The sequence below is a fragment of the Nycticebus coucang genome, chromosome X (genome assembly GCF_027406575.1).
Source record: "Nycticebus coucang isolate mNycCou1 chromosome X, mNycCou1.pri, whole genome shotgun sequence".
In the NCBI taxonomy this organism is placed as follows: Eukaryota; Metazoa; Chordata; class Mammalia; order Primates; family Lorisidae; genus Nycticebus; species Nycticebus coucang.
The window spans coordinates 93630234-93702322 of NC_069804.1; the positions used below are offsets into that span (position 1 = coordinate 93630234).

General features: G+C 37.9%; 1 pseudogene; it reads left to right on the forward strand.

The window, feature by feature from the left end:
* Nucleotides 1–9590: 9590 nt before the first annotated feature.
* LOC128576903 (probable ATP-dependent RNA helicase DDX17) lies at nucleotides 9591–40275 on the forward strand (annotated as a pseudogene).
* The last annotated feature ends 31814 nt before the right edge of the window (nucleotides 40276–72089 follow it).

Genomic DNA, 72089 nt, shown 5'->3' on the forward strand with positions numbered 1-72089 from the left:
ACATTGTAATTAACTTTGCCAAAGTTAATATGAAGGAGAAAATTCTTCAAGCCACTGGGCATAAGAAAAGCATTACCCAAAAGGGGAGGAATATGAGAATGACTGCAGATCATTTAGCTGAAACCTTTCAAGCCAGAAGAGGATGGTAATCAACCTTCCATCTCCTTAAACAAAACAACTTTCAGCCCAGGATTCTGTATTCAAACTGATTTTCAATTGTGATGGAGAAATCAAATATTTTACACATGTTGAAGAAATGTGTCATAACTAAACCAGCTCTCCAGGATATTCTGACCCATCCTCCCTAATGAGAGGCAAAATGATCTACAACCAAATAAATTCACCCAGAAATTGTTGAACAAATCCTAACTCCCACAATGGTGAAAGGATTAAAAATATCCACTGGACATTTGAAAACCATGACATCCAAACCAGTGCCATGCTTATCAATTCTCTCAATTAATGTGAATGGTTTAAATTGTACCCTAAATAGGCACAGGATGGCTGAATAGATACAAAAACTCAGTCCAGATATTGTTGCATATAAGGGGCTCATTCTACTTTAAAGCATAAAAAGGGAACAAGGGTTAAGGATGGACATTTATAATAGAAGCAAATGGAAATCAGAAAAAAGCATGGGTTGCAATTTTATTTGCAGAAACAATTGCCTTTAAACCAGAAAAGAATAATATGGATGGACACTATATATTTGTCCAGGGAAACACACAACAAGAAGAGATTTTGATAATTAATATTTATGCATCCTACCAGAATGCTCCTCAATTTATAAAGTGAACCCTAACAGATATGAAATATTTGATATCTTCCCACACTATTATAGTTGGAGATTATAACACCCCTTTGGCAGTTCTGGATAGATCCTCCAAAAGGAAACTAAACAAAGAATTAAAGTAGTTAAACTTAATCTTAGAGCAAATGGACTTAGCAGACATTTACAGAACATTTAATCCTAATACAACTGAATACACATTCTTCTCATCAGCCTAATGATCATCCTCCAAAATTGATCATATCTTAGGACACAAGGTTAACCTTAGCAAATTTAAAAGAATAAAAATTATTTCTGGTATCCTTTCAGACCATCACAGAATAAAAATTGAACTCAACAACAACAGGAATCTTCACACTCAAAGTCATGGAATCTAATACACCATAGGCTGAATGATAGCTAAATCAAAGACAAGATTAAGGAAGAAATCACCAAATTTTTAGAACAAAATGATAATGATGACACCAATTATAAAAACCTGTGGGATACTGCAAAGGGACATTTATAGTTCAGGACGCCTTTATCAAAAAAACAGAAAGAGAGGATGTCAAAAACTTAATGAGTCATCTCAAGAAACTGGAAAAGGAAGAACATTCCAACCCCAAACACAGCAGAAGAAAAACAAATAACAAACATTAAAGCAGAAATAAATGCAATTGAAAACATTACAATTATTCAGAAGATAAACAAAACAAAAATCTGTTTTTTAAAAAAGATTAACAAAATTGATAAATGTTTGGCTGACTTAACCAGAAAGAAAAAAGCAAAATCTCTAATATCATCAAACAGAAATGATAAAGGAGAAACAAAAGACACCTCAGAAATTCAAAAATCCCTCAATGATTACTACAAAACACTCTATTCTAAAAAATATGAAAACCTAGAGGAAATGGGCCAATACATGGAAGCACACCATTTTCCTAGACTTAGCCAGAAAGAATTAGAAATTTTGTTTTGTTTTATTTTAAATTTTTATTATTAGATTATAACTGTGTACATTACTGCATTTATGGGGTACAATGTGCTGACTCTATATACAATCTAGAATGTTCACATCAGACTGGTCAACATATCATTCACCTTACTCAATTCTTGTGTTTATACATTTATACTCTACAGTTAACATATTTGACATGTATGCTTGCAATATATACACAGTAGGTGAGGTTCTACCAATCACCCTCCCACCAGCTGTCCCCCCTACCTTTCCCTTGCCCTGCACCTCTATTCTTTCCGGGCTATAATTGTGTTTCATCTGTCTTATGAAAGTGTGTGTGGTTATATATTAAATTCATAATAGTATTGAGTACCTTGGTTATTTTTTTTCCCTTCTTGAGATACTTTAGTAAGGAAAATATGATCCAGCTACATCCATGTGAACACAAAAGAGTTAAAGTCTCCATTTTTTATGCATGCATAATATTTCTATGGTATACATATACCACAGTTAGTTAATCCATTCATGGGAGGATGGGCACTTGGGCTGCTTCCAAGACTTGGCAATTATGAATTGGGCTGCAATAAACATTCTTGTGCAAATGTCTTTGTTGTAGAGTGATTTTTGGACATCTGGATATATGCCTAGTAGAGGCTGCAGGTCTACTTTTAGTTCCCTAAATGTTCTCCAAACTTCTTTTCCAGAAGGGATGTATTAGTTTGCAATCCCATCAGCCGTGCAGAAGTGTTCCCTTCTCTCCATATCCCTGCCAACACCTGTATATTAGGGATATTGTTATGTAGACTATTCCTACTGGAGTTAGATAATATCTCAAAGTGGTTTTGATTTGCATTTCTCTGATGATTAAAGATGAAGAGCATTGTTTTCATGTGTCTGTAGGCCATGTACCTGTCTTCTTCAGAGAAGCTTCTGTTCAAATCTCTTGTCCACAGTGAAATGGGATCACTTCTTTTCTTGTTAATAAGCTTGAGTTCTCTGTGGATTCTGCTTATCAAACCTTTGTCAGAAACATAACCTGCAAATATCCTCTCCCATTGTGAGGGTGCTCTGCTTGCTTTACTTACTGTGTTCCTAGCTGTGCAGAAGCTTTTTAGTTTGATCACATCCTAGTAATGTATTTTTGTTGTTGCTTTAATTTCCAAGGATTGGGTCCTATTCATGAAGTAGTCGCCGAGGCCAATTTATTCAAATGTTTCCCCTGCTCTCTCTCCCAGAATCGTAACAGTTTCATGTCTTATGTTTAAATCTTTTATCCAGTGAGAATCAATTTTTGTTAATGGTGGAAGTTGTGGGTCTAGTGTTTATCTTTTACAAGTTGCCAGCCAATTCACACAGCACTATTTTCAAAATGGGGAATCTTTCTCCCAATTTACATTTTTGATAGGCTTATCAAAGATCAAATGATGATAAGTAGCTGGATTCATCTTTTGGTTCTCTATTCTGTTCCATACATCAACTTCTCTATTTTTTGTGCCAGTACTGTGCTGTTTTGATCACTATAGATTTATAGTATAGCCTGAAGTCTGGTAGTGTGGTTCCTTTTCATTTATTTTTGTTTTTGAGTAATGTCTTGGCTATTTGATATTTTTTCTGATTCCATATAAAAAGAAGTACTATCTTTTCCAAATATTTAAAGTATGACAGTTGTGCTTTAATAGGGATTACATTAAATTTGTATATTTCTTCGGGTCATACGGACATTTTAACAATGTTGATTCTTCCCAGCCATGAGCATGGTATGTTTTTTCCATTTGTTAACATCTTCAGCTATTTATTTTTTCAAAGTTTCATAATTCTCTTTATAGAGATCTTCCATGTCTTTTGTTAGGTAAATTCACAAATATTTCATTTGCTTTGATACTACTGTAACAGGGATAGAGTCCTTGACTTTTTTTTTTCAGGTTGAGTGTTCTTGATGTATATAAAAGCTATTGATTTTTGAGTATTGATTTTGTATCCTGAGACATTGCTGTATTCCTTGATCACTTCTAAGAGTTTTGTAGTTGAGTCTCTGGGGTTTTCCAGGTATAAGATCTTATCACCTGCAAAGAGTGAGAGTTTGATCTCCTCTGACTCTATTTGGATTCCCTTGATCACCTTCTCTTGCCTGATTGTGATAGCTAAGACTTCCATTACAATGGTCAACCTTGACTGGTACCTGATCTGAGTGGAAATGTTTTTAGTTTTACTCCGTTCAATATAATACTGATTGTGATTTTGCTATAGATGGCCTCTATCAGTTTAAGAAATGTCCCTTCCATCCCTATTTTCTTAAGTGTTCTGATCATAAAAGGATGCTGGATATTATCAAAAGCTTTTTTGGCATCAATTGAGAGACTCATATGATCTTTGATTTTATTTTGTTTATGTATTATATTTATAGATATATAGATGTTGAACCAACCTTGAGACCCTGGGATAAAACCATAGTGGTCATGTGTATAATTTGTTAGATGTGTTGTTGGATTCTTTTTGCTAGGATCTTATTGAATATATTTGCATCTATATTCATTAATGATATTGATTTATAATTTTCTTTTCTTATTAAGTCTTTACCTGGTTTGGGGTTCAGGGTGATATTTCCTTCAATTAATGAGATGGGAATTAATCCTTCTTTTTCTATTTTTTGGAAAAGTTACATAACAGTTATTATTTCCTCTCTAAAGTTTTGGCACAATTCTCATGTGAAGCCATCTGGTCCCAAACTTTTCTTTTTTGGCAGACTTCATATAGTTCATGCTATTTCAGTACTTGATACAGGTCTACTCAACATTTCCAATTATTTATGGCTGAGCCTAGGGAGGTGGCATGCTACCAGGTATTGGTCTATTTCCTTCATATTTTTATATTTCTGAGAATAGTTTTTTTCATTAAGGATTTTTTTAAATTTCTGTCTGTTGTTAGTTTGCTTTTGTCATTGCTGATTGAACATATTAGGGATTTTTCTTTTCTGTTTTTTAATTAGCCAAAGGTTTATAAATTTTCTTAAACTTTTCAAAAACCAATTTTGTATTCATTGATCTGTTGAATGATTCTTTTGTTTTCAATTTCATTTAATTCTGCTCTAATTTTAGTTATTTATTTTCTTCTCCTGGATTTGAGGTTGGAATATTCTTCCTTTTCCATTTGCTTGAGATGGCCCGTTAAGTTCTTTACTTCTTCTCTTTCTGTTCTTTTGAGGAAGGTTCGCAAAGCTATAAATTTCTCTCTCATGACTACCTTTGCAGTATCCCACAGGTTCTGATAATTTGAGTCTTCATTACTGTTTTGTTCCAAAAATTTGGTAATTTCCTTCTTAATCTAATCTATGACCCAGCTATCATTCAGAATAAGATTATTTAGTTTCCATGTCTTCCTAGGAGTATGAAGATTCCTGTTGTTATTAAGCTCAACTTTTATTCCATAATGGCCTGAGAAAATACAAGGAATAATTTTTATTCTTTTAAATATACTGAGGTTAGATTTGTGCCCTAATATGTGATCAATTTACAGGAAGCTCATGGGCTGACGAGAAGAATGTTTATTCAGTTTTTTAAGGATGAAATGTTCTGTAGATGTCTGTTAAGTCCATTAGTTCTCAGGTCAGATTTAAGTCTCAAATTTCTTCTCTTAGTTTGTTCTTGGAGGATCTATTCAATGCTGCCAAAGGGGTGTTAAAATCTCTGACTATTATGGTGCTGGAAGATATCAAATCATTTATATCTGTTAGGGTCTCCTTTATAAACTGAGCAACATTCTGGTTGGGGTGCATAAATGTTAATAATTGAAATCTCATGTTGAGTTTTTCCCTTGACAAATATGTGGTGTCCATTCTTATATTTCATTGCATTTGTTGTTTTAAAGCCTATTGTATCCGTGAATAAAATTGCAACCCCTTCTTTTTTTCTGATTTCAGTTTGCCTGAATTATAGATGATCATCCCTTCACCCCAAGTCTATTTTTATCCTTCAAGGTAAGATGAGATTCTTGTATTCAGCAGATATCTGATCTGAGTTTATGTATCCTGTCAGCCAACCTGTGCCTTTCAGAGTACAATTTAAACCATTCACATTGAGATATTGATAAGCCTGGTGGTGTGTTAGGTGTCAAATTTTTTGATTGTCTGGTGGACATTTTTAATCCCTTCACTATGTGTAAGTTGGGTTTTGATCAAAAATTTCTGAGTGAGCTTGCTTTAGTGGTAGAGCATTGTGTTGCTCATTGTGGAGGATGGGTATAATAATGTCCTAGAGAGCTGGTTTAGTTATGGAAAATTTCTTCAACATGTGTATGTCATTAAAGTATTTGATGTCTCCATGACAAATGAAATGAATTTAGCTGGGTACAAGATCCTGGGGTGAAAGTTGTTTTGTTTTAGGACAGTGGTTCTCAACCTTCCTAATGCCATGACCCTTTAATACAGTTACCCATGTTGTGGTGACTCCAACCATAAAATTATTTTCATTGCTACTTCATAACAGTAATTTTGCTACTGTTATGAATCATAATGTAAATATCTGATATTAGGCAACCCCTGTGAAAGGGATGTCCGACCCCCAAAGGGGTCACAACCCATAGGTTGAGAACTGCTATTTTAAGAGATTAAAATTTGCTGACCATACTCTTCTGGTCTGAAAAGTTTCAGCTGAGAGATCTGAAGTCATTCTAATATTATTCCCCTAATGGACTATGATTTTCTTAAATCTGGATGCTTGCAGAATTTTCTCCTTCATATTAACTTTGGCAAAATTAATTACACTGTGTCTAGGTGATGCTTTATTTGAATCGAGTCTTGCTGAGGTTCCGAAACTGTATGCTATGTATAATTTCAGTATTTATTGCCATACTTGGGAAGTTCTCCTCTAATATTACTTGGAGTAGAGCCTCTGTGTCTTTAGAAACATCTGTCTTCTCCTTCAGGAATTCCTATAAGGCAAATATTTGCTCTTTTGGAGTGGTCCCACAACTCTCTCAGGGAGTGATCTGTTTTTACTCTCCAATTCTCTGCATCTTTGAGTGTTTGGGAGCATTCAAGAGCTTTGTCTTCAATATCAGACGTCCTTTCCTCCACCTGCTCCATTTCTTACTGAGGAATTCTACTGTATTTCATATATCTTTAAGGGCTTAAAATTCTTGCCTCAATGTGTCAAAATATTATGAACTTTTGTCTTTGAATTTATTGAATTCTTGGGACAACTTTTTAATTACTCCTTGAATTTCTAATTCCAAATTTACTTCAATTCTATTAATCTTATTCATCATCCAAATTCTGAACTTAATTTCTGACATCTCAGCCATTTGTTTATGAATGGGATCTTACGTTGTGCCTATTTTGTCATTCCTGGGGGAAGTCGATTTACTTTGATTATTCATAATGCCAGAGATTTTCTGTTGATTCCACCCCATGATTATTTTTCACCACGTGGCTAGAAAATCTGGTAAGGTAAAATTGGATTGAGGGCTCCTAGAATTGTACTTAACCTGCCCTTTACCAAAGAGCTAGGACTAGTGACTCTGGTCTTTCCCCAGCAGCTTTACAAAGGTCCTGTTCAGTACTGCAACCTGAGACTCTGGGAACCCGCTTGGTTTGATGGGGTTAGATGTCTCTCTCTTGTATTCATTTATTCTCTGTCATATCCTAGTGAATCAGTGGTTTGGGGCTTAAATCTCAGTTGTGGAGAAATACAAGCAACTAACACATCCTGCCCTCCACAGGCAACAACTAGAATAGGATAATCATACCATCTCACTATAACATAGCCAGGGCACAACCTTGGATGATCCCTGGGTGATAGGCCCAGGTCAAGGATTCCAAACCAATTGTCCCAGTCAGTACAAATGCAGATCAAGTGGGAAAGATCAAAAGGTGTCCAGCAACTAGAGAGCTGAGTTCCATTGGCAGTGCAAGTGTTACTCACTCCATTGCTCTGTGGGGTCAGAAAGGTTCCTCCAGTTAAAGGGTTATTCCAGGGGGGCTGGTGCTTCCTTCCCCACATTGCACCTCTGTCATGCCCAGTCACTGGTAACTCCCTGGGACTGTGGTCCAGACCCATTCAATGAGCAAATGTGCCAGAGATTTGCACCTGCCAGAGTCAAAAGGGAGTCAATGCTTCCTCAGCCAGGCCATGACACTCTGCCACCAGTGGGCAGGGGGAGCTGAAGCCTGATTACCTCTATGCTCAATTGAGACTGGAGAGTGTTTCCCCTGTGTTTGTTCCAAGCCCAAGGTCAACAAAGCAGCAAATGTTTTACCCCTCAGAGACTGGGCCTCTGCCCCAGCAGCACTGATCCTCTGCTACCCCTGCAGGGAGATGTCTGGCTCCCTCTGTAGTCCACTGAATTCGGGAGGTATCTCTCTGAAATTTGATCCCAGTGGGATCACTCTACTATCACTGATGCAGCATGTAAGATGCCTCCACATGGGTTTCTGTACCTCTGTGCTGGTTCCTGAACCTGTACCCACTGCGCAGTTACCCACACCTCTGCCCATCACTGCTTTACGCTTTCGCAGAGGTAGGAAAACACTAGTAGAAAAGTTCTGTAGAATGATCTTCTTACTACTTTCTTCCTGGGGCCTCGATTAGAAAGTTCTCCTGCCCAATTTGAGCCAGGCTAATGCTGTATTCAATCTTCTAGGCTTCCACTGTATGACACCCACCCTCAGCAAAGAAAGGGTGTGAAGAGAAAGAAAAAAGAGGCTATATATATATATATATATGCATAGATAAAAGAAAATTAAACATACCATTGGATCAAATTAAGGGGTGGGAGGACGGAGGAATAAAGAAAGGAAGCAGAAAGGTTACAAACCAAGAAAAAGAGAAAAAACAAAACAAGAAACAAGGTGGGAGTAATATCTTGACTGATGCCAAAGTACTTTACGTGGGAGAGATGGGATGATTAGAAGGGACTATATCAGCTGAGAGAATGCAGTGGCGTGTACCAGGGTGAGAGAATAATTCAAGCTAGAATTATGGAACCAAAACCAAAAAGAAAAAAAAAAAGTTTAAAAGAATGTAGAAGTCCTTGCTCTTTTTGAATGTAAAAAGGGAATATAAGAGAAGATACAACCTTATAACTTAGCAAAAAGCAAAGCACATTGACACAAGATATTAGAAAAGGTAAACAAAACAAAACAGAAAAAAAGAAACAGTAAAATAGCCTGATGTAAGCACTCTCAGCAACCAAAAGAGAAAGGAAAGAAGAGAGAGAAAAAATAATAATAATGTAAGCTAAATTAAAAACAAGAGAAAAAAAAGAAAGAAAAGAGAAAAAAGAACAAAAAGGCATCAGCAATCAAAAAATAAAAAAAAATATATACACATACATATATGATGTAGGGATTTGATTTCTGTATGAGTATATTTATGCTGTAATATACTTCCTGGACACTAGGTGGAGATGTAAATTTGGGGGACAAACAACACAGCTATTAACCCCTCTCTGGTTTCCCAGGCTTAGAGCATTTTGCCAACTTCTTTGTTCTTGGTAGTTGCCTGTCCACTTCAACACTCTGCCCCCACAGATCAGGAATCCACAATTCCCTACAGTTCCTCAGTGACAGGCCTCTGCAATCATCCACATGGGGAGTGGAGATCCCTGGGCTTGTCCCAAGTGAAGAACTGATGCCTGCAGGCAGAATCCAATTCCCCATGACCTAGGTCCCCAGCAAGAGGCCTGTAGGCACTATGGCATGCCATTCTTGACAATGGAGTGTCCTTGATCTGGAACTTTTCTCTATACAGATATTTCTCCCATTGCCAATCCACAGCTAGGCCGCACTAGACAGTACCCCAAACTGGCCCCCAAATACCGCTTGGGCGTGACTACTACTTAAATCCTTTCAGAGCCACCGAGCCTATTATGGGTAAAGGGCCACTTCCCATGGGTGTCCAGCAAAATATCTGCTTGTCCATGCTACTGGGGCCCTTTTCTGCTGTGGGTTTTCCTCTGTCCTGGAACTTTTCCCCTATGGATGCTTCACTGATTGCCACCAGCGTTAGAACCGCTGGATCCAGCAATCCATTCTGGCCACCAAATTCCTCTCGGGAAAGCACCCTCTAGTCTCCCAAAAGGAGTGGCCATACTACTGCAGCCCCACGCAGCTGCCTGTCCACCCCCACTGCTGTCCGGGCGAGGCTGCTAAACTTGCCCAAATGTCATAGTTCTCCATAGCTCCAGTTAAATCCAGTTGTCCACTTCAACACAACACAATCTGATCACCGTTGCATGCCAATATTCCATATTGGAAAAGATCCAGCCCTCTCCCTCTGGTCTTTTGCTCTAGGAAGGCTCAGCTAAGCATCCTTCCAAACTGCCATCATGTTTCCTCCTCCAAGAATTAGAAATTTTGAATAGACCCATATCAAACACTGGAATAGTATCAACTATGTGAAATGTCTCAAAAAAGTAATGTCTAGGACTGGATGGCTTCACATCAGAATTCTACCAAAACTTTAAAGAGGAACTAGTACCTATGTTACATAACATTTTCCAAAACATAGACAAGGAAGGAATACTTCTAAACACTTTCTATAAAGCAAATATCATCCTGATCCCCAATCCTGGAAAGGCCCCATCAAAGGAAGAAAACTATAGACCAATATCATTAATGAATAATGATACCAAAATATTCAATAAGATCCTAGGGTGGCATCTGTAGCTCAAAGGAGCAGGGCACTGGCCCCATATACTTGAGGTGGCAGGTTCAAACTTGGCCCAAAACTGCAAAAATAATAATAAAGAAAGATCCTAGCAAATAGAATTTAACAATATATCAAAAAAACTGTACACCATGATCAAATTGGTTTTATTCAGGGTTACAAGGTTGGTTCAACATACATACATCTGTAAATTTAATACATCACATAAATAAAATAAAAAATAAAGACCATATGATTGTTTCAATTGATGCAGAAAAAGGTTTGATGATACCCAGCACCCTTTCATGATCAAAACACTTAATGGGCTTAGATGGGGTCATTTCTTAAACTGATAGAGGCCATCTGCACCAAACTCACAGCCAATTTCACATTGAATGTAGTAAAATTGAGAGCATTTTCACTCAGATCTGGAACTAGACAAGAATGCTATTTGTCTCCACTGCTATTCAACACAGTAATGGAAGTTTTTCCATTGCTGTCAGGCAAGAGAAGGTGATCAAGGGTATCCAAATGGGGTCAGGGGAGATCCAACTCTCACTCTTCACAAATGATAGGATCTTATACTTTGAAAACCCCAGGAAATCTACTACAATACTTAGAAGTGATCAAGGAATACAGCACCATCTCAGGATATAAAATCAATACTTACAAATCAATAACTTTTATATATACCAACAATAGTCAAGATGAAAATTTAGTCAAGGACTCTATTCTTTTATAGTCGTGCCAAAGAAGATGAAATATCTGGAAAGTTACCTAACAAAGAACCTGAAAGATTTCTATGAAGAGAATTATGAAACTCTGAGAAAAGAAATAGCTAAAGATATTAACAAATGGAAAAATGCACCATGCTCATGGATGAGAAGAAACATTTTAAGAATGTCCATACTACCCAAAGTAATCTAGATATTTAAAGTACCTATTAAAATATCATTATCATACATTAAAGATGTGGAAAACATAGTATTGCATTTTATGTGGAATCAGTAAAAACCTGAAAGAGCCAATAAATTACTCAGAAATAAAAACAGATCCTGAGATATCACATTACCAGACTTTAGGCTATACTATAAGTCTACAGTGATCAAAACAACATGATACTGGCCCCCAAATAGAGAGGTAGATATATGGAACAGAACAGATAATCAAGAGATGAACCAAGCTACTTATTGCGATTTGATCTTTGATAAGCCTATCAAAAGAATCCACTGGGGGAAAGACTCCCTATATAACAAATGGTGCTAGATGAACTGGTTGGCAATTTGTAGAAGACTGAAACTGGACACACACCTTTCACCATTAACAAAAATTGATTATCACTAGATAAAAGATTTAAACTTAAGATACAGAACTATAAAAATACTAGAAGAGAATGCAGGGAAAACACATGAAGAAATTGACCCAGGAGAATATTTTATGATGATCCACCACCAGCAATTGAAGCAACACCAAAAGTACATTACTGGGATCTGATCACAATAACAATCTGCACAGCCAAAAGCACAGTAAGGAAAGCAAACAGATAGCATTCAGAACGGGAAAAGATATTTGCAGGTTATGATTCTGACAAAGGTCTGATAACTAGGAATCTAAGAGAACTGAAACTAATCAATAAAAAAGAACAAATAAACTCATTTCTTTGTGCGCAAGTGACTTGAACAGAAGCTTCTTGGAAGAAAACAGGTGCATGGCCTACAGACACATGAAAAAAATGATCATCATCAGAGAAATGCAAAGCAAAACCACTTTGAGATATCATCTAACTCCAGTAAGATTATCCCATATAACAAAATTCCAAAACTACAGATGTTGGTGTAGATATGGAGAAAAGTGAACACTCCTACACTGCTGGTGGAAATGCAAGCTAATACAGACTTTTTGGAAGGAAGTTTGTAGAATAATCAAGGAACTAAATTAGACCTACCGTTCGATTCTGCAATTCTCATACTAGCTATATACCCAGATGATCTAAAATCATTTTACAACAAAGACATTTGCACCATAAATTTTATTGCAGCCTGATTCATAATTGCCAAGTCATGAGAGCAGTTGAAGTGCCCATAGACACATGAATGGATTAATAAATTGTAGTATATGTCTACCATAGAATAGTATGCTGCCATAAAAATATGGAGACTTTACATCTTTTATGTTCACCTGTATGGAGATAGAACATATTCTTCATAATAAAGTATCTCAAGAACAGAAGAAAAAGGCCAGGAGGAGCAAGATGGCTGACTGGAAGCAGCCTCCGAGAGAAGCTCCTGTCCAGAAAGAAGGATAATGTCCAGAAAATATCCAATTGAGCTGAAGACAGGGAGCCCAGCCAAGAGAGATGAGAGATAACTACACGTCACCCCTTCTGAGGCAAGCTGCAATTCCAAGACAACAATCATCAGGTACAAAACTCAACCGAAAGGAAAAGTGCCTGACTCCTCCCCCAAGAAAGCTGTGGGTTCTTTTTTTTCCTTTTCCTTTCACTCTTCGTTTGCTCCTGTGGGTTTTCTACAGGCAAGTAGTGAACTGAGGATCTCTTCTCTTAACTCACAGCTGAGAGCAGTAGGAAGTGGGGACTACTTCCTCCAGAGGGACCATGTGGTGACTCTGAACATTATCTTACCAGGCAGAAAAATTGAATTAACATTTTCCCTGCCATTCTGAACTTCCAGTCCACCCCTCCCCCCTCACCGGATAAACCCGATCTCTAACCACTGAAAAGACTGAGGGAGGAGGCTCGTGAGCAGCACCCCCCATCCCATCCTGCCTGACTGAGTGCCCTGCCCCACACCTTCCCTGTCTCCAAGCCGCGCTGTGGGCTCTGAGCCCTGCCCCTGGTGCCCTCCTTGCCTCAACACCACACCCACATGACCAGAGACTGCTGAGGCCGAGTGCCATGACCCACCCATCTGGAGACCACTGAGGCCATGCACCATGGCCTGAAGCCACACCCCACACCTGCCCTGATTCCGCACCAGGGCCCCGCCTGACCAGAATCGCCAGTGGAGTAGTGTTCTCCTTTCTGAAGTCAACAAGTGGTGGACACTGGCTGAATCACGTGCAGTGTAACCTGCCCTGCTGCCAGATCCCTGTGCAGCAGGCTCCTGGAGCTGCTCCTACAGCCAGAATTCTCTGGCTTTGACAATGGCAGAGGAGCTGTGCAGGGGCACTTTCCACAAAGATCTAGCAATAATAGACTGGTCACATTGGGGTCCAATCTTGAAGAAACACCCCCCAAAAAAAACTCTGTGCACTGCCAGAGGAAACCAGAACTCACCCTATAGGGATACTGGTGCTGCAGAGCAGCAGGGGCAAAGGTATGGTGGCTGAGGGGGATAAGCACTTGCTGGCCTGGTACCCCCAGGAATAGACTGAGACCAAGTGGAACACTCACCAGTGGCTATTGAACACCAGAGGCAGGCAGGCTTCAGCTCCTCCAGCTGGCTGGTAGCCAAGGGCAGCTGCCAGGCTTTGGAGGCATTGACCTTCCTTTGATTCTGACAGGTGCTAAGCACTGGCACATCGCATTATTGGAAGCAAAAGGACTGCATCCCTGCACGGTCACCAGTGACTGGACGTGAAAAAGAAAAAAAGTGGAGAAAGAGACTGAGCCCCCTGGTTCTACTGTGATACCATGCGGGCCTTTCTGACACAGTAGAGCACCATAAAAAGCCAAATCTAAGCAGCCAGTAGACCTCTACTATCTGGCTGTTAGAGATCTTTCAAACTCTCCCACATGAGAGTTTGTACTGACTGGGTCAATTGGCTCAGAACCCCCAACCTGGGACAATCACCCAAGGACCCTCTAGGATGATACCAAGGTTGTGTAGTAACAGGAAGGGTTGAATTTCCCATTCCAGTTGTTTTCCTCCAGTTGGGAGGTAGGTTTTCTTAATTGCTTGTATTTCTTCCCAGCTAAGACTTCACCAGAGTCACTGATCAACCATGATTGGAAAAGAAATAGTTGAATACAAGACTGAGCCACCTAACCCCACTACACTAAGCAGGTTTCCTCAGTCTCAGACTGCAATACTGTACAGGTCCTTTGCAAAGCTAAAGGGGAAAAAGCAGCAGCAGTCATCAGTCCCAGATCCATAACAAAGGGCTGGTTAACCACAACTCCAGGAAACATCAATCCAATCTCACCTAACCAGACCACCTAGCCAAAAGTGAAAAACAGTCATGAGGTGGAATCAGCAGAAAAACTCTGGCAACATGAACAATCAGAGTAGATCAACTTCCCAAGAAACAACAAAGCAGACATAGCACAAGATCCCATTCACAAACAAATGCCTGAGATGTCAGAAATCGAGTTCAGAGTATGGATAGCAAATAAGATCAACAAAATGGAGAAAATGATGAAATTAGAATTTAAAACAGAAATTCAAAAGATGTCTCAAGAATTGAACAAATTTAGAGACAAAATGACCAAAGATTTTGATACACTAAAGCAAGAATTTGCAGCCCTCAAAGATCTAAAAAATATAGTAGAAAACCTCAGTAACAGAATGGAGCAGGCAGAAGAAAGAATCTCCGATATTGAAGACAAAGCTTTTGAATGCTCCCAAACACTCAAAGAGGAAAAAAAGTGGAGAACAAAAATGGATCATTCTCTCAGAGAGCTCTGGGATAATTTGAAGAGGTCTAATATTCGCCTTATAGGAATACCTGAAAGTGACGAGGTTGCTGCAAAGCATATAGATGCTTTGCTTCATGAAATAATTAAAGATAATTTTCCAGACATGCCCAGAGATTCTGAAACTCAGATAGCAGGCAGTTTTAGAACACCAGCAAGACTCAACCAAAATAAAAATTCTCATAGACATATTATAATGAATTTCACTAAGTTAATATGAAGGAGAAAATTCTGAAAGCTGTAAGACGTAAGAAAATGATTAGATACAAGGGGAAGAACATTAGAATGACTGCAGATCTCTCCCCTGAAACCTTTCAAGCTAGAAGAGGGTGGTCATCAAACTTTAATCTCCACAAATAAAATAATTTTCAACCCAGGATCCTGTATCCAGCTAAACTGAGTTTCATCTATGATGGAGAAATTAAATACTTTAATGACATTCACATATTGAACAAATTTGCTATAACTAAACCAGCTATTCTCCATAATGAACAACACAATCTTCCACCACCAAAGTAAAATCACTCAGAAACTTTTGATCAAATTCTAACTTGCATAGTGGCAAAAGGATTAAAAATGTCCACTGGACTTTCAAAAACTAGATACCCAAATCTCTGTCTGGTTTATCATTACTCTCAATTAATGCGAATGGCTTAAATTGCCCTCTCAAGAGACACAGATTGGCTGAGTGGATAAAAAAAAAAAAAAAAAAAAAAAAAAAAAAACTCAGGCCAGACATCTGCTGCATTCAAGAATTTCACTTTACCTTAAAAGTTAAACATAGACTCAGGGTGAAGGGATGGTCATCTATAATTCACGCAAATGGAAATCAGAAAAAAACAGGCATTGCAATTTTATTCACAGATACAATATGCTTTAAACAAATCAAAGTAAGAAAAGACAATGATGGTCATTTCTTATTTGTTAAGGGCAACACTCAACATGATGATATTTCAATTATCGACATTTATGCACCTAACCAGAATGTGTCTCAATTTATAAGATTAACTCTAACTGACATTAGCAACTTGATTTCCCCCATTACCATACTTGTTGGAGAATTTAACACTCCTCTGGCAGTGTTGGATAGATTCTCAAAAAAGAAGCTAGGCAAAGAAATTTTAGAATTAAACTTAACCATTCAACCTTCACATCTAATAGACATCTACAGAACATTTCATCCTAATAAAACTGAATACACATTCTTCTCATCAGCCTATGGAACATCCTCCAAAATTGATCACATCTTAGCTCACAAAATAAACCTCAGCAAATTTAAAAGACTAGAAATCATTCCTTGTATTTTCTTGGACCACCATGGAATAAAAGTTAAACTCAGTAACAACAGGAATCTCCACACGCATACAAAAACATGGAAACTAAATAACCTCATGTTGAATGATAGCTGGGTCATTGATGAGATTAAGAAGGAAATTACCAAATTTTTGGAGAAAAACAATAATGAAGAAATGAACTATCAGAACCTTCGGGACACAGCAAAGGCAGTCCTAAGAGGACAATTTATAACATTGAAAGCTTCCTAAAGAGAACGAAAAGAGATGAAGTCAATAACTTAATGGGTCATCTCAAACAACTGGAAAAGGAAGAATGTTCCAACCCTAAACCCAGCAGGAGAAAATAAAAAACTAAAATTAGATCAGAACTTAATGAAATTGAAAACAAAAGAATCATACAACAGATTAACCAATCAAAAAGTTGGTTTTTAGCCGGGCGTTGTGGTGGGCACCTGTAGTCCCAGCTACTTGGGAGGCTGAGGCAAGGGAATCACTTAAGCCCAGGAGTTGGAGGTTGCTGTGAGCTGTGTGAGGCCACAGCACTCTACTGAGGGCCATAAAGTGAGACTTTGTCTCTACAAAAAAAAAAAAAAAAAGTTGGTTTTTTGAAAAGGTCAATAAAATAGATAAACCTTTGTCTAACCTAACCAGAAATAGAAGAGTAAAATCCCTAATTTCATCAGTTAGAAATGATAAAGACCAAATAACAACGGACTGCTCAGAAATTCAGCAAATCCTTAATGAATACTACATAAAACACTACTCTCAGAAATATGAAAATCTGAAGGAAATAGATCAATACTTGGAAACATGTCACCCACCAAGACTTAGCCAAAAAGATGTGGAAATGTTGAACAAGCCTATAACAAGCTCTGAAATAGCATGTAGTATAAGAAACCTCCCTAAAAAGAAAAGCCCAGGACCAGATGGCTTCACATCAGAATTCTACCAAACCTTTAAAGAGAAACTAGTACTTATATTACTTAATCTTTTCCAAAACGTAGAAAAAGAAGGAATACTTCCCAACTCATTCTGTGAAGCAAATATCACCCTGATACCCAAACCAGGAAAAGACCCAACAAGAAAAGAAAATTATAGACCAATATCTCTAATGAATATTAATGCAAAAATATTCAGTAAGATCTTAGCAAACAGAATCCAACAGCACATCGAATAAATTATACATCATGACCAGGTGCATTTCATCCCAGTGTCCCAAGGATGGTTCAATATACATAAATCCATAATTATAATACATCACATAAACAAATTAAAAAGCACAGACCATATGATTATCTCAATTGATGGAGAAAAAGCTTTTGACAATATCCAGCATCCTTTCTTGATCAGAATGCTTAAGAACATAGGTATAGAAGGAACAATTTTTAAACTGATAGAGGCCATATACAGTAAACCCACAGCCAATATCATAATGAATGAAGTAAAATTGAAATAATTTCCACTCACATTAGGAACCAGGCAAGGATGCCCACTGTCTCCACTGCTTTTTAACAGTGTAATGGAAATCTTAGTCACTGCAATCAGGCAAGAGAAGGCAATCGAGGGATCCAAATAGGACTAGAGGAGATCAAACTGTCACCCTTCACAGAGGATATGATTATATATCTGGAAACTCCCAGGGATTCAACTACAGAACTCTGAGAAGTGATGAAGGAATATCTTAACATCTCTGGATACAAAATTAACACTCATAAATCTGTAGCCTTTATATACACCAACAATAGTCAAGAGGAGAAAATAATCAAGGATTCTATTCCCTTTACAATAGTGCCAAAGAAGATGAAATATCTGGGAGTGTATCTAACTAAGGAAGTGAAAGTTCTCTATAAAGAGAACAATGAAACTCTGAGAAAATAAATTGCTGAAGATGTTAACAAATGGAAAAATATACCATGCTCATTGCTGGGAAGAATCAACATTGCTAAAATGTCTATACTATCTAAAGCAATTACAGATTTAACATGATCCCTATTAAAGCACCTCTCTCATATTTTAAAGACCTGGAAAAATTAGTACTTTTATATGGAAACAGAAAAAACCTTGAATAGCCAAGACATTACTCAGAAATAAAAACAAATCGGGAGGAGGAATCACTCTTCCAGACTTCAGACTATATTATCAATCTATAGTGATCAAAACAACATGGTACTGGCACAAAAATAGAGAGGTAGATGTATGGAACAGAATTGAAGACCAAGAGGTGAACCCAGATACTTATCGTTATTTGATTTTCAATAAACCTATTAAAAATATAAATTGGGAGAAAGATTCCCTATTCAATAAATGGTGCTGGATGAATTGGCTGGCAAATTTTAGAAGACTGAAACTGGAACCACACCTTTCTCCAACAAAAATTGAGTCTCACTGGTTAAAGGACCTGAACTTAAGGCATGAAACTATAAATATTCTTAGAGAGAGTACAGGGGAAACTCTTGAGAAAATTGGCCTGGGAGTATATTTCATGAGAAAGACACCCTGGGCAATTGAAGCAACATCAAAAATTCATTATTGGGATATGATCAAATTAAAAAGCTTTTGCACTGCCAAGAACACACTAAGTAAAGCAAATAGACAGCCTTCAGAATGGGAGAGGTTTTTGCAAGTTACACTACCAACGAAGGTCTAATAACCAGAATCCACAGAGAACTCAAACTTATTACTAAGCAAAAAGCAAGTGATCCCATTTCATTGTGGGCAAGAGACATGAACAGAAGCTTCTCTGAAGAAGACAGGCGCATGGCCTACAGACCCAGGAAAAAATGCTCATCATCTTTAATCATCAGAGCAATGCAAACCAAAACTATTCTGAGATACCATCTAACTCCAGTAAGAGTAGCCCACATCACAAAATCCCAAAACAACAGATGTTGGCGTGGATATGGAGAAAAGGGAACACTTCTTCATTGCTGGTGGGAATGCAAGCTAGTACGTTCCTTTTGGAAGGATGGAGAACACTCATAGATCTAAATGTAGACCTGCCATTTGATCCTGCAATTCCTCTTCTAGGTGTATATCCAAAGGACCAAAAATAATTTGTCAATAAAGATATTTGCACCAGATTGTTCATTGCAGCACAATTCATAATTGCCAAGTCATGGAAGAAGCCCAAGTGCCCATCAACCCATGAATGGATTAATAAATTGTGGTATATGTATACCATGGAATATTATACAGCATTAAAAAATGGTGACTTTACCTCTTTTATGTTCACATGGATGGAGCTGGAAAATATTCTTCTCAGTAATGTATCTCAGGAATGGATAAAAAAGTATCTAATGTACTCAGTACTACTGTGAAACCAATTTATAATAACTCACACTTGCATATGAAAAATGAAACACAACTTTAGCCTAGGATGAAGGAGGAAAGGGGAGGGAGAGGAATTGGGGGGGGAGGGATAGTATTAAATTTTAGGGGGACCACAATTATAGAGCACATTCTAAGTACAAGTTGGTTCTATCATGTGTAGAACACAAATGTCCTAATGCTATCATCGGGTATATGAGGTGAAAGCAATACTGATTAGTATGATGTAAGCACTCCAATTTGTACAAATAATAAACACACTGAAATTGGCATAAATGTATTTATGATCTATGTGCAAAAGACTTAATAAAAAATAAAAATAAATGAATAAAAGAACAGAATAAAAAGTATCCATTTAGTCATTACTATTATGAAACCAATAAATAATCATCTACTCATTCATACAAATGATAAAATAAAACTATATTCCAGAAAGAAGTTGGGAAGAGGAGGGAGAGAGAACGGGAGTGGAGAGGGGGGAAGGTGATGATGGAATATATTTGATGGGACCTCACCTAAGTGCACAAGGCAATGGTACATTTCAAAACTAGTAAGAGTAGAGTATAAATGTCTTTCCACAACAAATATGTTGGTGAGGTGATGGTTATGTTAACCAGTTTGATGTAAGCATTCCACATTGTTTATCAAATTACCACATTGTATTCCATAAATGCATTAATGTACACAGTTATGATTTAATATAAAAAGAGAGAGAAGCTGAATATACCAGAACTCAAATTCAAACTTTTTAGTGTAGCGTTACTAGAGATTTGGAAGGAATATAATTCATAGAATAAAGCAATTATCCTTAGATACACTCTGATATTATTTCTGTAATGTAACATATGGCAAGAAAAGAATGAATGCAGATGCATGAACATTGGAAGATTTAATAGTATAGAGTTAAAAAGGGGTTCCTGTTTGATGACTTCAACTTACCTCTCTGAATTAAAATGAAGACCCTGTGATCAGTATACCCACTGAGGAGATAATAATATGAGCCATCAATGCAAACTAAAATACAGAAACTATAAAATGAAGTATGTGCTTCTGCACAGTGCTAATACAAGGAAGAAATTTTTTTTAGGAAAATGCGAGAAAAAGTGTTATAAACATACCAAGGTGGGGGGAAGACCAGTGAGAATTAGTTTGGTAAAGAGAACAAGGTAATTTAAGAAAAAAATATGGGTAGAATTGTATATTTATTAAAATTTTGGAAGATAATACTGAAAAGGTAAGATTAAAAGTTGTTTTGAGTTTTTAATGAGGTTTAAAGTATTTTTACTTTATTCTCTAAATACATGGGAATAGTTAAAAGTCACCTAATTGAAAGTGTACAAAATGAATTAGTCAAGGGAAGGCAGAAAATCAAAAAGCTAATCAACAGTTTGTTGTAATAATACTAGTCAAAGTTGAAGAGGGCCTGAATTGGAGCAGGAGTGATAGAAATGGAGAAGAAAGGACAGATATGACAGATGCTACCAAAGATGCATCATTAGAACTTGATGACTAATTGGGTATTTTCTAATAGTACATCTTTTCTCAGACTATAAAGTTTAGCGTTAAGGGAAAAAATGAAGTCATATAACTAATAATAATATTTTATCCCTCACTATGTCTAACCATTTTTGCTAGTGCACAACTTCTAGATCTTTTCAAAACAACCCTATCCAACACACACACATATATTTTTGAGGTACCTAGCGGATATTTCTAATGTGTTCAAAGGATTCGTGTATAATGGCAACAAACAGTTTTTCTATGGAAATATTTGCTAATGACTGAAGAATGAATGCCTTGTGAAATCATGTTAATATTATTTTCTTTTTCATTTAGTGTTCATATAAATGATGACGCCTACTAGACCTTATATGGTTTATTTTTCCCCTAGAGTCATAGGTATTTGTTGATACGTTCATAATTTTTATATGGAATAACATTGCTGTGATCTCTGTATCTCTCAGTGCATTTAAGTAATGAACTGTGCTGTAGTGTTTTATATTAAAATGCTTTAGAGAGTTAGAGATACTATTTTTCAAATATATAGTCTCTCTCCCAAGGCCTCAGCCATAAGAAAAAAATATGAAGAGCATATTTTGTGTGCATATATTGTGGACATAATACTGTGTTGCAACACTGCTACTAAGATTAACACAATGCTAGGCTTATATCAGTACACTCATGTTAACTTAGGTATCAGTGCATTTGTTATGATCACCATTTCAAGAAATTAGAAGGAATAGTATAGTTTGAACATAGTTCTTCAAACAGTATTATATGGGCAAATGCTAGATTAGGCAGTTGTGTGAAGTATCTCCTTGATTCCTTGAAGAATTAGTTTACTAACTCTGCAGACATATGCTTTTTCCTTTATTTCCTTACATTCTAATTTTGCCACATTTAGAACATACGACAAAGCTTGAAACTCTGATTCTTTTTAGAATGTGAATTTCCTCATTAACTTTGCTTGGGCCAATACTAAATAATTTGGTTTAGTGGTATTAACTTTCAATTCAAATATCTCTCTATTGAGGCAGGAGCACTTACTCCTGTAAATTCACAAGTCCTATTCATTTCCTACATTGGCCCTTCTTCCTAACAAGCAATGTCCTGAAAGGGAACAGGGTCCAAGAGACATCTTGAGATGATTTTATGTGTGTCACTACTTTCAGCATTTAATCTCATTCTTTTTTTTTTTTTTTTGCCTCTCTATAGCTGTAAAATTATCAAAGAGACTCATTCCATATTGAGCCCTTCCTCAGTTGTGTAGGCTTGCAAGTTTCCCTGGCTTTTTCCTAACTGCTGGTGTTTTCATGTTCTAAAGTATGGCACTAGAACTGATGACGTATAAATCTTTTACTTTTTAATTTTAAACATTTTATTTGGAGTATACTGGAGAAAATAAGGCAAACATGAAAGTGCAATGAAAATTAAAATATGAGAATGTTTTGGCTAAATTCCCAGGGAACTTGAGATTGACCTACTGTTAATAGCATCTAAGGAATGGTATGCCTTCAGGTTGTAGCACATATCAGATCTAATCTTTCTCTCCTGATTCCCAGTTATGATTAATTGACAAAACTAAGAGAAAATCAGCAAATTTAGCAATTTTTTCCCCAATGATCTTTTGTTACAATTTTTTTTTCTGTCTAACTGGCATTAAAATCAGGGTAAAAATGTCAAGAGACTTATGAAAGTCAGTCTAAAGGTCCAAAGACTAGATCAAAACTGCTTGTAATACTTTGAGATTTATTCTTTTTGTGGCACAGTTTCTTCACCTAGAGAGAACAGATACTAATTTTAATCCTATGTACTTCATAGAATGATGCTTTTCAAATGAAAAGGTATGCAAAAGATGTATAAATTGTTAAGTGCCATATAAATTTAAGGGATTATCATTCTCATTGTGATAAAAAAAAAAAAAAAAAGATACAACGGCCTGTTCTGAGATTACAAATGGTTTCAGCAAAGTGAGCAAGAAGGCTAAATTTGGATATAATTTCCTTCCGCTTTCCATTTTGTTTTCCTATACTTCTATTCTCCCTCCACTTGAAGCCCAATTACAAATGTATGCATCCTAATTTTTTAAGACTATATGCATAACTCCAGAGAAATAATATTTGACCATCTCTATATAACATAGTAATTATGAGGGTGAGGCTGGATTGACAGACTGCTAAGATTTGAATCCTAGCTCTGCCATTTACTAGCTGAAGGATCTTGGACAAGTTAATTACCTTTTCTGTGCTTTAGTTTATTTATATAATTGTAATAATAATAGTACCTTCAGTAAGATTGTTGAGAAAGTTGATAAAGACTTGAAGGATCTGCTACATAGGTGTTCAATAAATGTTAGTTCTTATATTTTCCGACTGGTTGATACAAATTAGTAAAGTATTTACAAATGTCTTTGTACGTTAATAGATAACACTGGGAGATTGAGTTAGAATAATTTCTGGCACAGGATAAGCAGTCAAAGGAAAAGTTGCTAAATAAATGAATTGAAAAAGCTTTAAAAATATACTAAAACATATTTATAAAGTTAGAATTCTGAGCACTATGATTAGGTGAAAGAGGAAGTACTTTGGTCAGGGATGTTTTCATTAGTTTACAAATCATCACATAGGCCATTTCATAATTTAATATTTTATAATATTAATTTTCATATCCCAATAATCATGGAAGAAGTAGAAAAGTAATCTACAGAGGAATTATTCATCTCTGTGCCCATATACCAATCTGTCTGAATATGTTGAGATTCCAGAGGCTGAGGGCATTTGTTTATTTTCAAGTGGTTTACAAGTATAATTATAAAGGTTCTGAAACAAGCAATAGTTAAGAATGGTATTTCTGCATAGTATTCTGTGGTATACATATACCATAATTTATTATTCAGCATTAAAAAATGGAGACTTTACCTCTTTTATATTTACATGGATGGAGCTGGAAAATATTATTCTTAGTAAAGTATCTCAGGAATGGAAAAAATAGATATACAATGTACTCAGTACTACCATGAAACCAATTTATAATCACTCACACTTTCATATGAAAGATGAATTATGGGTGGTGCCTGTGGCTCAAAGGAGTAGGGCACTGGTCACATATGCCAGAGGTAGTGGGTTCAAACCTAGCCCCGGCCAAAAACTGCAAAAAAAAAGAAAAGAAAAGATGAATCACAACTATAGCCTAGGATGAAGGAGGGAGTGGGAGGGGGAAGGAAATAAAAGGGGGTGGGTCCATAGATGGAAGGTTAATAGGGGGACCACACCTATGGAGCATATTGCAAGTACAAGTTGGATCTATCAGGTGTAGAACACAAATGTCCTAATGCTGTAATTGAGTAAATGAGGTGAAGGCTATGTTAATTAGTAGGATTTAAGCACTCCAATTTGTACAAATAATAAACACATTGAATCCCATAATGGCATAAATATATTCATGATCTATGTATAAATGACTTAATAAAAAACAATAAAAAAATTTAGACAGAAAAAATGGTATTTCTCATAGACTGTGTCAGAATCATCTTGAGCACATAAAAAAATCAACACATTGTGCCCCACATATGCATAAATATATTCATGATCTATGTGTATTTGACTTAATAAAAAAAATTCAGATACTCAGATCTATTTACAGAGATTTGAATTTGTCTGTCCAGAATGGGGCCCATGAATCTATGTTTATAAATAAAGTATAGGAGGTTTGAGGTACAGAATATTTTTTCCACCAGATATGACAATCTGGACCTAATGTCTTCTACTGATGAGTTTTGCATAATCATCTTAAGAAGTATATTGCTGTGCTGTCCAATTGCATTTACAAAATTATATATCGACCATTGAGGAAAGCACAAGTTATATTGTTTATAAATTTGATTATTTTCAAATTACTTAATGAGCTATGGTTTCAGGACAGCCAAAATTAATTGCATCTGTAAATTAAAAGAAGAAACTTACAGCTTCTAACAACAAAACCCCCATTTTTGAACAAGTACGACATAAGATTTTGATTCAGCTGGCAAACGAACACATTTGAGAAATACTGTCATTGAAAGATAGAATATATGGACCTTCATTAGGTTCTCCTCTCACCTTCCTTTTTCCTGTATGTAAATTCTGTAAATATATAAAAATATGCATTTTTAATTCAGTCAAGGGTATTTTAAGGTCTATGAATAAAATCTCACTCCCTATACACTCCCAGGCTTTCCACAGAGAACTATGCAGACCTTTACAAAAATGGTTAATCTGTTAAATTACCCCACCTATGCATACTGCCAATAATCCTGTTCTTAAATACCATGACTGCAGTTGTGAAAGAACCCTTTCCACTGAGCTGTGGCACAATTGGCCTGGATCAAGAAGCAGGAAAAAAAAGTGATTTGAGCACAGGACGATTTTAGGGAATGGTCTATACTGTTCATATGTTACAACAATAAAGTAAAAGCTGTACACTATGCATAAAATGGAAGGGAGCAGGCACATTTAAAGAAGATGAGCATTAATACAAAGTAGCAATACATACAAAAAAATTGCCTAACTGAATAAATGATATCTAAATTCTTAGATTCAATTTAATTTATATTTTTATTTTCTTAATGTAACTGTATTTAAAATATTTTTTGGATGGTATTGGATCACTGAAATTGTAAACAAGTAATCACATCAGATTTCAAATCCTTCCTAGAAGTCATTTCTTTAAAGACATACAAAAATACACTAAAGCATAGTTATAGGGATTTTTGGCTTTTTGTTTGTTGAGGAAGCTGACGAAAAGCTCAGCAGGTGAAACAGAAGTTGAGAAAAGGATGTTTTTTAGCTTACTACATTTCCAATTTTCCGTCTAAGAGGTATAAATGTGAATTATGTCTATCGAGCATTTCAAATTTGAAGATATAATGGATGCAAGAATTATAAGTGGAAAGCAATCTATCAAAAGATAATTTGTGTTACCCTAGTATTGTTTGAACAAGGTATCTGTCCTTAAAAAATATTTGAAACAAAATATAACATGTTTGATAGGGCAGAGAAGGACACTGAGAAAACCATGTTTTCTTGTCTAGCTCAATTTCTCATCTGTTCAATCAATGTTTTCTGTTCAGTGGGTATGGGTTCACAGTGTGTTGTCCACCATGTCATTATTGCATTTCATATGACCATTTCTGTTTCTCAAAGTATGGCTTGCATATAATATTATTCCTGGATGGCTTTGGCACTAATCTTTATTTGTAATTTATGATAAAAATAATTCCTTGTTAGAATATGGTAGCTGTCATTTCTCAAATATATATAAACAGATTATTTATCCTCAAAGCACAGCCCTAGATTCTCCAACAGTAAAGTGATAATGCTTTATTATAGCTATAAAGTGCTTTATAACTTAGAAAGGAACTTAATATGCATTACCTCTCTTAATTTTTATAACAATTGTACAAAATACAAAGGATAGATATTACTATTCCATTTTAATATTAAATATTAAGATACCAGGATTATCAATATTTTTATTTGTCCCAATACATATACCGATAATTACCACAACTCTGAATATAACTCTGGTTTTCTAGATCACTGATATCTCCCTATCTATGTTATGCCAAAGAAAGAAGGTATACTTATTATCCTCCTTATTCGATATGATTTCTTTAAAATGTAGAGAAATCATGGATTAACTTTACATTTAATTAAATTTGCTTTTTGGAAACTTAGAGGCCTCAAATCAACTGAAAGATTATTTAACCAAAGGTTTATTATGCTTGTTCTTCTAATTCATAATGACTGAAGATATGGAAGCTAATAGTATTAAAGTAAATGTGGGTAACCCCTTAATTTATTCTCATAACAATTCAAGGAAAAGTTCATTTACTATCTTCATCCGTGGGAAATGCAGATTCTATTCTCTTGGTAGCCCTTATGTTGTTGATTAAGTTATTAACAAGAATTGAGCTTACTTTACTCACTGGGAACATCCCAGTCAAGTCTAGAATAGAGAAAAATAGTGACATGAAGCAATTTATTTACCTTGACTTAATTTCTTTTTTTTTGTGTGTGTGTGCTAGAAAAGTTAGGCTAGACTCAAACGTAAGATGTAGGTACCTTCACCAAAAGTATTTGTGTCCCTGGCTCTAAGAAAGACAGCCATATGATTTCTCCCTGTTAAATTTTTGTTTTGTTTCCAACTTACACCTCTGGTAGTGATATATTCAACAATAAACAAATGAAAGGGAAAATTGCAACACACCTCCATTAGAAGACAATCATTGGAGAAATTTTAATTCAATTGAAAGACGGTCAAAATGTAAATATTAATTTTTCATGAAGCCCCTTCAATTATTATGCCTTTTCTACATTTTCTCCACAAAACTGAGTTATATTTCTTTTCTTTTAATTCTCTTGTATCTATTTTATTTATTCAGAAGAAAAACAAAATCACATAATTTTACTTCATATTAATTCAAGAATATAGGGCATCCCTCATCTCCTTCACATTTCAGTCATGGTATTATTTGTGAAGAAAATCAGAGAATCTTCTTTAATGTAATCTTTTTGATGTCATTTCAAAGCATGCACAAAAACACCGATAGTGAAGATAACCACTTCTAAAGGCTGGAAATCAAAGAAGTAACCACAATTTGACCAAACCTTTGAAAAATATTAGAAGTTTCCCTTAACAGTTTGGCCTAAGTGCAATTAATTTATTTAATTTTGGCTAAAATGTAATTAAAATCTGTACTTTAAAATGAGCAAGGGAATATAACACCTAACCTCTATTCACCTAAATCATATATTCCTATGTACAGAGCACCTGGACATTATCAAATGAAACAATCAATTAGTCTATCTCTAACAGTTAGCAGTTCAAACAAGAACATCATGCCAGCCATAATTAAGAATGATACAGCACATCATCATTGTCAACATTATTTAGCCAATGTAAACCTTAGTTAGAAAGGTACTTGTCAGAGAAAAACACGTGTTTTATTTTTGTTACAATTTCCTGGTAATTGCTGTCATCAGTGGCAGGTTATTATTATAGCTTAATAGAATTTCAATAATTACTTTTGCATGGATTCTAACAGCTTTTAGATTGAAGGATATTCTGACAGTTTGAATACTCTTGACAAGAATTAACTTTTTCCTGGTTAGCACTGAATCTGGAAAATTAAAAGTTAAATCTTTTCATAGGCAACACTTATGTATGTCACTAGTAAGTGGGTTTATATAAAATGTGTAAATTATAGAATGACTCAGAATTGTTTTAAAAATTATCTTTCTCGAGGCGGAGCAAGATGGCAGCCGAGTAACAACTTCCTTGCATCTGGGCACCGTGAGTCTGGGGATATAGGACTCCAGGCATCTCTGGCTGGTGGGATCTGCCTATCATCACCCCTGAGAGGATACAGGGAGTCCGCGAGAGACTTCTGGACCCCAAGAGGAGGACTAAAACAGTGGAAAACCGGCAAGTGGTTGCGTGTGTTCAATCCATCTAAACCCGCCCACAACTGTAAGTTCAGTAGCAGCGAGACTGCAAACCAGAAAGGCCTTACCTGTGAACTGTTTTGGTGTCTTTGGACTTGGCACGCAGCTGAACTGCCTTGGGGAGAGCCTGAGCGGGAGTGCGGAGAACTTTGGCCTTTGTCTAGGGCCCCCGTCTGAGCCGCTGAGCCAGACGGAGCTAATAGTGTTTGGCTCTGGGTCACAGGCAGACATTGTGAGCGATCTGCCCCGGCAAGCTCCACCCTCAGGGTCGCAGTGCTGGAATTGGGTGGGAGCTGGTAACCCAGCGACCAAGTAGCCTAAGGGCGGGGTCTGAGCCACCTTGCAGCCCTAACCCTCGGGGGCAGAGGGAGACCAGTTTTGACACACAGGGTAAGTGGATAGCCACTTCAGCAGTGATTCCAGCGACAAGCACTTCCCTGAGAAAGCTTCTGCTCAGTAAGTGAACAAGTTCAAAGTGCCTTTTAAGTGGGCTGAAGAGAGATTTAGGGTGTCTACCTGCTGGGGTTTGAGAAACTAGCAGCCTCCAGTTGTATCAGAACTGTGATTAACATCTCATACCCCAGAAGACCATGTGTTGCCCAGACAATATTCAATAACATATACATACTGCTTTGTTTGTGGTTGTGTTTTTTTTTTTTTTTTTTGGTTTGGTTGTTTTTTTTGTTTATTTTGATGTTGTGGATTGTTGTTTTGTTTTTTAAGTTCAACCTTTTCCATACACATCCTTTTTCTTTCTCAATTTTTCTAGTTTAATTATAATTTCCCATTGCTGCCTATTTCAATAATTAGAACTTCATTTTTGTCAGTGTTTCTGCCGCTATTATTTGTTTTTTCCAGCCAATTTTATCCCGTAAAGTTTTCTGTTTGCTTGTTTTCGTTTGATTTATAGCATTTTTGTCTTTCCTCTCTACTTGATGGAGGTGGGGTACTCTGTCTGATCAGGTTAGCAAAGAGCTGCTGACCTCAAGAAAATCACCCAACTGGGCACTCCCAGAAGGTGGTTTTTTTTTTAAGGTTGTATCAAAGTACCCTACTGTACACCTATATTGCTCTGTCTCCCTCTTTCTGTGCCTCTCTTCTTTTTGTCAATATTCCTTTTACCCACCCCCTCTCCTTTCTCTATTTTTCTTTTTTTTTTTTTCTCCTATGACTCGGTCCTCCTTTCTTTCATCCCTTTTTTGCTCTTCAACCTTCTCACCCTTCTGGTCCTGTAACCCTTAGTCCACAGGCATGAGAACTTAAAGAGCAAGAGGAAGTGAAAGGAAAATTAGGGCAAGAAAACAGATAAAATAAATCACCCATGAGGAAGAATCAGCAGAAAACTACAGGCAACATGTAGAACCAGTCCAGAACAACCCCGCCAAGGGACCATGAGATAACTACTGCAGAGGATTCCACCTATACAGAAATGTTAGGAATGACAGAAAGGGAATTTAGAATACACATGTTGAAAACAATGAAAGAAATGATGGAAACGATGAAGGAAATTGCTAATAAAGTGGAAAATAACCAAAAGGAAATCCAAAAACAGAATCAAATAAGAGATGAACGATATGAAGAATATAAAAAGGATATAGCAGAACTGAAGGAAATGAAACAGTCAATTAGGGAACTTAAAGATGCAATGGAAAGTATCAGCAACAGGTTAGACCATGCAGAAGAAAGAATTTCAGAGGTAGAAGACAAAGTTTTTGAGATAACTCAGATAGTAAAAGAGGCAGAAAAGAAGAGAGAGAAAGCAGAACGTTCACTGTCAGAATTATGGGACTTTATGAAGTGTTCCAACATACGAGTTATAGGAATTCCAGAAGGGGAAGAAGAATGACCCAGAGGAATGGAAGCCATACTAGAGAATATTATAAAAGAAAATTTCCCAAATATCACCAAAGATTCTGACACATTGCTTTCAGAGGGCTATCGGACCCCAAGTTGCCTCAACTCTAACCGAGCTTCTCCAAGACATATTGTGATGAACCTGTCCAAAGTCAAGACAAAAGAAAAGATTCTGCAAGCTGCCAGGAGTAAGCGCCAGTTGACCTACAGGGGCAAATCCACCAGAGTGACCAAAGATTTCTCTAATGAAACTTTCCAAGCAAGAAGACAATGGTCATCTACCTTTAATCTACATAAACAGAACAATTTCCAGCCCAGAATTCTGTACCCTGCTAAGCTAAGCTTCAAAATTGACGGACAAATCAAATCATTTACGGATATACAAACATTGAGGAAATTCGCCACAACAAGACCAGCTCTACAGGAAATTCTTCAACCTGTTCTGCACACTGACCACCACAATGGATCAGCAGCAAAGTAGGAACTCAGAAATTAAAGGACAGAACCAAACCTCCACACTGATGAAAAAGATAAAACTAAGCAATGACTCTCACAAAATAAGACAAAAAGAATGCTACCACACTTATCAATTATCTCAATAAATGTAAATGGCTTGAATTCCCCACTGAAGAGAGATAGATTGGTTGACTGGATTAAAAAACACAAGCCATCCATTTGCTGTCTGCAAGAAACACACCTGGCTTCAAAAGACAAATGAAAGCTCCGAGTCAAGGGTTGGAGACAATTTTTCAGGAAAATGGAATTCAGAAGAAAAAAGGAGTTGCAATCTTATTTTCAGATACATGTGGATTTAAAGCAACTAAAGTCAAAAAAGACAAAGATGGTCACTTTATATTGGTCAAGGAAAAATACAACAAGAAGACATTTCAATTCTAAATATCTATGCACCCAATTTAAATGCTCCCAGATTCTTGAAACAGACCTTACTCAGTCTGAGCAATATGATATCTGATAATACCAGAATAACAGGGGACCTTAACACTCCTCTTACAGAGCTAGACAGATCCTCTAAACAGAAATTAAACAAGGATATAAGAGACTTAAATGAGACCCTAGAACAACTGTGCTTGATAGACGCATATAGAACACTCCATCCCAAAGATAAAGAATATACATTCTTCTCATCACCCCATGGAACATTCTCCAAAATTGATCATATCCTGGGACACAAAACAAATATCAACAAAATCAAAAGAATTGAAATTTTACCATGTATCTTCTCAGACCATAAGGCACTAAAGGTGGAAGTCAACTCTAACAAAAATGCTCGACCCCACCCAAAGGCATGGAAATTAAACAATCTTCTGTTGAATAACAGATGGGTGAAGGAAGAAATAAAACAGGAAATCATTAACTTCCTTGAGCATAACAACAATGAAGACACAAGCTACCAAAATCTGTGGGATACTGCAAAAGCAGTTTTGAGAGGAAAATTCATCGCTTTAGATGCCTACATTTGAAAAACAGAAAGAGAGCACATCAACAATCTCACAAGAGATCTTATGGAATTGGAAAAAGAAGAGCAATCTAAGCCTAAACTCAGTAGAAGAAAAGAAATGTCCAAAATCAAATCAGAGATCAATGAAATTGAAAACAAAAGAATCATTCAGAAAATTAATGAATCAAGGAGTTGATTTTTTGAAAAAATAAATAAAATAGATAAACCATTGGCCAGACTAACGAGGAATAGAAAAGTAAATCTCTAGTAACCTCAATCAGATATGATAAAGGGGAAATAACAACTGATCCCACAGAGATAGAAGAGATCATCTCGGAATACTACCAGAAACTCTATGCCCAGAAATTTGACAATGTGAAAGAAATGGATCAATATTTGGAATCACACCCTCTGCCTAGACTCAGCCAGGAAGAAATAGAGCTCCTGAACAGACCAATTTCAAGCACTGAGTTCAAAGAAACAATAAAAAATCTTCCAACCAAAAAATGCCCTGGTCCAGATGACTTCACTCCAGAATTCTATCAAACCTTCAAGGAAGAGCTTATTCTTGTACTGCAGAAATTATTCCAAAAAATTGAGGAAGAAGGAATCCTCTCCAACACATTCTATGAAGCAAACATCACCCTGATACCAAAACCAGGAAAAGACCCAAACAAAAAAGGAGAATTTCAGACCAATCTCACTCATGAACATAGACGCAAAAATTCTCAACAAAATCCTAGCCAAGGGATTACAGCTTATCATCAAAAAAGTCATTCATCATGATCAAGTAGGCTCCATCCCAGGGATGCAAGGCTGGTTTAACATGCGCAAGTCTATAAACGTTATCCACCATATTAACAGAGGCAAAAATAAAGATCACATGATCCTCTCAATAGATGCAGAAAAAGCATTTGATAAAATCCAGCATCCTTTTCTAATTAGAACACTGACGAGTATAGGCATAGGTGGCACATTTCTAAAACTGATTGAAGCTATCTATGACAAACCCACAGCCAATATTTTACTGAATGGAGTAAAACTCAAAGCTTTTCCTCTTAGAACTGAACCCAGACAAGGTTGTCGTCTGTCACCTTTACTATTCAACGTAGTGCTGGAAGTTCTAGCCAATACAATTAGGCAAGACAAGGAAATAAAGGGAATCCAAATGGGAGCAGAGGAGGTCAAACTCTCCCTCTTTGCTGATGAAATGATCTTATACTTTGAGAACCACAAAGACTCAACCACAAGACTCCTAGATTTCATCAAATAATACAGTAATGTTTCAGGATATAAAATCAATGTCCACAAGTCAGTAGCCTTTGTGTACACCAATAACAGTCAAGATGAGAAGCTAATTAAGGACACAACTCCCTTCACCATAGTCTCAAAGAAAATGAAATACCTAGGAATATACCTAAGGAAGGAGGTGAAGGACCTCTATAAAGAAAAGTATGAAATCCTCAGAAAGGAAATAGCAGAGGATATTAACAAATGGAAGAACATACCATGCTCATGGATGGGAAGAATCAACATTGTTAAAATGTCTATACTTCCCAAAGCAATCTACCTATTCAATGCCATTCCTATTAAAATACCAACATCGTACTTTCAAGATTTGGAAAAATGATTCTGCGTTTTGTATGGAACCTGAAAAAACCCCGTATAGCTAAGGCAGTTCTCTGTAACAAAAATAAAGCTGGGGGCATCAGCATACCTGATTTTAGTCTGTACTACAAAGCCATAGTGGTCAATACAGTATGGTACTGGCACAAAAACAGAGACATAGACACTTGGAATAGAATTGAAAACCAATAAATGAAACTAACATTTTACAATCATCTAATCTTTGATAAACCAAACAAGAACATACCTTGGGGGAAAGACTCCCTATTCAATAAATGGTGTTGGGAGAACTGGATGTCTACATGTGAAAGACTGAAACTGGACCCACACATTTCCCCACTCACAAACATTGATTCAAGATGGATAAAGGACTTAAACTTAAGGCGTGAAACAATAAAAATCCTCCAAGAAAGCATAGGAAAAACACTGGAAGATATTGGCCTGGGGAAAGACTTCATGAAGAAGACTGCCATGGCAATTGCAACAACAACAAAAATAAACAAATGGAACTTCATTAAACTGAAAAGCTTCTGTACAGCTAAGGAGACAATAACCAAAGCAAAGAGACAACCTACCCAATGGGAAAGGATATTTGCATATTTTCAATCAGACAAAAGCTTGATAACTAGGATCTATAGAGAACTCAAATTAATCCACATGAAAAAATCCAACAATCCCTTATATCAATGGGTAAGAGACATGAATAGAACTTTCTCTAAAGACGACAGACGAATGGCTAACAAACACATGAAAAAATGTTCATCATCTCTATATATTAGAGAAATGCAAATCAAAACAACCCTGAGATATCATGTAACCCCAGTGAGAATGGCCCACATCACAAAATCTCAAAACTGCAGATGCTGGCATGGATGTGGAGAGAAGGGAACACTTTTACACTGCTGGTGGGACTGCAAACTAGTACAACCTTTCTGGAAGGAAGTATGGAGAAACCTCAAAGCACTCAAGCTAGACCTCCCATTTGATCCTGCAATCCCATTACTGGGCATCTACCCAGAAGGAAAGAAATCCTTTTATCATAAGGACACTTGTACTAGACTGTTTATTGCAGCTCAATTTACAATCGCCAGAATGTGGAAACAGCCTAAATGCCCACCAACCCAGGAATGGATTAACAAGCTGTGGTATATGTATACCATGGAATACTATTCAGCCATTAAAAAAAATGGAGACTTTACATCCTTCGTATTAACCTGGATGGACGTGGAAGACATTATTCTTAGTAAAGCATCACAAGAATGGAGAAGCATGAATCCTATGTACTCAATTTTGACATGAGGACAATTAGTGACACTTATGGTTATGAGGGGAAAACAGAAAGAGGGAAGGAGGGAGGTGGGTGGGGCCTTGGTGTGTGTTCCACTTTATGGGGTCAAGACATGACTGCAAGAGGGACTTTACCTAACAATTGCAATCAGTGTAACCTGGCTTATTGTACCCTCAATGAATCCCCAACAATAAAAAAAAAAAATTATCTTTCTCTGAAGAATTTGTGAAAATCAGCATTAAGGGAGATAATATACCACACCTGTTAGATTAATAATTAATGATGTGTGTCCTCCATCCAATTACTAACCATGGTTTGTGTACTGTTATGATGAAAAAAAGTATACATAGGAACATCATAGATATGTGTATTTATATATGTGTGTCCATATTTACCTAATGGATGTGATTATTAATTCCCTTTAGTAAGTGGAAAGGAAAGCACGTGAACATTCCTACATTTTCAACAGTGTCATAATGTTGCTACCTGATTTGGCTTTTATGACATTAAAACTGTATTTTTATGTGAAGTATGTGAAATGAAGTGGAGAATTGATACACCTTTAACAAGAACTTTTATTAAGCCACTTTGGTTTGAGTTATTGAAAAATTCAGATAGTTAAGTCCAGAAAATGTGGTATCTGAGGCATCTAGATAACAATGTTAATCTTTTACTTAGTTTTGTAGGCTCATGCTTAAGATTTCCAAGAGAGAGTCATATTTGAAATTTTAATACTATATTAACTAGGAGAAGTAACCATCATTGAGAAGGCATTTGCAAGTAAAGAAATAAAACGGAAATAAGAATCTACACAAAGATTTATAAATGAATCTAATTAAGTGTATTAGTTTCAAATGCCAGAATAGCATGAAATATACATAAAATATAGATAACCATTTTTGTATATAAAATATAACATAAATATTACCGAAGGAAAAAAGCATACTATACCAAATGTAAGGGAAAATAATGGAGGGGGAAAACCACTAAATAGAAAAAATAACACTTTCTATATTTTAAAGTCACCTCCAATAGATTTTCGGAAGACTAAATTTTATTCCTAAAATAATCCCATGTTAAAAATGAAAATGGCTTAGCGCTTCTAGCTCAGTGGTTAGGGCACCAGCCACATACATACTGGCTGGTGGGTTTGAACCCTGCCCAGGCCTGCTAAACGACAATAACAAATGCAACAAAAAATTAGCCAGGCATTATGGTCACCTGTAGTCCCAGTTACTCGGAAGGCTGAGGCAAGAGAATCACTTAAGCCCAGGAGTTTGAAGTTTCTGTGAGCCGTGATGCCACAGGACTCTACTCAGGGCAACATAGGGAGACTCTGTCTCAAATAAATAAATAAATAAAAAATAAACATCATCAAATTCAATAGGATACAAAAAAGCTGCAGTTAACTCATGAAGTGCATTTTATGTGTAGTGGGGTATATTATGCTTCATGTAATATATTAATTGTGTTTTTTGTTAAACCTAATAAAAAATTGGTCGACCTGCATTTTATTTTATTTTATTACTTTTTTATTATTAAATCATAACTGTATACATTGATATGATCATGGGGCATCATACACTCGCTTCATAGACCATTTGACACATTTTTATCACAGTGGTTAACATAGCCTTTCCGGCGTTATCTCAGTTACTGTGCCAAAACCTTTACATTCTACAGAAGACTGAAATTGGACCCACACCTTTCACCATTAACTAAGATAGACTCTGATTGGATTAAAGATTTAAACTTAAAACATGAAACTATAAAAATACTAGAGGAGAATGCAGGGAAAACCCTTGAAGAAATTGGTCTGTGTGAGTATTTCATGAGGAGAATCCCCCAGGCAATTGAAGCAGCTTCAAAAATACACTACTGGGACTTGATCAAACTAAAAAGCTTCTGCACAGCTAAGAACACAGTAAGCAAAGCAAGCAGACAGCCCTCAGAATGGGAGAAGATATTTGCAGGGTATATCTCTGACAAAGGTTTAATAACCAGAATCCACAGAGAACTCAAACGCATCAGCAAGAAAAAAAACAAGGGATCCCATCGCAGGCTGGGCAAGGGATTTGAAGAGAAACTTCTCTGAAGAAGATAGGCGCACGGCCTTCAGACATATGAAAAAATGCTCATCATCTTTAATCATCAGAGAAATGCAAATCAAAACTACTTTGAGATACCATCTAACTCCAATAAGACTAGCCTATATCACAAAATCTCAAGACCAGAGATGTTGGCGTGGATGCGTAGAAAAGGGAACACTTCTGCACTGCAGGTGGGAATGCAAATTAATACATTCCTTTTGGAAAGATATATGGAGAACACTCAGAGATCTAAAAATAGATCTGCCATTCAATCCTGTAATTCCTCTGCTGGGCATATACCCAGAAGACCAAAAATCACAACATAACAAAGATATTTGTACCAGAATGTTTATTGCAGCCCAATTCATAATAGCTAAGTCATGGAAAAAGCCCAAGTGCCCATCGATCCACGAATGGATAAATAAATTGTGGTATATGTATACCATGGAATACTATGCAGCCTTAAAGAAAGATGGAGACTTTACCTCTTTCATGTTTACATGGATGGAGCTGGAACATATTCTTCTTAGTAAAGTATCTCGAGAATGGAAGAAAAAGTACCCAATGTACTCAGCCCTACTATGAAACTAATTTGGGGCTCTCACATGAAAGCTATAACCCAGTTACAACTTAACAATAGGGGGAAGTGGAAAGGGGAGTGTGTGTAGAGGGAGGGGGATGGGTGGGATTACACCTGTGGTGCATCGACCTGCATTTTAAAAAATCCATTAAAATTATGTATTTTCTAGAATCAAAAACAAGATTTTCAAATGAAATAACCATGTAAACTAAAAATATCACATGCGACTAATGAACAAAAGTGATTAAACAAAGTCTCCTATTGATAACTTTTTCAAAAACACTAATACATTAGAGGTTGCATGAGAATTCTACACCTGCTACGTACTTTCATTTTCTTTTACAGACTGCAAAATACATCCAACTCTGCAGCTGACATAAAATGTTTCTGAGAATTTCAGTAGAACACCCCCGAGCCCTTGGGCTATTCTGGGGGTTGTTTACATATCATCTCAGGCATACATCATGGTGTTAAGTTGGAGCAGACTCAGCAGCGACTGCCATTTTGTGCAGTCGCTAGGAAAACAGGAGACGCCTAAACCAGGACACTGCTGGGTTTGAGCGTAGCTAAACCTACCAGCAGTTTTTATACCTCCTTTTCTCTTGGTTTTGCTCTGGTGTCCGACGAGGGAGGCGGCGACTGTGGCGTCTACGACTGGATGCAGCGCTTGAGAGAGAGAGAGAGAGAGAGAGAGAGCGCGAGCGAGCGAGCGAACGCACTGTGCCTGCCCCCGCCCAAGCCCAAGTAGCGGTGGTTCCCCTGCCATCGGTTGTTACCAGACTGAAGGCTGGGCTCCCCGATCTCTATCTATTTGGGACCATCTGCAGAGGCGGTTTGGGGGACCTGAACCAGGATGGTGATCGTGGAGGCTTTTTGGAGCAAAGTTGGTGGTGGCCTTACCCCCAAGAAATTTGGTAATCCTAGGGAGCATTTACATAAAAATAAATGGGATATGAGTGAGCTCCCCACATTTGAGAAGAACTTTTATGTGGAACATCCAGAAGTGGGAAGGCTGACTCCATAGGAGGTTGATGAGCTACATGGAAAGAAAGAGAAAACAGAGAGAGGAGGAGATGTTAGTCCTAAATCAGTGTTCGCCTGTTTCCCACAATAAACAGATGTGTTGATCTGCCAGCACTTTACAGAACCAACTCCAATTCCATGTCAGGGATTTTCATTGGCTCTTAGTGGCGGGGAAATGGTAGGCATTACTCAGACTGGCTCTGGGAAATAATTGGCATATTTTCTGCCTGCAATTGTGCACATTAACCACCACCCATACTTTGAAAGGGGAGATGGCCCAATTTGTCTAGTTCTGGCTCCAATCAGAGACCTTGGCCAGCAAGTACAGCAGGTGGTTCATAACTATAGAAAATGTTCTAGATTGAAGAGTACTTGGATGTGTGGAGGTGCCCCTAAACGTCCCCAGATTGGAGATTTAGAGAGAGGTGTTGAGATCTGCATAGTACTCCAAGACTCCTGATAGATTTCCTTCAGTCAGCAAAGACAATCTTCACCGATGTACTCACCTTGTACTGGATGAGACTGATAGAATGCTTGATATGGGCTTTGAACCCCAGATCCCTAAAGTTGTTGACCAAATCAGGCCAGATAGTTAGACATTGATGTGGAGTGCAAACTGGCCAAAAGAAGTAAGACAGCTTGTGGAGGATTTCCTTCTTGATTACACCCAGATCAGCATAGACCATCTGGAGTTGAGTGCCAAACACAACATCCTCCAGATTGTGGATATCTGCATGGAAAGTGAAAAAGACCACGAAATGATCCAACTTATAGAGGAAATAATGACTGAAAAGGAAAATAAGACAATATTTGTGGAGACACTATGATGAATGACCTGACTCAAAGGATGGGCAGAGATGGTTGGCCATCCCTGTGTGTCCGTGGAGACAAGAGTCAATCCGAAAGTGGTTGATTACTTATCAAGTTCTGCTCTGGAAAGGCTCCAATCCTTGTTGCCACAGATATAGCCTCTGGTTGGCTACATGTAGAAGATGTCAAGTTTATAATCAACCATGACTATCCAAACAGCTCTAAGGATTATGTGCATCATATTGGGGGAACAGCCCATAGCACCAACACAGGCAATGCCTGTATCTTCTTCACTGCAGAGAACCTCAAGCAGGCTGCAGAGCTAATCAAAGTACTGGAGGAAGCTAATCAGCCTATCAATCCAAAACTAATGCAACTAATGGAATACAAAGGAAGTAGCAGAGGAGGGGGAGGTCATTCTCAATACTGGACCACTTCTTCAGCCAATAATTATAATGGGATGTATAAAAGTGAGTGTGACCAGAGGCTTCGAGGAGTTAAGGATGGTGGCTGGAGAAACTCCACAAGCTATTGGGATTGTGGGGAAATGGATAGAGCTGGATATGCTAATGGCAGTGGCTATGAATGTCCAAAATTCTGACTTTGGAGCAGAAGCAGACCAATACACCTGTGGTTGAGACACCTATGGGGCAGCTGCTTTTGGCACCAGTGGCTGTACAGCCCAAGAATATGGTGCTGGCACATAAGGAGCTAGTAGCACCACTCAACTGGGAGAAGTTCACAGAGCTCTAGCCAGCAGTTTAGTGGGATAGGCAGGTCTGGGCAGCAGCAACAGCCACTAATGTTACAACAGTTTGCACAGCCTCAAGGAGCTACCAATATGATAGGTTACATGGGGCAGACTTCGTACCAATACCGTTTTCTTCCTCTTTCCCCACTCCCCTCACATAAGTGAAACCACTCAAGGGGTAGTGACTCTTGCAGAATTAATTGCATTTTAAGGAATACTTTATTTCCCCCTTTTCCCTTTTATTTCTTTATTTCTTTTTTTTTTATTTTTTCCCAACCATTGTGATTTGTCTTTTCATACAGATTAGTTAGAATTCATTGACATGTTTCTTCTGCCCGCCAAATTGATCCAGTCTGTAATAACAGATTTTGTAGAAAAAGAAAAAAAAAATCTGACTGGGAGAGATTAATTTCTTCCCCAACTTCTTTCATGTTGAGGATATTTGAGCTATTTTTCATCTTAAAAGAAAGAGTAAGGCATTAGGCTCTTTTCTGGGAGCCAGTTTTTGTTGTCCTGATTTATGGGGTGGGGAGAGGGCTGAATATTTTTTCAGCAGCACATGACATCTGTACTTTAAAGTGTTTTTCTTATTGTGTTAGAAAAATGGGAGCAATATCCGTGCATGTTTTCCATAATGATTTCTGATGTTTCTCAAGTTGGACCAGGGTTCCTCAGGCCTAGTGAGTTTTTTTCAAGATAGTTGTTTGCCATTGTCATTTTGTCTGATTGATTGCTAAATGGATTTGACACTTAAAGCTTACTAATTGGTTTTATATCCCTTACACTCTGCCTTTCCCCTTCTTCTCTCTCAGTTTACTGAGAAATAACCATTTTAATGTCATGTTAGAAATTGAATTGCTGCATGCCAATGTATCCTTCAAATTAAAAACCGTAAGTGTTTATTGCAGTGCTTAAACTGTAGCATTTCAGCATCCTGAGGGGAAGCTGCCTATTTTTCTTTCCAATATAAACTAGGAACCATTTGAAATTTTTTTTCCATCCAGACAACTACTGTAAGCGAATGAACATAAGTACTCACTGGAAATTTATTAACCAGTTAAGTCTGAGCTTTCACTTATAGTGTAAAAAGCACCTTTAATTACAAACAGAAAATGGGCTAATTTTCTTTTCAAATTCAGTATGCATAGAGCTAGAATAAAAGCCACTCTTCCTGCAACTCTGCCCTTCAGCAAAGTTATCTTGAACAAAGAATCTTAGGGGTTTGGTAAGAACTCTTATTCTCTTCATACCTTGTTCTCTGAAGCTCTTTTTTTTTATTGTTGGGGATTCATTGAGGCTACAAAGGAACAGGTTACATTGCTTGCTTGTGTCAGATCAAGACCCCCTATAATAGTATTCCACCCCCCAAAGGTGTACCACCCTCAGTGATCCCCCACTCTCTCCCTCCTTCCCTTTCTCTCCTCTCCCCATTCCCCACCCCACACCGTGTGCTAGGTCATTAATTGTTTTCATATAATAATTGGGTACATAGGATTCTTGTTTCTCCATTCTTATGATGCTTTGCTAAGAATAATGTGTTCTACTTTCAATACAAAAGATGTAAAGTTTACGTCTTTTTTAGTGGATGAGTAGTAGTCCATGGTATACATATACCTCAGTTTGTTAAGCCATTACTGAGTTGGTGGGAATTTAAGCTGTTTCCATATTTTTGGGGATTGCAAATTGAGCTTCAATAAACAGTCTAGTGCAAGTGTCCTTATAGTAAAAAGATTTTTTTTTTCCTTCTGGATAGATGCCCAGTAATGAGATTGCAAGTTCAAATGGGAGGTCTAGGTTGAGTTATTTGAGGGTTCTCCATACTTCCTTCCAAAAAGGTTATACTAGTTTGCATTCCCACCAGCAGTTTAAAAGTGTTCCCTTCTCTCCACATCCATGTCAGCATCTGCAGCTCTTTTTGACAAATTTTGGGTGCAAATTTTCTTCCTTATCCCTTTTCACTCAGCTTTTTATAGGTAGGTAGTGCTTAAAAGTTCTGGAGGACTAAAGCCTAAGTCATTAAATTTTCTTCATCTGAAGTTAGGTGAGTTTGTACTCTTCATAGTAATGCTGTTTTACAGATACTTTGTATAGGAAATGTGTCTGGAAAGAATTTTCTATTCTGGTGTTCACCATAACAGGATAGAGAGATCAGACAGCCCCAGAAACCTCTTCAAATCCAATATGGAACTATTATTTTTTATTCTGTTAAGTACTATTTTTCATTCACAATACAGTTAAAAGGAGGTAACACTGCTGTATTCTTTGGCTAAGGCCTGAAAGTGATTGCTGATTTGCAAAAACTAAGTATCTAAATACTTGAGGTTTGTTTTTATTTTCCTTTTAGAATTCTTTAGGGAGAAAGAAAGTATTATTTCTGAGGGGTTCTTTAAACTACAACTGATTGTGCAACATACAGGTAGGTTGTCAGCATAAGCTGAAATATATGCATGTAAAAACTTAGACATCCTTTTTATTTTCTATTTTCTTCCTTAACTTCTCTTCCCACCCCCCAAAAAAATTCTTTTAGAAATCAAGGCCAAGGAAGAATGGTAGGCACAGAAGAAACAGCTGCTCTGTGCTTTTCAAACCAAAGTGCCCCACCCCCACCCCAATTTGTCTAAGCACTAACCAGTCTGTTGTGGATGTTTCTTTCTACAACCAAATTCTGATATTTTTGCTTTTCTTTAAACATAGAGCTTCCATCACAGGGATGTCTTAAAATAAAACTCTTCCAATTCTTTGTAAAAAGCATCTGTTTGATAGAAATGTCTCTGGGCAAGCAAGCAGTTATTTGGATTACTTATTTCAGGTTTTTCCACAGGGACATTGCAATTATAAAGTAACAGCAAATTCCATATCTCAAAAGTTATTGTGGCCTGAGCACAGCTGAAGTCTAGCAGAGTTTAACTCTTCTGCCTCCATGTCTGTCTCTCATTCAGATTCTATTGTTGGTTTCAGAACTTGAACAGAAGAATCATTATGCTAGTTATTGCATTCATGGTTGCAACTCAATTTAGGGAAAGGGTTACAATGTAGTAAGCTACAGGCTGCTTCTTTCCAGTCCTTCCACCACAATTCATTGTGTGGACTTTTCTCATTTCAAGGTTGGTGGCTTTTCCTTGGGATCAGTGCTCTCTACTCATGTCCTTGCTGGTCTCTGAACACATTCCTGTTGCTTTAAGACTTGAAAGATTTGTAGATGTGTGATATTCAGGCACAGGATGTTAAGAGCTATGTTACTATTCTTAGTTTGTACATTGTCCTTTTAATACCATTTTGTTTTCTTTTTGTATGTATAAATAAAAACCACTGACAATAAAAAACACTAATATATTCTACAAAGCTATAAATACTTTATACTTACAAAATAGCCTTTTAAACAAAATACTTTATCTCCCTCCATAACTGTCTCATTCAATGACTTAATTTTTCATCACCAATTGTCCTTTTATATATCATAGAAATAAATGAAAACATGTTCCAGTTCATTCTACTGTGAGAAAAATTTACCTAGGAATGAATCTCATCATTATAGTTGTATAAAATTCAGGCTAATTTACTATTTTAAATGTTTTGTGATCAATTCTTTAACAACTTATTTTATATCAAGAATTATGGAAAAAAAATTTTAGTATCTGATGTGACACGGGGGTTACAGTGGAATGATGAGTACTTTGACATAAGTAAGCTAATAAGTGTATTTGTGTTAAGAATTTTCCAGGGTGCAGACAAGATGGCTGACTGAAGCCACCTTTCCCCAGAGGGTCCTGTCCAGAAGGAGATTTAAAGGACAGAAATTTAGCAAGTAACCTGGTGGATTTGAGCTGCACCAAGAGAGAAGGTTGAAGAAAGCACATCAACCCCCCTGAGGCGAGCTGCGACCCCAAGGATACAAACAAAAGGTACAAAATCCATCACCAAGTGGACAGGAGTCCCCTCCCCCATGAAAATGGCTCGGAGTGCCCCACAAACAAATTAGCAGAGTTCAAAGTTCCTCCCACTACACTCCCTAGTGTGCCACAACGTTCTCCTGCCAGGCATAAAACTGTATATATTTTCTACCTGCAACTCTGAGCTCCCAGTTCTCCCCTCCACTCTCACTCTGAGGTCTGGAGGCCTGTCCCCCAGGAGTTCAGATTCTTGGGTGATTTCTTGAGAGGCATGGATAGTGCCTAAACTGCAGCTGGTCAGTGCTGACTCTGGGGCACAGGAGTGAGCAGAAGAAAGTCCGCTGAGTGGGAACCACACTGCAACAGCAGTGCCCTAAGGAGCAGAGCAGCAGCTGTCTTTTAGCAAAAATAGGGCTCACTCCCAGATATTCTGAAGCCACACCCCCTGTCTTCCTGGGCAACCAGAGGAGGCTGGGCATTTACTCAAGTGGCAACCACCATGGAACAGATCTGGGATGGAAATGCAGTCCCCATGAGTAAAGAGTTTGCCTGAGGCGGTACCGACCTGGGTAGAGCACAGGGACTAGAAATGCACTCACAGACCCGGGAAGTTTCCAGGGCAGAACTGACCCAGAGGACTGCTTTACTGAGCCTAAGATGCACCCGGCTCTCAGGAGATCATCAGCCTATAGACAAAGGAAGACAGGAGGCTAGAACTGACAGGTAACCAAATACAAACCTGCAGGAGCAAAGACAGGGCCTGAGGCACAGGCTCTGGGAACTCAAAACAGCTTCTCTTCTGCAGGGGAATTTAGCAGGGACAGAAACAAATTCCTGCAAAGTTCTTCGGTTCTGTCAGTAACATCAATCAGGGGTGGGGCTGGAACTGAGTGAATACTCCCCAGCCTCCATCAAGCGCCCAAGGTTGTCAGGCCTCACCTCCCCCTGCTAGATCGAGGCAGAGCGCAGTGGTCTGGCTGAGAAGAAATAGATTTCCTTGTGATTCGGGCAGGTGTAAACCCCTGGAGTATCTGTTCAATACAGGCAACTGGGTCAGCCAACTGAGGGGCTATCAGTGACTGGGTGTGACAGAGGTGCAAGGTGGGGAAGGAGGCATCAACCTTCCCAGACTGATCTATTTGCTGGATGGCTCCACCTTACTCCACGCAGCACTGAAGCAAGCCATATCAGAGTAGTCACCAGACCCCTGCCATCCAGTTCCCAGAGACCATTTAAATGCTCCCCCCTGAGATAGGTGCAGACTGAGACAATTGATTTGCACCTTTTGAACTAAGCCAATCACTTGAGGACTATACAGGTGGTGCCCTGGATGTGTGGTTGTAGGAAGGTTTGATTTTCCTTTTCCAATTGTTGCCTGTGGGGGGAGGGGTGAATTAATTGCTGGTATTTCTCCACAGCTGAGACTTCAACCCAGAGTAACTGTTTCACTAGTGTTGAACAGAAACCAGTTGAAAACAAGACAGAGCCACTTAGCCCCACCACACCAAAAGGAGCCCCAGTTTCTCAGGCCATAGCACTGTATGGGTCCTTGACAAAGATCCAAGAGAAAAATCAAACAGTGTAAAACAATCATGGGGTGGAATCAGCAGAAAAACTCTGGTAACATGAATAACCAGAATAGATAAACCACCCCCAAGAAAGATATGGCAGATGTAACTGAAGATCCCATTTATAAACAGCTGGCCAAGATGTCAGAAATCGAATGCAGAATTTGGATTGCAAACAAGATTAATAAAATGGAGAAAATTTGGAATTAGGAATTCGAGGAGCTATTCAAAAGTTGGAATTAGAAATTAGAGGAGAAATTCAAAAGTTGTCTCAAGAATTTAATTAATTGAAAGACAATAACACCAAAGATTTTAACGCACTGAAGCAAGAATTTGCAGCCCTCAAAGATAAGAAAAATACAGTAGAATCCCTCAGTAACAGAGTGGAGCAAGCAGAAGAAAGGATTTCTGACATTGAAGACAAAGCTTTTGAATGCTCTCAAGCTATCAAAGAGGAAGAGAAATGGAGAGTAAAAACGGATCATTCTCTCAGAGAGCTCTGAGATAATTCGAAGAAGGTTAATATCTGTCTTACTGGAATCCCTGAAAGTGATGAAGTGGCCTCACTGGGCACAGAGGCCCTTCTCCATGAAATTATGAAAGAGAAATTTCCAGATATGCCAAGAGATTCTGAAATTCAGATAGCAGACAGTTTCAGAACCCAAGCACGAATCAATCCCAGAGAGATATCCCCCAGACATATAATAATTGACTTCACTAATGTTAATATGGAGGAGAAAATTCTGAAAGGAGCCAGACGTAAGAAATCCACCCCAAAACCAGAAAAAGACCCAAGAAGAAAAAAAAAATATTCACCAATATCACTAATGAATATAGATGCAAAAATATTCAACAAGATTCTAACAGACAGAATCCAGCAACACATTAAACAAATTATACATCATGACCCAGTTGGTTTTATCCCAGGGTCTCAAGGCTGGTTCAATATACTTAAATCTATAAGTATAATTCAGTACATAAACAAATTAAAAAACAAAGACCATATGATTCTCTCTATTGATGCATAAAAAGCTTTTGATAATATACAGCATCCCTTCATGATCAGAACACTTAAAAAATTGGTATAGAAGGGACATTTCTTAAACTGATAGAGGCTATCGATAGCAAACCCACAGCCACTATCGTATGGAATGGAGTTAAATTGAAATCATTTCCACTCAGACCAGGAACCAGACAAGGCTGACCATTGTCTCTACTGATCTTAAACATTGTAATGGAAGTTTTAGCCACCACAATTAGGGAAGAAAAGGCAGTCAAGGGTATCCACACAGGGTCAGAAGACATCAATCTTTCACTCTTCACAGATGATATGATTGTATATCTGGAAAACACCAGGGATTCTACTACAAAACTCTTAGAAGTGATCAAGGAATACAGCAGCGTCTCAGGTTACAAAATCAAAATTCATAAATCGGCGACCTTTATATATACCAACAATAGTCAAGCTGAAAAAACAGTTAAAGACTCTATTCCATTCACAGTAGTGCCAAAGAAGATGAAATATTTAAGAGTTTATCTAACAAAGGATGTGAAAGAACCTCTATAAATAGAACTATGAAACTCTAAGAAAAGAAATAGCTGAAAATGTTAACAAATGAAAAACATACCATGCTCATGGCTGGGAAGAATCAACATTGTTAAAATGTCCATACTACCCAAGCAGTATACAATTTTAATGCAATCCCCATTAAAGCTCTACTGTCATACTTTAAAGATCTTGACAAAACAATACTTCCTTTTATATGGAATCAGGAAAAAACCTTGAATAGCCAAGATATTACTCAGAAATAAAAACAAAGCAGGAGGAATCACGCTACCAGACCTCAGACTATACTACAAATCGATAGTGATCAAAACAGCATGGTACTGGCACAAAAACAGAGAAGTAGATATCTGAAACAGAATAGAGAACCAAGAGATGAATCCAGCTACTTACCATTATTGGATCTTTGACAAGCCAATTAAAAACATTCAGTGGGGAAAAGATTCCCTATTTAACAAATGGTGCTGGGTGAACTGGCTGGCAACCTATAGAAGACTAAAACTGGACATACATCTTTCACCATTAACTAAGATAGACTCTCACTGGATTAAAGATTTAAACTTAAGACATGAAACTATAAAAATACTAGATGAGAGTGCAGGGAAAACCCTTGAAAAAATCGGCCTGGGGAAGTGTTTTATGAGGAGGACCCCCCGGCCAATTGAAGCAGCTTCAAAAATACACTACTGGGACCTGATCAAACTAAAAAGCTTCTGCACAGCCAAGAACACAGTAAGTAAAGCAAGAAAACAGCCCTCAGAATGGGAGAAGATATTTGCAGGTTATGTCTCTGACAAAGGTTTAATAACCAGAATCCACAGAGAACTCAAACGCATAAGCAAGAAAAGAACAAGTGATCCCATCACAGGCTGGGCAAGGGACTTGAAGGGAAACTTCTCTGAAGAAGACAGCCACACGGCCTACAGACATATGAAAAAATGCTCATCATCTTTAATCATCAGAGAAATGCAAATCAAAAGTACTTTGAGATATTATTTAACTCCATTAAGATTAGCCTATATCACAAAATCCCATGACCAGAGATGTTGGCGTGGATGTGGAGAAAAGGGAACACTTCTACACTACTGGTGGGAATGCAAATTAATACATTCCTTTTGAAAAGATGTTTGGAGAACACTTAGAGATCTAAAAATAGATCTGCCATTCAACCCTATAATACCTCTACTAGGCATATACCCAGAAGACCAAAATCACATCACAACAAAGATATTTGTAAGAGAATTTTTATTGAAGCCCTATTCATAATTGCTAGGTCATGGAAAAAGCCCGAGTGCCCATCGATCCACAAATGGATTAATAAATTGTGGTATATGTACACCTTGGAATATTATGCAGCCTTAAAAAAAGATGGGGACTTTACCTCTTTCATGTTTACATGGATTGAGCTGGAACATATTCTTAGTAAAATATCTCAAGAATGGAAGAAAAATTATCCAATGTACTCAGCCCTACTATGAAACTAATTTATGCCTTTCACATGAAAGCTATAAACCAGTTATAACCTCAGAATATGGGGAAGGGGGAAAGGGAAGGGAGGGAGGGAGTGAGGTGGGCAGAGGGATGGTGATTGGTGGGATTACACCTGCGGTGCATTTTACCAGATTGTATGTGAAACTTATCAAACGTAGAATATAAATGTCTTAATACAATAACTAAGAAAATGCCAGGAAGGCTATGTTAACCAGTGTGATGAAAATGTGTCAAACGATCTATAAAACCAGTGTATGGTGCCCCATGATCGTATTAATGTATGCAGCTATGGTTTAATTAAAAAAAAAAAGAGAGAATTTTCCAAGGCCTAGCATTAGGGTGACAACCAGAAGAGAGTTGACATCAAACACTTGCTTGTTTAAATACGAGGTATCCAAAAGTTGCCCCTAAGTCTCTATACATAGGGAAAATAGGAAACTTTAGCTAACTATATCTTTATGTAAAATGTATTCATTAGCAATTTTTACAAAGAGTCAGCCAATATGTAGAGAATATTTTATAATTTTTTTGTAAAATTTTGTAACTGTTACAAATATCTGGTATTATAATAAAATATTCTAGCAGTGATGTAGGTACAATAAACTTACAGGAATCTTAATGCTGTTTATTATAACAAGAATCACGGATATTAGAAAGCCCATGGGTTTCCAAACAGAATTATGCAGCTGCTTAATGCGACTACCAGTGTAGATGGGGGGCATGTGACCAAAGCATCAAAAGGCTACTTTCTATCTCAGTGGTATGCTGAGATCTTTGGCAGACACTAAAGCTTCAGGAAGATGGGGCCCTTCATCTCAACATTAACACCAAATTTGAGCTGACCTTGCTCTGCTTTTCCCTGAAAATTGATATCATGCCCTTTTTGTGAAAATAGCTCTCTATTGTGTAATTCTTTTCACAAGTGTCCCTTTATCCTCCTCTGGTGTTTTTTAGTCCTCCTCTACAAGGAGCACCAATTTGAGTTTTAATGTTTAAGAAAGTAGAAAGCAGTTTCTGGCTCTGTGGGTAGTTTACCCATTTTCCCTGCATTGGGCCAGATGGTACAATATATGAATGTGGTATCCATGTGTGAGAAGCTTCATTTGGGAGTAAAAGCCCAACAGAGTGCTAGAGAAATACAAAGGAAGATTAAAGAATCAGTTCTGAAAGTCAGAAATTCTCCTCACACATCATATCATTCCAATATAACTTACTACTCCTGAATAGCAGGATCCCAGTTTTTTTTTTTTATCTTTACTGATAAATCAAGATAATTAGTATGTATGTTGCATAATGAGATAACTGAGGGTTTTACATTTTCTGTTCCACATTTTACATATATTCCTCACCTGGAAACAAAATAATAGTATTTTTAGGAAACAAACAATTCTTATTTTCACTGATATTTTTCAATTTTGTAGTTTTTATTTATTTATTTCCTTCTTTGATATTAGTTCCTTTCTTGTATTAACTTTAGGCTTAGTTTATTTTTCTTTTTCTAGTTATTTGAGGTGTTACATTATGTTTTTTACTGGCTAGACTATTTTTTCAAAACTTTTTGTTTCAAAATATTATGGAGGTACAAATGTTTTTATTGCATGTATACCTTATATATTTCTTGTCAGAGCTGTTGGTGTGCCTGCCACCAGAATAGCATTCATTTATCCCAATAGGTAAGATTTTTATTGCTATAATTTTTCTTCTTATAGCTACCTTTGCCATACACCATATATTTCTGTATATTGTACACACACAATTTTGTCTTTATATATTTCAATATATTTTTAAATTCCCCTTCAAACATTTATGACCCATTTGTGTTAAGGAGCATATTGTTAAATTTACATCTATTTGTATGTTTTATAAAATTTGTCATGTTATTGATTTTTAGTTTTACATCATTATGGTCAGAATATACATCTGATATAATTTCAGTCTTTTATTTTTTATTTGTTAGTACTTCTTTCATAGTCTGAAATGGACTCTATCCTAGAGATTGTTCAATATGCACTTAAAAAGAATGTGTACTCTGGATGGAGCTGGAACATATTCTTCTTAGCAAAGTATCTCAAAGAATTGAAGAAAAAATATCCAATGTACTCAGCTCTACTATGAACACAATTATAGCCCAAGAAGAAGGGAAAGGGGAGAGGGAGGGCAAGGGATCAGGGAGGATGAGTGGAGGGAGGGTTAATTGGTGGGACCACACTTATGTTGCATCTTACAAGGGTACATGTGAAATTTACTAGGTGTAGAATATAAATGTCTTAACACAATAACTAAGAAAATGCCGTGAAGGCCATGTTAAACAGTTTGATGAAAATCTTTCAAATTGTATATAAAACCAGAACATTGTACCCCATGATTGCATTAATGTACACAGCTATGATTTAATAAAAAAAAAAAGAAAGAAACGAAGTGGGTCAGGTGTGAGGTGAATAAACATACCTGTATTGAAGGAGGCTCTGAGCTCCTCACAGACATTGTGAATGGGATACTTAAAACAAGAATAAAAAGAGATAAAAACTCAAAAAAAAAAAAGAATGTGTACTCTATTGTTTGATGGAATGTGCTGTATATATGTATATATACATATATATATTTCATTTGTTTTATACTATTGTTTAAGTCTATTAATAATGATTTTTTCTGGATTTTATATTTATTGTTTAAAATTATGTATCAATGCCCTCTACTATGACTTAATTTACATCTATTAATATTTTATTTACATATTTAAATGTTCTGATAATGAATGTATATATAATCACAATATTTATATTCTTTTTAATAAATTGATTCAGTATCATTGTAATTGGCCTTCTTATCCCTTAAAATTTTTGACTGAAAAAATCTATTTTATCTAGCATAAGTAGAGATACTCCTGTTCTCTTTTGGATTATATTTGCATGAAATATATATATATATTTATTAAATCATAGCTGTGTACATTAATATGATCATGGGGCACCATACACTAGTTTCATAGACCGTTTGACAGATTTTCATCACACTGGTTAACATAGCCTTCCTGGCATTTTCTTAGTTATTGTGCTAAGACATTTACATTCCACATTTACTAAGTTTCACATATAGACTTGTAAGATGCACCGCAGGTGTAATACCACCAATACCCCTCCCTCTGTCCCCCTCCCCCTCCCTCTCCTCCCTTTCCCTCTTCCCCCTATTGTTAGGTTGTAACTGGGTTATAGCATTTATGCGAAAGTCATAAATTAGTTTCATAGTTGGGCTGAATACATTGGATACTTCTTCGTCCATTTTTGGGATACTTCACTAAGAAGAATATGTTCCAGCTCCATCCATGTAAACATGAAAGAGATAAAGTCTCTGTCTTTCTTTAAGGCTGCATAATATTCCATGGTGTACATACAACACAGTTTATTAATCCATTCGTGGATCGATGGGCACTGGGCTTTATCCATGACCTAGCAATTATGAACAGGGCTGCAATAAACATTCTGGTACAAATATCTTTGTTGTGATGTGATTTTTTGTCATCTGTGTATATGCCTAGTAGAGAAATTATAGGATTGAATGGCAGATCTATTTTTAGATCTCTAAGTGTTTTCCATACATCTTTCCAAAAGGAATGTATTAACTTGCATTCCCACCAGCAGTGCGGAAGTGTTCCTTTTTCTCTACATCCATGCCAACATCTCTGGCCTTGGGATTTTGTGATATAGGCTAGTCTCACAGGAGTTAGATGATATCTCAAAGTAGTTTTGATTTGCATTTCTCTGATGATTAAAGATGATGAGCATTTTTGCATATGTTTGTAGGCCATGCACCTGTCTTCTTCAGAGAAGTTTCTCTTCAAATACGTTGCCCAGCCGGTGATGGGATCACTTGTTATTTTCTTGCTTATACGTTGGAGTTCTCTGTGGATTCTGGTTATTAAACCTTTGTCAGAGACATAACCTGCAAATATCTTCTTCCATTCTGAGGGCTGTTTGCTTCCTTTACTTACTGTGTTCTTGGCTGTGCAGAGCTTTTTAGTTTGATCAGGTCCCAGTAGTGTATTTTTGAAGCTGCTTCAATTGCCTGGGGGGTCCTCCACATAAAATACTCGCCCAAACCAATTTCTTCAAGAGTTTTCCCTGCACTCTCTTCTACTATTTTTATAGTTTCATGCCTTAAGTTTAAATCTTTAATTCAGTGAGAGTCTATCTTAGTTAATGGTGAAAGGTGTGTGTCCAGTTGCAGTCTTCTATAGGTTGCCAGCCAGTTCACCCAGCACCATTTGTTAAATAGGGAATCTTTTCCCCACTGAATGTTTTTAATTGGCTTGTCAAAGATGAAATAACAGTTAGTAGCTGGATTTATCTCTTGGTTCTCTATTCTGTTCCAGACATCTACTTCTCTGTATTGGGGCCAGTACCATGTTGTTTTGATCACTATCGATTTGTAGTATAGTCTGAGGTCTGGTAGCGTAATTCCTCCTGCTTTGTTTTTATTTCTGAGTAATGTCTTTGCTCTTCGAGGTGTTTTCTGATTCCATATAAAACGAAGTATTGTTTTTTCAAGATCTTTAAAGTATGACAGTAGAACTTTAATAGGGATTGCGTTAAAATTATATATTGCTTTGGGTATTATGGACTTTTTAATGATGTTGATTCTTCCCAGCCATGAGCCTGGTATGTTTTTCCATTTGTTAACATTTTCAGCTATTTCTTTTCTTAGAGCTTCATAGTTCTATTTATAGAGATCTTTCACATCCTTTGTTAGATAAACTCTCAAATATTTCATCTTCTTTGGCCCTACTGTGAATGGGATAGAGTCCTTAACTGTTTTTTCAACTTGACTATTGTTGGTATATATAAAGGCTACCGATTTATGACTGTTGATTTTGTAACCTCAGATGCTGCTGTATTCTTTGATCACTTCTAAGAGTTTGGTAGTATAATCCCTAGTGTGTTCAGATATACAATCATATCATCTGTGAAAAGTGAAAATTTGATCTCTTCCGACCCTATATGGATACCTTTGATCACCATTTCTTCCCTATTTGCAGTGGCTAAAACTTTCATTACAGTGTTAAAGAGCAATGGAGACAATGGGCAGCCTTGTCTGGTTCCTGATCTGAGTGGAAATGATTTCAATTTACTCCATTCAATATGATATTGGCTGTGGGTTTGCTGTAGATGGCTTCTATCAGTTTAAGAAATGTCCCTTCCATACCAATTTTCTTAAGTGTTCTGATCATGAAGGGATGCTGGATATTACCAAAATATTTTTCTGCATCGATTGAGAGAATCATATGGTCTTTGTTTTATAATTTGTTTATTTGCTGAATTATACTTATAGATTTATGAATATTGACCCAGCCTTGAGACACCAGGATAAAACAGACTGGGTCATGATCTATAATTTGTTTGATGTGTTGCTGGATTCTGTTTGTTAGGATCTTGTTGAATATTTTTGCATCTATATTCATTAGTGACATTGGTGAATAATTTTCTTTTCCTGTTGGGTCTTTTCCTGGTTTGGGGATCAGGGAGATGTTTGGTTCATAGAACCTTTTGGGTAGTCTTCCTTCATTTTCTGCCTTTTGGAACAGGTGGAGTAATATAGGTACTAATTCCTCTTTAAAAGTTTGGTAGAATTCTAACGTGAAACCATCTGGTCCCGAGCTTTTCCTTTTAGGGAGGTTTTGTATGGTTGATGCTATTTCAGAACTTGATATGAGCCTGTTCAACATTTCCACTTGATTCTGATTAAGTCTTGGAATGTGACGTGCTTCCAAGTATTGGTCTATTTCTTTCAGATTGTCAGATTTCTGAGAATAATGTTTCTTGTAATGTTCATTAAGGATTTTTTGAATTTCTGACATGTCTGTTGTTATTTCGTCTTTGTTGTTTCCGATTGATGAGATTAGAGATTTTACTCTTTTTTTCATGATTAGGTTGGCCGATGGTTTATCTTTTTTATTGACCTTTTCGAAAAACCAAATTTTTTATTTATTGATCTGTTGTATAATTCGTTTTCAATTTCATTTAATTCCACTCAAATTTTGTTTATTTATTTTCTTCTACTGGGTTTGGGGTTGGAATGTTCTTCATTTTCTAGTTGCTTGAGATGTCCCATTGAGTTGTTAAATTCCTCTCTTTTCTTTCTCTGGAGGAAGGCTTGCAGTGCTATAAATTTCCCTCTTATTACTGCCTTTGTGGTATCCCAGAGGTTCTGATAATTTGTGTCTTCATTGTCGTTTTGTTCCAAAAATTTGACAATTTCCTTATTAATCTCATCTCTGACCCAGCTATCATTCAGCATAAGGTTATTTAACTTCCACGTTTTTGTATGAGTATGTGGATTCCTGTTGTTACTCAGCTCAACTTTTATTCCATGGTGGTCCAAGAAGATGCAAGGAATAATTTCTATTCCTTGAAATTTACTGAGGTTAGACTTGTGACCTAAGATGTGATCGATTTGGGAGTAAGTTCCATGGGCTGATGAGAATATGTGTATTCAGTTTTTTTGGGATGAAATGTTCTGTAGATGTCTGTTATATACAAATGTTGGAAGGTTATGTTTAAATCTAAAATTTCTTTGCTCAGATTCTTATTGGAGGATCAATCCAACACTGCTGAAGGAGTGTTCAAGTCCCCAACTGTTATGGAGGTGGAGGAAATCAAGTTGCTCATGTCTGTTACAGTTTCTCTTATAAATTGAGTTGCATTCTGGTTGGGTGCATAGATATTAATAATTAAAATCTCATCATATTGAGTCTTACCCTTAACAAATATGAAGTGACCATTCTTATCCTTCCTTACTTTTGTTGGTTTAAAGCCTATTGTATCTGCAAATAAAATTGCAACACCTGCTTTTTTTCTGATTACCATTTGCCTGAAATATGGATGACCATCCTTTCACCCTGAGCCTATATTTGTCTTTTAAGGTAAGATGTGACTCTTGTATGCAACAAATATCTGGCGTTAGTTTTTGTATCCAGTCAGCTAACCTATGCCTCTTTAGAGGACAGTTTAAGCCATTCGCATTAATGGAGAATATTGATAAGTCAGGTAAAATTATGGGTGTTGAGTTTTTCAAAATTCAGTGGACATTTTTAATCCTTTCACCAGTGCAGAATTTGGAGTTTGATTAAGAGTTTCTGAGTGAGTCTAGTTTTGTGTGAGAGGATTGGGTTTGTCATTATGGAGGATAGGTCTGAGAATATCATGAAGAGCTGGTTTGTTTATGACAAATTTCTTCAACATACGAATGTCATTAAAGTATTTAATTTCTTCATCATAAATGAAACTCAGATTAGCTGGATCCAGGATCCAGGGTTGAAATTTATTTTGTGTTATGAGATTAAAAGTCGATGACCACCCTGTTCTTGCTTGAAAAGTTTCAGCAGAGATATCTGCAGTCATTCTAATATTCTTCCCTTTGTAGGTAATGGCTTTCTTTCATCTGGCTGCTTTGAGAATTTTCTCCTTCATGTTAACTTTAGAGAAGTTAATTATGATATGCCTGGGTGATGTCTTATTGGGGTTGAGTCATGCTGGCGTTCTGAAGCTGTCTGCCATGTGAATTTCATAATTTCTTGACATGTCTGGAAAATTCACTTTCGTAATTTCATGGAGAAGGGCCTTTGTGCCTATTGAGGCCACTTCATTGGTTTCAGGGATTCCAATGAGTCAGATATTAGCCTTCTTCAAATTGTCTCAGAGCTCTCTGAGAGAATGACCCATTTTTGCTCTCCATTTCTCTTCCTCTTTGAGAGTTTCGGAACGTTCAAAGGCTTTGTCTTCAATGTCAGAAATCCTGTCTTCTGCTTTCTCTACTGTGTTATGGAGGGATTCTACTGTATTTTTCATATTTTTGAGGGCTGCAAATTCTTGCTTCAGTGTGTCTAAGTCTTTGGTGGTTTTGTCTTTAAATTTGTTAAATTCTTGAGCCAACTTTTGAATTTTTCCTTGAATTTCTAATTCTGACTTTTGAATTGCTCTTCAAATTTCTCCTTCCAAATTTTCTTCCATTCTATTAATCTTGTTTGAAATCCTAATTCTGAATTTGATTTCTAACATCTCAGCCAGTTGTTTATGAATGGGATCTTTAATTGCATCTGCCATATCTTTTCTTTGGGGGGGGTGGATTGATGCATTCTGGTTATTCATGTTACCAGAGTTTTTCCACTGAGTCCACCCATGATTGTTTTACTCCCTTTGATTTTTCCCCTGGAAATTTGTTGAGGACCCACACAGTGCTTTTGCCTGAGAAACTAGAGCCCTGTTTGGTGTGGTGGGCTAAGTGGTTCTGTCTTGTTTTCAGCTGGTTTCTGTTCGACCCTACTGAAACTATTATTCTGGGTTGAAGTCTCAGATGTGGAGAAATACCAGTAATTAAGTCACCCCTCCCCCCACAGGCAACAATTGGAAAAGGAAAATCAAACCTTCCTACAACCACACACCCGGGGCATCACCTTTATAGTCCTCAGGTAATTGGCTCAGTTCAAAAGGTCCAGATAAATTGTCTCAGTCTGCACCTGTCTCAGGTGGGAGAGTTAAAGAGGTCTTTGGGAACTGGATCACAGAGGTCTGGTGACTACTCTGATATGGCTTGCTCCAGTGCTGCATGGAGTCAGGAGGAGCCATCCAGCCAATATATCAGTGTGGGAAGGTTGATGCCTCCTGTCCCACCTTGCACCTCTGTCACACCAGTCACTGATAGCCATGCAGTTACCTGACCCAGTTGCCTGTATTGAACAGATACTCCAGGGGTTTGCACCTGCCTGAATCACAAGGAGGTCTGCCAGGCCTCTGCACTGTCCCTCTATCTAGCAGGAGGAGGTGAAGCCTGACAGCCTTGGGCACTTGATGAGGGTTAGGGGGTGTTCACTCAGGTGCTGCCCCACCCCTGATTGATGTTACTGACAGAGCAGAACAGAACAGAACAGAACAGTACAGAACAGAACAACTTTACAGGATTTTGTCTGTTCCTGTTAAGTTCCCCTGCAGAAGAGAAGCTGTTTTGAGTTACAAAGCCCTGTCTTTGCTCCTGCAGTTTTGTATTCTTTTACCTGTCAGTTCTATCCTGCTGCCTTCCTTTGTGTATAGGCTGAGGATCCCCAGAGGGCCAGGTGCATCTTAGATGCAGTAAAGCGGTCCTCTGGGTCAGCCCCACCCTGGGAACTTCCCGGGACTGTGAGTCGGTAGCACCTCAGGCAAATCCTTTACTCACGGGTGGTTGCCAGCCTCCTCTGGTTGCCCAGGGAGACCGAGGGTGTGGCTTCAGAATATCTGGGAGAAGACAGTTGCTGCTTCGAGCCTCAGGGAACTGTTGCTCTGGTGTTGTTCCCTCTCAGCCATGTATTCTCTCCTTGCTTCCATGCCCCAGAGTCAGCACTTACCATCTGAAATTTAGGCATTGTCCACACCCCTCGAGAAATCGCCCAAGGATCTGGACTCCTGGGGGACAAGCTTCCAGACCTCAGAGTGAGAGTGGTGGGGAGGGCTGGGTGCTCAGAGTTGCAGGTAGAGAATATATACAGTTTTACACAGTTTTATGCCTGGCTGTATTACTGCTAAAAGACGGTTACTGCTCCGTGCCTCAGGGAAGTGCTTCTCTGGTGTGGTTCCCTCTCAGCTGACCATCCTCTCCTCACTCCCGTGCCCCATAGTCAGCGCTGACCAGCTTCAGTTTAGGCACTGTCCACACCCCTCAAGAAATTACCCCAGAATCTGAACTCCTGGGGGACAGGCCTCCAGAACTCAGAGTGATAGTGGAGGGGCGTGCTGGGAGCTCAGAATTGTAGATAGAGAATATATACAGTTTTACACAGTTTTATGCCTGGTCGTATTGCTGCTAAAAGACAGCTGCTGCTCTGTGCCTCAAGGAAGTGCTGCTCTTGTGTGGTTCCCTCTCAGCTGAGCACCCTCTCCTCACTTCTGTGTCCCAGAGTCAGCACTGACTAGCTTCAGTTTAGGCACTGTCCACACCCCTCAAGAAATCACCCCAAAATCTGAACTCCTGGGGACAGGCCTCTAGACCTCAGAGAGTGGAGGGGAGTTCTGGGAGCTCAGAGTTGCAGGTAGAGAATATATACAGTTTTATGCCTGGCAGGAGAACACCATGGAACCCTAGTAGGGGAGGTAGGTCCAGTTTTTAGAGGGTCTCTCCCATGGATTGTAGTTGGAGGACCTTTGAACTCTGCCCATTTGTTTGTGGGGCACTCCGAGCCATTCTCATGGGGGAGGATACTCCCATCCACTTGGTGATGGATTTTGTACCTTTTGTTTGTATCCTTGTGGTTGCAGCTTACCTCAGTGGGTTTGCTGTGCGTTCTTCAACCTTCTCTCTTGGTGCAACTCTAATGCACCAGGTTACTTGCTAAATTTTTGTCCTTTAACTCCACTTCTGGACGGCTCCCTCTGTGGAAAGCTGGCTTCAGTCAGCCATCTTGTCTCCTTCCTCGAATTGTATTCTTTCAATTCTTTTTATCTCAATCTATGTGTACCTTTAAAGATGAAGTGAGTTTTTAGTATGCAAACTGTATTTGGGTCTAGAGGTTTTTAATTCATTCCACCAATCTATTTCTTTTGATTAAGATCTTTAACACATTTACATTCAAAGTAATGGTTGATAGGTAAAGGATGAGTATTGCCAGTGTGTTGTTTCTAGTTGCTATAGGTCTTCTGTTCCTTTCTTCCACTTGTACTCTCTTCCTTTGTTAGATTATTTTCTCTTAGTACTATACTTTGACTTTGACTTATTACTTTTTTTTGAGACTGAGTTTCACTTTGTCACCCTCCGTAGAATAACGAGACATCATAGCTCACAACAACCTCAAATTCTTGGGCTCAAGAGATTCTCTTGCCTCAGCTTCCCAATAGCTGTGACTCCAGGCTCCTGCCACAATCCCCAGCTATTTTTAGAGCCGAGGTCTTGCTCTGTCTCAGGCTGATCTTGAAACTGTGAGCTCAGGCAATACACCCACCTCACCTTCCCAGGGTACTAGGATTACAGGCATGAGCCACTGCACCCAGCTTATACTTTGACTTCTTATTTTTTTATGTTTTGTTTATCTACTATAAATGTGTGCATTGTGGTTTTATTGAAGTTACCATGAAACACCTTATAGTTATTTTAAGCTGATAACAGCTTAATTTGTTCACATAAAATCTCAGCATTTTTACCCAAACCCCATATATTTTATGTTTCTGGCATCACAATTTACATCTTTATATAATGTATTGCTTATCAAAATACTATAACTATTGTATTCAATAGATTGAGTTTTCTTCTAACCTTTGTACTAAACATATAAATAATTTAAAACAACAGTTATAGTACATGAGTTTTGCTGTGACTTTTAAAATTTAATATATTATTGTGTTATTTATTATTGCTTTTTTTTTTTACCATGAAGAACTTCCTTTAACATTTATGGTATGACGCATTTGCTGATGGTAAACTCCCTCAGCTCTTGTTTGTCTGGATATGTCTTCATCTTTATTTCTGAAGGATAGATTTGTCTAGTAAAATATTCTTGGTTGAAAGTATTTGGTGGGGAGGGGTTTTTATATTGTTATTGTTTTGTTTCTGTAACTCCTTGGGTATATCAGCCCACTCTCTCATGAACTGAGATACGTATTTCTGCTAAGAAGTTTGTTGGGAGCCTTATTGGAACATCCTCATATTTAGTTTGTTTCTTTTCTCTTACTACTTTCAGTATTCTCTTTGTCTTTGATTTTTGATAGTGTGCTTACAATATGTCTTGATGCAGTTTTGTTTGGATTTAATCTGATTGTAATCCTTTAATTTTATTTGACCTGGACGTTTACATTATTCCTTGTGTTCAGAAAGATTTTTATTATATTATTTCTTTAAATACATCTTCTACATTTTTAATGTCTCCTTCCTTTTCTTTAATTCCTATAATTTAAGTCGTTGCTTTTTTGATGCTACTCCATACATCCATAAGCTTTATTTCATTTTTCTCATTCTTCTTTATTCTTCTCTGATGGCACATTTCATGTAACCTTTCTTCAATTTCACAAATCTCTTTCATGCTTGATGAGTTCTGTTGCTGAACCTCCCTATTGCATTTTAAACTTTCTCTCATTGAACTTTTTCAGCTCCAAAATTTTGTTTTTGTAATTTCAATCTTTCTGTTAAATTTTTCATTTTAGTCTTTCATTTTTTTTCTGATTTCATTAAATCACTTCTCTATATTTTGTTGAAGTTCACTGAGCTCCCTTAAAACAATCATTTTGAATTCTTTGCCAGGACGTTTATAAATCTTTATTTCCTTAAGGTCTGTCATTTTGCCTTTATTTTACTTCTTTGATGGTATCATATTTGTCTGCTTACTTTTGATCCTTGCAGCTTTCCACTGGTGCCCATGCATTTCAAATTGTCGGGGCTTATTTAACTTCTTACAGACTGAATTGATTGCAGAAAGAACTTCACTAATCATCTCACCCAAGATTCTGGGCAAGCCATCTTGTTTGTCCCATTGTTGGGCTTGCTATAAGCATCCTTTAGCATGTTATCCTTCTGCCCGAATGAGCAGGGGGACATATCTGTAGCCTGAGACTGTAGATTTAATCTTGGAGCCTATATCCACTGAGGTACACCTACTTATTGGATCTATAGGGTGAGTTTGGAGACTTGATCCATGAACATGTTCCTGGAACTTATATCCACAGGGTCTTACTTAAAGCCTAGGTCCATAACTCCTGGCCTGAAACTGGGGTGGGCCTTGAGTCTAAGTACAAAGTGACCATCCAGATTCTCAAATAATCTTAGTATCTTGGTCCATGGGAGTGTTGAGGTTGATGCCTGAGTCCTGGATCCATGAGGACTGAAATGGAGCCTGGGTCTATGGAAGGAAGCTATGCTCACCACTATACCACCAATGCTGGAGCCTGGGTCTATGAATGTAGTCTTGGATCCTAAGTCCATGGAACTGTACTGGTAATTAGGTACACAAGAACAATCCTGGAATTTGTATCTGCTGCAGCATGTAAAACCTGGGACCTGGGACCAACTTAGTACCTGCAGCTGTCCTTATGTTGAAGGATATGTGTATAATGATTTTCTGAGGGATTATCTGGAGGTGTGATAGCAGGTCCTAGCCTAATGCTTTCAGCCATGAAGGTTAGTCTGGATCCTGATGCTGTGAGGACCAGCCTGGAAGTTGGGTACATAGGTGCTGGTATAGTGGCTCATTCCTCATTCCTGGGACAGCAGAGGCCAGCCTGGAAACTTAGTTGACAGAGGAAGTCCTAGATATGTGTCCATAGAAATCAACTCTGAGGTGCTGGATGAACACTGAGTCGAGCCTGAAGCCTGAGATTGTGTGGGCTCATATAGTTCTGGGTTCCTCCAAAATCTGTGGCAGACCTTAAACCTTGGGATGCAGGGGCTCACATGAGGCTTTATGGACCTCAAGTCTGTATTCATTGCTTAGAGGTGGGTTTGCAAGTACTAGCCTAAGTCCTAGCCTGATTACTAGAGCTAGTGGAACCAGTCTGACTCTTGGCAAGACTTAAAGCCTGGAGCTATGGGAGCTGGGACCATACTTGGAGTTGGTCCAGACCCTGATATCTCTGAGGCAATCCTGTATCTGGTACAAACTCAGAGACTGAATCTAGAGTCTATTGGGGCTGACTTGACACCAGGGAAAGCTAAAATAATATCCAAGAAAAAATCTAGTGCTCAATTCCCTCTTGTTCCCCCAAGTTTATTGTTTTTTTCTCCATTCAGTGCTGTCTGGAGTTTACGGAGGAGAGATACAGCTAATGAAAAATTCACCTTGATCCAATACATCTTTCCTTATTTCTGTGGTCCATCTGGGTGCTGAATGATTCATTTGTTGTTACTAGTTATTGTGAAGGTATTTTTCTTTTTTTGCATGAATATTTGTGCAAATCGATGTTTCTTCTGAGGAACTAGCACTGGAAAGTTTTATTCCACCACATTGCTAATGTCCAAACAACCTCTCATTTTTTTATGGTTTCCATTGTTTGTAATAGGAAGTCAAACATTAATTACAGTGAGGGTCCTTTTAAAGAAATGAGTCACTTTTCTCCTGATTTTATATATACAGACATTTACATATATATATACACACACGTATGTATACATATATAAACATACATATATATTTGTCTTCAGCTTTCAGTGTTTTTACTATGATATTTCTAGCATGTATCTCTTTATGGTTAATGTACTTGAAGTTTGTTCAGTGACATGGATATGTAGACAATGTTTTATAAAATTTGGAAAGTTTTCAGTTATTATTACAATATTTTTCTGTTCTTTCCTTCTAGTACTTATATTACATATATGTTGTACACTTAGTCAACTAACTACTGGTCAGCTATGTTATTATTTTTGACAATTCTCTGTGGCATAAATTATTCCACATTTGATCACACTAAATTTGGATTCATTTTCATAAATAGTTGTTTAAGACATTTTTAGAACTTTTTCTCTGGTTCTTCTTAGCTGATTCATTCCCTGGCTCTCTTTATTAAAGTAGATTGCTTAGAATTTAGCTTTTTGATATAAATTAAAAGCATCCATTATGTGTAAGAGTAGGCTTAGTCTTAAAATTCTTCACATTTTATTTCAAATGAAGACAACTACTTTGAGGTTTGCTTTGGAACTTTATATTATTTTTGTTTTTATTAAATCATAGCTGTGTACATTAATGCATTTATGGCTTACAATATGCTGGTTTTATATAAAATTTGAAATACTTACAACACTTGCAATCTGCCTGGACCTCTGTACGAGTGGCGCCGTGACCTGCAAACCACGACACATGCCCACCCGGACTTCCAGACGAGCTATGCTGCGACCCACGACCTGCATCCGCCAGGCCTCTGAACACCCTGACCAGGAACTGCAGGAACTGCACTACCCCATTGCCTCCCTCTTGTACCATCCCTGCCTCCACACAGGCCCACTCAACTGGCCAGGGACTCTGGTAGCTGTGTGCCCTCTGGAGCCCTCCCTGCCTCTGCGAGGAGTCCTTCTCCTGGCCAGAGACTGCTGGAGCCTGGGGTCTCTGTGACACAGTCACTGGATGCCAGGCACTCCCAGAACCAGGTGCACCTCCCCCCGCCCTGTGGCTGGATCCAGGTGTGTCATACACCGGAGCTGCTCCCACAACAAGAACTCCCTGGCTAGGACAGCCCCACGGGAGCTACACAGGGTGACTCCCTTCAAAGAGCCCAGCAAAAATAGAGTGATCCCGCTGGGGACTAATCTTGGAGAGACACCTTCCCAACACCTACAACAGCCAGACGCAACGGTGAAAAACAATCATGAGGTGAAATCAATGAAAATCTTTGGCAATATGAATAATCAGAGTAGATAAATGCCCCCAAGGGACAATGGGGCAGACATAGCACAAGATCCCATGCACAAACAAATAGCTGAGATGTCAGAAATCGAATTCAGAATCTGGATAGCAAGTAAGACCGAATTAGAATTCCAAGAAGTAACTCAAAAGATGTATGAAGAATTCAACAAATTCAAACACCAAATGACAAAAGATTTTGACACACTGAGACAAGAAGTTGGAGCCCTCAAAGATCTGAGAAACATAGTAGAATCCCCCAGTAACAGAATGGAACAAGTAGAAGGAAGGATTTCTGACATTGAAGACAAAGCTTTCCAAAGGCTCCCAAACTCTCAAAGAGGAAGATAAATGGAGGGCAAAAACAGATCACTGTCTCAGAGAGCACTGGGATAATATGAAGAAAACCAATATTTGTCTCATAGGGATCCCCAAAACTGATGAAGTGGCTTCACAAGGCACAGTCTCTTCTTCATGAGATTATGAAAGAGAACTTTCCACTCATGCCAAGAGATTCTAAAATTCAGACAGCAGACAGTCAGAACTCCAGCCTGACTCAACCCAAATAAGACATCACCCAGACACATCATAATCAATTTCACTAAAGTTATTATGAAGGAGAAAATACTGAAAGCATCCAGACGAAAGAAAACCATAACCTACAAGGGGAAGAATATTAGAATAACTGCAGATCTCTCTGCTGAAACCTTTCAAGCTAGAAGAGGATGGTCATCAACTTTTAATCGCCTAAAACAAAATAACTTTCAACCCCAGATCCTGTATTCAGCTAAACTGAGTTTCATTTATGATGGAGAAATTAAATACTTTAATGACATTCACATGTTGAAGAAATTTGCCATAACTAAACCAGCACTCCAGGATATTCTCAGATCTATGCTACATAAAGACCACCGTAATCCTCCACCACAAAAGTAAACCCATCCAGAAACTTTTGACCAAATTCCAATGTCCACAGTCACAAAAGGATTAAAAATGTCCACCAGACTCTCGAAAGGCTTATCAATATTCTCAATTAATGTGAATGGTTTAAATTGTCCTCTAAATAGGCACAGGTTGGATGACTAGATACAAAAACTCAAGCCAGTTATCTGCTCCATACAAGAATCTCATCTTAACTTAAAAGACAAATATAGACTCAAGGTGAAGGGATGGTCATCTATACTCCAAGCAAATGGAAAGCAAGAAAAACAGGCATTGCAATCCTATTTGCAGATACAATAGGCTTTAAACCAACCAAAATAAGAAAGGATAAGGATGGAAACTTCATATTTGTTAAAGGTAATACTCAATATGATGAGATTTCAATTATTAATATTTATGCACTCAACCAGAATGCACCTCAATTTATAAGACAAACTCTAAAAGACATAAGCAACTTGATTTCCCCCACTTCCATAGTAGTTGGAGATTTTAACACCCCTTTAGCAGTGCTAGATATATCCTCCAAAAAAGAAGCTAAGCAAAGAAATTTTAGATTTGAACTTAACCATTCAACATCTGGATTTAACAGACATCTACAGAACATTTCATCCCAACAAAACTGAATAAACATTCGTCTCATCAGCCCACGGAACATACTCCAAAGTCGAACACATCCTAGGCCACAAATATAACCTCAGCAAATTTTAAAAAATAGAAATTATTTCTTACATCTTCTCAGATCTTCATGAAATAAAAGTTGGACTCAATAACAACAGGAACCTGCATACCCATACAACAACATGGAAGCTAAACAACCTTATGCTGAAGGATAGATGGGTTATAGACAAGATTAAGAAGGAAATCACCAAATTTTGGAATAAAACAACAATGAAGACACAAATTATCAGAACCTCTGGGATACTGCAAAGGCAGTCCTAAGAGGAAAAATTATAGCACTGCAAGCCTTCTTCAAGAAAATGGAAAGAGAGGAAGTTAATAACTTAATGGGACAGCTCAAGCAACTGGAGAAGGAAAAACATTACAACCCCAAACGGAGCAGAAGAAAAGAAATAACCAAAATCAGAGCAGAATTAAATGAAATTGAAAAAAAAAAGAATTATACAACAGATCAATAAATCCAAAAGTTGGTTTTTTGAAAAGATAAATAAAATAGATAAACCTTTGGCCAACCTAACCAGGAAAAAAAAGAGTAAAATCTATAATTTTATCAATGAGAAATGGTAAAGAAGAAACAACAACAGACCCCTCAGAAATTCAAAAAATCCTTAATGAATATTACAAGAAACTTTACTCTCAGAAATATGAAAATCTGAAGGAAATTGGCCAATACTTGGAAGGACACCACCTACGAACAATTAGCCAGAATGAAGTGGAAATGTTAAACAGGCCTATAAAGTTCTGAAATAGCATCAACTATAAAAAATCTCCCTAAAAAGAAAAGCCCAGGACCAAATGGCTTTACAACAGAATTCTACCAAACCTTTAAAGAACTAGTACCTATATTACTAAACCTCTTCCAAAATATGGTAAAAGAAGGAATACTACCCAATGCATTCTATGAAGTGAACATCACCTTGATCCCTAAACCAGGGAAAGACCCAAAAAGAAAACAAAATTATAGACCAATATCACTAATGAATATTGATGCAAAAATACTCAATAAGATCCTAACACATAGAATCCAACAACACATCAAAAAAATTATACACCATGACCAAGTGGGATTTATCCCAGGGTTTCAAGGCTGGTTCAATATACGTAAATCTATAAATGTAATTCAGCACATAAACAAACTAAAAAAATGAAGGCCATATGATTCTCTCATTTGATGCAGAAAAAGCTTTTGATAATATCCAGCATCCCTTCATTATCAGCACACTTAAGAAAATTGCTATAGAAGAGACATTTCTAAACTAATAGAGGCCGTCTACACCAAACACACAGCCAATATAGTATTGAATAGAGTTAAATTGAAGTCATTTCCACTTAGATCAGGAAACAGGCAAGGTTGCCCATTGTCTCCACTGATCTTTAACATTGTAATGGAAGTTTTAGCCACCACAATTAGGAAAGAAAAGGTGATCAAGGGTATCCACATAGGGTCAGAAGAGATCAAACTTACACTCTTTGCAGATGATATGATCATATATCTGGAAAACACCAGGGATTCTACTATAAAATTTTAGAAGTGATCAAGGAATACAGCAATGTCTCAGGCTACAAAATCAACACCCATAAATCTGTAGCCTTTATAAATACCAATAATAGCCAAGCTGAAAAAACAGTCAAGGACTCTATTCCTTTCGCAGTAGTGCCAAAGAAGATGAAATATGTGGGAGTATGCCTAACAAAGGACGTGAAATATCTGTATAAAGAGAACTATGAAACTTTAAGAAAAGAAATAGCTGAAGATGTTAACAAATGGAAAAACATACCATGCTCATGGCTGGGAAGAATCAACATTGTTAAAATATCTATACTCCTCAAAGCAATATATAATTTTAATGCAATTCCTGTTAAAGCACCACTGTCTTATTTTAAAGATCCTGAAAAAAAAATATTATTTTGTATTATATGGAATCAGAAAAAACCTTGAATAGCCAAAACATTACTCAGAAATAAAAACAAAGCATGAGGAATCACACTACCAGACCTGAGACTGTACTATAAATCAATAGTGATCAAAATAGCATGGTATGGCACAAAAACAGAGAAGTAGATGTCTGGAACAGAATAGAGCCAAGGGATGAATCCAGATACTTACCGTTATTTGATATTTGACAAGCTTACTGTTATTTGATATTTGACAAGCCATTTGATATTTGACAAACACATTCAGTGGGGAAAAGATTCCCCTTTAACAAATGGTGAACTGGCTCGCAACCTGTAAAAAACTGAAACTGGATCCACACCTTTCACCATTAACTAAGATAGACTCTCACTGGATAAAAGATTTAAACTTAACACATAAACCTATAAAAATACTTGAAGAAAGTTCAGGGAAAACTCTTTAAGAAATTGGCCTGGGTGAATATTTTATGAGGAGGAATCCCCAGACAATTGAAGCAGTATCAAAAATACATTACTGGGACCTGATCAAACTAAACAGCTTATGCACAGCCATTAACATCATAAGTAAAGCAAACAGCCCTCAGAATGGGAGAAAATATTTGCAAATTATACCTCCGATAAAGTTTTAATAACCAGAATCCACAGAGAACTCAAACATACTAGCAAGAAAAGAACAAGTGATCCCATCTCAGGGTGGGCAAAGGACTTGAAGAGAAACTTTTCTAAAAAAGACAGATGCATGATCCACAGACACATGAAAAAAAGCTCATCACCCTTAATCATCAGAGAAATGCAAATCAAAACTACTTTGAGATAGCAACTAACCCCAGTAAGAGTAGCCCACATAGCAAAATCCCAAGACCAGAGATGTTGGTGTGGATGTGAAGAAAAGGGCACACTTTTACACTGCTGGTGGGAATGCACACTAATACGTTCCTTTTGGAAGAATGTTTGGAGAATACTTAGAGATCTAAAAATAGACCTAGCATTTTATCCTACAATTCCTTTACTAGGAATATACCCAGAAGACCAAAAATCACAATATAACAATGGCATCTGTACCAGAATGTTTATTGCAGCCCAATTAATAATTGCTAAGTCATGGAAGAAACCCAAATGCCCATGCACCCCTGAATGGATTAATAAATTGTGGTACATGTATACCATGGAATATTATGCAGTCTTAAAGAAAGATGGAGATTTTACCTCTTTCATGTTTACATTGATGGGGCTGGTATATAATCTTAGCAAAGTATCTCAAGAATATAAGAAAAGAGTGGTGGAGACAAGATGGCGGACTGAAGCCAGCTTTCCACAGAGGCTCCCGTGCTGAAGGAGAGTTAAGGGACGACAATTTAGCAAGTAACCTGAATGATTTGAGCAGCACCAAGCCAGAAAGTTGAAGAACGCACATCAACCCCGCTGAGGAGAGCTGCGACCACAAGGACGCAAACAAAAGGTACAAAACCCACCAGCAAGCGGACGGGAGTCCCCCCTCCCCCATCTGGTTGGCTTAAGAGCCCCACAAACAAAAGGGCAGAAATCAACAGCCCTCCCACTACACTTCACTGGAGAGACCTACTAAAATCTGGACCTACCTCTCTTACTAGGGTGCTTAGGCGTTCTCCTGCCAGGCATAAAACTGTATAAAACTGTCAATATCCTTTGCCGGCAACTCTGAGCTCCCATCACTTCCCTCCACTCTCTCTGAAGTCCGAAAGCCTGTCCTCAAGGAGTTCAGATTCTTGGGTGACTTCTAGAGAGGAGAGGACAGTCCACAAGCTGCAGCTGGTCAGTGCTGATTCTGGGGCACAGGAGAGAGGTGAGGACAGTCAGCAGAGGACGATCCTCACCAGGGAGGTGCTTCCCTGAGGCGTGGTGCAGCAGCCTTCCTTGGGAAACAGTACAACCAGGCATAAAACTGAGTGGAACTGTGTGACCTCGTTACCAGCGTCTCTGGGCTCCCTGTGGCTCTGGGCTCCTGGTGCTCCCCCTGCCCTCGCTCTGTGGTCTGGAGACCTGAGCACCTGCGGTGTGGCCAGGCAAGGAGCTGGGTGGAACTGAGTCTGTTCACTGCCAGTGGCTCTGGGCTCTAGCTGCTCCCCCCACCCCACCCTCACTCTGAAGCCTGAAGGCTTGAGCTACAGTGGTGCGGCCAGGCAAGAGTCTGGGAGAAGCTGAGTGTGCTCGCTGCCGGCGGCTCTGGGCTCCCAGCGGCTCTTGGCTCCCAGCGCTCCCCCTGCCCTCACTCTGTGATCTGGAGACCTGAGCACCTGCCGGGTGGCTGGGCAAGGAACAAGTGGAACTGAGTGTGTTCACTGCCAACGGCCCTGGGATCCCACCCCTCCCCCAACCTTGCCCTCACTCTGAAACCTGGAGGCTTGGCCTGCCTCAGTGCAGAAGAGATAAAGATTGGGAGGAACTGAGTGTGCTCACTGCTGGTGGCTCTGGGGTCCTGGCGCCCCACCCCACCCTCACTCTGTGATCTGGAGGCCTGTCCCCCGGGAGTCCAGATTATTGGGGGGTTTGTCGGGGCATGGACAGTGCCCGAACTGTGGCTGGTTGGTACTGAACCTGGGACGCAGGAGTGAGGCTGGGGGAGACCCACATCATTGTGGCAGTTCCCTGAAGCAGCTGAAGCCACACCCCCTGCCTCCCTGGGCAACCACAGGAGGCCACCCCTGAGAATAGGATATGCCTGAGGTGACTCATACACCTGGGAAATTTACAGGGCACGGCCGACTCTGATAACTGAGATTTCAACCGAGAGCAAGTGCTTCACTGGGGTCAAACTAGAAATAATTCAGAACCACTTAGCCCCACCATACAAGACAGGGCCCCAGTCTCTCAGGCCACAACACTGAACGGGCCCTCAACTAAACCCCAGGTGAAAAGTCAAAGGGAGTAAAACAACCATGGGGCAGAATCAGTGCAAAAACTCTGGTAACATGAATAACCAGAATAGATCAACACCCCCCAAGGAAAAATATGGCAGATGTAATTGGGCATCCCATTCATAAACAACTGGCAGACATGTCAGAAATCGAATTCAGAATTTGGATTGCAGACAAGATTGATAAAATGGAATTAGGAAACCGAGGAAAAATTAAAAAGTTGTCTCAAGAATTTAACGAATTTAAAGACAAAACCACCAAAGACTTAGACACACTGAAGCAAGAATTTGCAGCCCTTAAAGATATGAAAAATACAGTAGAATCCCTCAGCAACAGAATGGACCAAGCAGAAGAAAGGATTTCTGACATTGAAGATAAAGCCTTTGAATGCTCCCAAACTCTCAGAGAGGAAGAGAAATGGAGAGCAAAAACGGATCATTCTCTTAGAGAGCTCTGGGATAATTTGAAGAAGTCCAATATACCAATAATAGGAGTTCCGGAAAATGATGAAGTGGCATCAATGGGCACAGAGGCCCTTCTGCATGAAATTATGAAAGAGAGTTTTGCAGACATGCCTAGAGATTCTGAAATTCAGATAGCAGACAGTTTCAGAACTCCAGCACGATTCAACCCCAATAAGTCATCCCCCAGAGATATCATAATTAGCTTCACTAAAGTTAACATGAAGGAGAAAATTCTCAAAGTTATCAGGTGAAAGAAAGCCATTACCTACAAAGGTAAGAACATTAGAATGATTGCAAATCTCTCTGCTGAAACTTTTCAAGCCAGAAGAGGGTGGTCATTGACTTTTATTCTCCTAAAGCAAAATAACTTTCAACCCTGGATCTTGTACCCAGCTAAAATGAGTTTCATCTATGATGGAGAAATTAAATACTTTAACGACATTCATATGTTGAAGAAATTTGCCGCAACCAAACCAGCTCTTCAGGATATTCTCAGACCTATCCTCCATAATGACCAACCCAATCCTCTACTATAAATGTAAACTCACTCAGAAACTTCTGATCAAACTCCAACTTATACAATGGTGAAAATATTAAAAATGTCCACTGGATTTTTGAAAAACTTGATACCCAAAATTTCACCAAACTTATCAATAGTCTCCATTAATATGAATGGCTTAAACTGTCCTCTAAAGAGACATAGATTAGCTGACTGGATACAAAAACTCACACCAGATATCTGTTGCTTACAAGAGTCGCATCTTAACTGAAAAGACATATACAGACTCAGGGTGAAAGGATGGTCATCCATATTTCAGGCAAATGGTAACCAAAAAAGAGCAGGTGTTGCAATTTTATTTGCAGACACAATAGGCTTTAAACCAACAAAAGTAAGGAAGGACAAGAATGGTCACTTCATATTTGTTAAGGGTAAGACTCAATATGATGAGATTTCAATTATTAATATCTATGCACCCAACAAGAATGCACCTCACATTATAAGAGATACCCTGACAGACATGAGCAACTTGATTTCCTCCAGCTTCATAATAGTCAGAGATTTTAATACTCCTTTGGCAGTGATGGATCCATCCTTCAACAAAAAGCTGACTAAAGAAATTTTAGATTTAAATCTAACCATCCAGCATTTAGATTTAGAAGACATCTACAGAACATTTCATCCTAACAAAACTGAATACACATACTTCTCATAAGCCCACGGAACTTACTCCAAAAT